General features: G+C 39.2%; 1 long non-coding RNA gene across 1 annotated transcript; it reads left to right on the top strand.

The window, feature by feature from the left end:
- Nucleotides 1-31,316: 31,316 nt before the first annotated feature.
- Nucleotides 31,317-33,568, top strand: LOC132762047 (uncharacterized). The gene is made up of 3 exons (XR_009630066.2): nt 31,317-32,416; nt 32,569-32,636; nt 33,447-33,568. It is a non-coding gene; the product is annotated as an uncharacterized lncRNA (long non-coding RNA).
- The last annotated feature ends 38,521 nt before the right edge of the window (nt 33,569-72,089 follow it).

Below are 72,089 nucleotides of genomic sequence, written 5' to 3'. Positions count from 1 at the left end.
TAACCTATCTGAATGCAGACTTTAACATATCTCATTTTATATACTACACTAAATGAGATTTTTTTTATTTATTTTAAGAAGTCCCTGGCCCAGGATGCATCTAGAATTAATACATTGACACTACTCTAACTACCATGGCACTATGATATGGAATCATGGGATTTGTAGTTTGGTGACTATTTGGCAGAGAAGGCTAAAGGCTTTATAAAGCTACAGATCCCATTATTTTAGAGCATTAATGCAAGGCAGTCAGTGGTGTATGGTTATAAGACCCCTTCCCAACCAGGTTACAATTTCCTGAAACTAAAGATATGACCAAATGCCATTAAATGTCTGAATTCTTGTCCCATCATACCGTAGAGAAGTGGTGGTGAAGCTATGGTACATGAGCCAGAAGGAGCACACAGTGGCCTCTCTCCTAACATGTGTGCCATTTCCTGCCCCCCCCCCCCCATTTGATCACTTAACTCCAACTCACCTGCCCATTTGCTCACTTAACCCCCACCCGCCTGCCCACTTGCTCACTCTCCCCTGCTCATTTTCTCGTCCCCTACTTGTCACCCCACCACTCCCCCCATGTGGCCAATTCCTCCCCACTCCCAGTTTGGGCACTCAGTTTCTAAAAGGTTCACCATCACTGCCCTAGAGTTTTGTTGGTTGGAGGTCTTAGCAAATTTCCAGAGAGCATATCTCTCTAGGAATATCTAGTTTTCTGATGTAACTTTATAGTTATTTGAGGGGGGGGGGAGACATACCATAGAATTGCCTCTAAGACCCAGAAAATTCCTAAAGAGACATTTTCCCCTGGGTAAGTGAAACCCATCAATATGGTTTCCACAATAGCTATGATCTTACTATAGTTTTCATATTATTTCAAAAAAGCCTGAGCTAAACAAACACTGTCTCAATTTTTAAAAAAATCTGTGTATTAACAAAGCACCATATTCTGAAGAGAGATTTAAAAAGGAAAGAAGAGCACAGAACAAGAAATATTTAATTACATCAAAGATGAATCCCCTATTTCTACAACATGTTTTTTAAACACTGAAGGTAATACCAGCAATTCAAGAGAGAGAATATCAGTGCCACAGTAAGGAAAAGAAAAAAAAGAGGCAATAGAAATGGCAATGATGAAAGAAGCAGCTGACATTTTGGACATACCAGGGAATGCAGTGCAAAGCTGGGATGTAATTTTTCACTAGGTTTCTTCTCAAAAGAAGTAATGAGCTATTGTGTTCCCATTGAGAGAAAGTCTTGAAAACCATATAGTTTTCAAAGTCTATTCACAATTTTGAACTTATTTTTCTGGAAAAGCCTCATATCACTGTTATTGATATGCAGAAACATTATTTTCTACATAGGAAATACTATTTTCTATGCAAATCAACCCAGAACAAGTGAAAAACTGCACTGATTCTCATCAATTCAAGATCATTTTTGTCAGTGTCTCTCAACACTTGAAAAACTTTTTGAACAATTTTTGAATGTTTTTAAAATATCATTTTCATCTCTAGTACAGAGATGATGCATGTAAATTGAATGCCCCAATGTTTACAAGTAGAAATTACTTCAGCTAATGCAAAGCCTCTATTCGATACAATCCTATGAGCATAATGTGGTCAAAAGGAAGCATTTTTGGTCGTATGGATTTCTTCAGAAGGGAATTTAGAAAATGGTCAATTCTCAAAGCTTTACATTTGTGAATGCACATTGTCTAATATGAAACAGGTTTGTAACATAAATGGCTAAAAATATCAAAGGCATACTGAGGGTATGATTGTTTTCCCCCCCATGAAGTGTACACATGCAGAAAGGTGCAGGGAGCACTAAACACAAGTTAGCTGATAGGTCTCTACCTAATAATAGATTCAACAACACATGTATAGTAAAGCCTGCTTCACACTCAATTGGAGTCAGTCACATTGCATCAAGGGGAGCATAACAAGATGAGATGTGTCACTTCCAACAGAATTTCAAAGAACAATTTCTAAAGAAATGGGTAAGGGAGCATAAGCAGATGACAAACATTCCAGATATGCGGCGTCGATCACCTTGCCAAACCAACTGGATGAATTTGTCAATATTAAGGATTTTGGAATGTTTCACAGGGCTCCACTACTTAGAAGGAAATTTAAAATACTTATACAACAGATGTCCCACAAAGGTACCTTTAAAAACCTTTCATTAGACTTTAATGAAATAGGGCTCCCATATTTTCAGATTTGTCTTTTGCAAATTGGATTAGACACGGATTTGATTAATAGATCATCTTTCGGAATCGGGGAACCCAATTCACACAGTGGCTCTCCGTGACTAAGCAGGGATTCAAATCCTGGTCTCCAGAGACATAGCGCAACATGTAAACTGCTATATCACAGTGACTTGTATTCTTTTTTCTTCATTTCTATATATCACCAACTATATTATCTCTTTGTTGGGTACATAAAATTTAAAAAATTACTGGATAAAATGAGACCATACCAAATCTGTGGTCACTTGCTTCTGAACAAGTTACATGGAATACATACAGACATTGTTATCACATCTGCTACTGTACATATGTCTACCTAGTGGGTGGTAACATTTCCCTAGAGTTTGGAAACGTGATGCAGAAAACCAGCTTGTTAGAGAATCTGGAGGCACTTGGTTTGTCATATTCCAGGCCATAGAGACCCACTGTGTGACCTTGGGCAAGTCACACACTCAGCCTCAGAGAAAGAAAGGGCAACCCCTTTGAACAGAACTTGCCAAGAAAACCCCACCACAGATTTGCTGTATGTTGGAAATAACTTGAAGATGCATAGTAACAAGAACATTGAGTTAAAAATAGTTTAAAATCATATAGGACCATAGCTGAGTATTTGATTCAGGGTAAATATTTTCCTCCCTCAGTGAAACTATGTAAGCACATTTCAAGAAAATTGATTTATGACAGAACTTCAAGTGCAACAAAATGGGACTTAATCATAATTACCATAGCACTTGTTGATTTAAATGAGATGTAATCATTCCTAAAACTGCTGGACAATGCCCATTTGTATTCTGTTGTTAAAAAATTCTTCTTGATTTGCAGTAAAATTTCATTCCTGTGTGTGTGTGCGTTCATGTATATAAAAATTCAAAGATATGAGTAAACAGTCCAATAATATGAGTACAAGAACCATTGTTGCTTATATTGGTTTGCATGATTGATCAATAACAATATTTATAATCTGGTTTTGGCTTTAAGGCTGATAAAGTGATATCCAATTGAAATATTAGAAAAATCTGCAACCCAATAAAAAAAATCCTATGTGCTACCAGAAAAATATAATTGGCTGCCAGCTCTTAAACATTAATAAAGTTTTGTGCAGAACAGGAGAGTCTTTGCCACTTATCAGAAACCAATCTAACTTCACGAATCAAAAAGAGATAATACCAAATCAAGATGTTGTCAGAGAAAAACAATGTTTTTCAGTTTAAAGACATTTCTACTCGGTAGAATAATGCAGTTTGATACTATGTTAATTGCCCTGGCCCAATGCTATAGAACCATGGGAATTGTAGTTTGGTAAGGAACTCACACTATTTGGCAAAAAAGGCTAAAGGCCTTGTAAAACTACATTACACATGATTCCATAGCTTTGTGCCAGGCAGTTAATGTGGTATCAAACCACATGAATTCTACAGTTAGATGCATCTTCAGAGGCTGGACTTGTAACAGGACCTCACACCAAGTGTTGGCAGATCCATATGGAAAGAGGTAACCTTCTAGACAGACTCTGTAGCTGAAAGCCATTTGAGGCTTTATAGGTAAGAACCAGGGCATAAAAATAAGTCTGGACTAGACTGAGAGCCAGTGCAAGTAAAGCAGAAATGGTGCGATATGGTGTAAAACAAAGGGCACCGGGGAAAAATCCAGTGTGGCTGTTTGCCTCAGCTGCTGGTTTTCAACATTATTGTTTATTTTACTTATTTCAAGAGATAAACCCTTCATTGAATTTTTCCTAAAGAAAAGCCCTACAAAGATGAAACTGTTGTATTTCACCACAAGATGTGATGGTGATAAAAGACACCAGCTGAACAACCTTCTCTTTGCTCGTCCATTAGCAGGAAGCATTGTCCTTCCCTGGCAGAAAAGAACTTCAAGACCATGATTTACCTTCTGTCACCTTCAAGCTATCCTGCTGCAATGTCCTTCTTTGGTGTTGACTGCAAATCCACATGGAGATAACAACTCATCCATCATGCAGCAGCTGATTTCTTAAATGGGTCACCTCAAACAGAGCAGTTTCCTTGGTTATCAGATAATGTCATTGTTATAACAAATCTTTTTCAATGACATATAGTCATATAATAACCAGATTAAAGTTTGAGTTGATATTCTTTACTTGATATCTTGAAGTATCTGTAACAATGCAAGAATTTTAGATTATTATGAAATCTATATATTGCAAATTTCAATGGGAACCTTTAAAACACCTTTTCCTTGCAGCCATCAAAATGTACACACTATTAGAGACCTAAGCTCAGTGTCACTTTCTGAGGTAAATTCTCTGAGGATGAAAGTATTTCTAATAACAGTAATGGGTTGCTAGTTGCATAAGTCAGACCTATTGTGACATCACAAAAAGTGTGATATACTATCTTTTCAAAAAAACAGGCATCTTACTCATTAAGGTCATCTCACATTAACTCAAGTAATGAGGTGTTTCATTTATATACATTTATACTGCAGGAGTGAAGAACAGATTACAGCTTCTTATCTATGCCTGAAAAGAAAATCATGATTATTCTATCCAATAGAGTAAATGACTGGGTGTTAGCTAATTGATGGCACTGATTGCTTTGAATGCAATTTTCCTGTTTTTGGCAGGGGGTTTGATTGGATGGCCCATGAGGTCTCTTCCAATGCTATGATTCTATGACTAAATTCTCTTATCAACACCAACTAGAGTAGACACATTGGATGAATAAGATTCGAAGACATTATGTCTTATTGATTGGTAACTGGTTCAATGGGTCAATCCTAAATATGTCTAAGCATTTGAAAAAGAAAAACAGAATTTGATGGCCAACCTTAGAATAATGAGACCAGATACAGAAGGCTGGGTTACATAAGGGCTACTTTGTTTGACCTGTTTCCTATGTAAGTTAATTGAACCTGAATGGAGCAAAATTGGGGAGCAATCTGATGTAGTTTCAGCTAATGTAAAGTGCCTACCATACACTACCTCCTCGGGTTTACCTTGGTGAAACACATGAGCTTCAAGGACAATCCAGTCATTGGATTACTCCCCAGCCTTCTAAGCACAGAAGCCCATATTCTTTGTAGTTCATTTGTTCAGTCACCTCCAACTCTTCGTGACCTCATGGACCAGCCCACACCAGATCTCCCTGTCAGCCATCACCACCCTCAGCTCCTTCAAGGTCAAGCCAATCACTTCAAAGATACCATCTATCCATCTTGCCCTTGGCCGGCCCCTCTTCCTTTTTCCTTCCATTTTCCCCAGCATCATTGTCTTCTCTAAGATTTCCTGTCTTCTCATTATGTGGCCAAAATAATTCATCTTTGCCTCTAATATCCTTCCCTCCAATGAGCAGTTGGGCTTTATTTTCTGAAGTATGGGCTGGTTGGATCTTCTCGTGGTCCAAGGCACTCTCAGCAGTTTCCTCCAACACCACAGTTCAAAAGCATCTATCTTCCTTCGCTCAGCCTTCCCTATGGACCAGCTCTCACATCCGTAGGTGACTACGGGGAATACCATTGTTTTAACTATGCGGATCTTGGTTGCCAGTGTGATGTCCCTATTATACACTATTTTATTGAGATTGGCCATTGCTCTCCTCCCAAGAAGTAAGCGTCTTCTGATTTCCTGGCTGCAGTCTGCAGTCCCATATTCTAGGAGCTTCTAAATGAGATCAAGACCATTAAGTCAGCCTCAAGGGTAGACTCCACCCTGCAAGTACTGGGACCTGTGGAGGCCATTACAAAACCTTACCTATTACAATATGATGCCTAAATGTATGTCTGGTGGCATTGAGAAACCCTGATGAGAAGAATCCTGGCCTGATGGGAATCTTCACAGTTAAGGACTTAGTTTAGACAAAATTCACACATGGTTGTTTTGTACAGAAGACAGTATTTTCTGTATATAAATCAACATTTTCTACACATGAAAGTCCATTTCTTGCATGGACATATTTATTTCTGTGCAGAAAATTCTAATGTGGCATTTATACTGTGTATAATTTATACACAGAATGGTATATATAGAAAAAATCATTTTCTCCATGGGAATTAATATTTATGCATTGAAATGTTATTTTTCATGGAAAAATGCTGTTTTCTGCACAGAAAATGCTGTTTTCTGCACAAAAGAGCTACATGTGAAATTTGTGCAGAATAGGCCTGAAATTGTGAATAGTCTGAACTATTTTTAAAAGATAGAGTTGAGGGGGGCCACATGGACCATGTAGCCCAAGTCTATCTGACAGAAGACTATTCAGCCTCAATTTAAAATCTTCCAAGGAATGTGCATCCATCACACTCCAAAGCAGAGAGTTCCACTACTGAACAGCTCTTATGGTCAGCAAGTTCTTCCTAAGGTTCAGGTGGAATTTCCTCTCTTGTAATTGCTCCGAGTCCTAATTTCCAGGGCAGCAGAAAACAAGCCTGATTCCTCTTTCTTATGACAACCTTATAAATAATCAAACATGGCGATCATGCTTCCTTTCAACCTTCTCTTCACCTCTAAAACTTCTCTTCTGAATGCTAAACATCCTCAGCTCTTTAAGCCATTCCTAATAGGGCATGATCTCCAGACCTTGATAATTTTAGTCACACTCCTCTGGATATGTTTCAGCTTGTCAATATCACTCTTGAATTGTGGTGCCCAGAACTGAGCACAGTATTCCAGGTAAGAACTGACCAGAAAATAATAGAGGGGTACTATTACTTCCCTTGATTTAGACACTATGCCTTCCGGGAGGGCAATGCTTCCCCCATGTGATGGGAAAAGAGAGAGCTCTATTTTCATACCAGGATGCTTCACTTGGCTTTTGTGATGAGGCCCCATGTACATCAAACAATGATATCACAAAGGATTTAGATTTTCACTTCAAAACATCAGGACTGGGAACAATCCTAAAAGGCACAGTTTTGGGTAACTATTCAAAGGTTATTCACATGAGTGAAACCTAAAAATGGTATGTAAAATAATGGAAAAAATAGGGAGCAAACTGGGATTTAAATAAAGTATGAGTAAGCGAGACAGTCTACACACGTTCCTGACACATGTTTTCTGCTACTTTTGTTGACTTCCTAAGGAATTTTACCTCATAAATTTCTTTGACATGCTAATTTGAGAATAAGTATCTGACTCTTGTAAGAACAAGCTGTGTTGATCATTTACAGTAAACACGTCAATATTTTTACCCATCTAACATACCTGCAACACATCATCTCAAATAATTGTTAATAGCCTGGAAAATTTCAAATGTACTACCTAAAGAGAAAGAGCATTTCCCTTTACCCAAGGAGAACTCAGCAATGTTTTCCTGTCCTCTGTTCTCCTTGTAATGGATGACCATATTAAAGTTTAAAGAAATTTCTGTGTTAGGTCCGTGTCTTGTCATCTATCTAAAATAAGCAATATTAGTTTCTGAAATTTCATAGCCAGTTGCTTTTTAATGCTAATTTCTAGAGAACAGGGATTCTTGTGTTCGTGCCTTTTCCTTTCCATCAAGAATGTCTTTTTGATTCATTATTAAATGCTGTGTGTCAAAAGTGCATGTTTAAAAATAGGTATTTGCTGGTTGCATAAACTGAAAGTATTCTGTAGACTTCTCTTGGAATGTCATACACAGTTTAGGGAAATAATGAACACAGCAGAGTACAAAGAAGACTTGTGAAAGCAAATAAAAGCAAAATGTTTCAAGGGCAATGAGAGCTAGAGAAGGAAAGAAAGGAAAACCACCAAGTGTTCTTGCAGAATATTTTTTCTGAACCAAACACTGCAAATCCCATAGTATGTCTGTATTATATAGACATAGCAGTTTGATACTGCTCCAGCTGTCACATCTTCACCCTATGTAATGGTACTAATGTGCTCTTGAACTGTTGATATAAATATGCAGTGTGGAATACTCAGTGATAATAAATGGCTCCTTGGATTGCATCACAGTTTCCTTTTAGTGTTGTTCTGAATATAGTTGCATTCTGGATAAACCATGCAGGAAAGATGCAATGGTGGGCTCATCCAATTCTATTAGCTTGATTTAATGTCTGAGCATGTCACTTTAGGTTGTTTCCTCCCATTTCCACAGCCACACACATTTTTTTTACATAGGACTAGACCCTTCCTTCCTCTGCCTCAAAATGGACTCTCTCTCTCTCTCTCTCTCTCTCTTTCTATATATATATATATATATATATATATATATATATATATATATAGGGTGAGGCAGCATAACTTCCTTTTTTCAAAACTTAATAAAACCCATTGTATGAATCAGAATTTTTTTATAATGTAGGCACATACATAAAGTTTTGTTTTATGTAGTTTTGAAGATCAAATTAGGTAGGTGACGTCCCCCATTCTCCATTCTCCATACACTGAGTAAACCGATTTCTGGTGTTTATCATTACTCTTGCCAGCATAACAGGTGTTATGTTGGCAATTTCTTCCTGGATGTTGGTCTTCAAATCTTGTAGGGCCCTTGGACGGTTCACATAAACACGGGATTTCAAAAAACCCCATAGAAAAAAATCACAAGGGGCCAAATCTGGAGAGCGGGCAGGACACTCCAAATCCACTCAAAAAGTAGGCCTCAATGGCAAAAGCATGCTCCTCACTGTTCCAACGCATGATGGCAACTGAACTGTGTCAGGACAAATCTTTATACTCCCGCCTCTCGAACGAGACCACTAGCGCTCCGCTACATCTTCAACTGACTGAATGGCGAGCATTTAAAAAAAAAGAAGTTATGCTGCTTCAACCTGTATATATATATTCTCTTTAGATCACTGTCACTGTGCTATGAATCTTCTGACACCTTCAATTGAGGCTGGAATCTGCAAACCTCAACTGAAGTTGTCAGTTGAGGTTGGACTTTATCAATCTCCTTCACTCATCCCCTTTTCTATGTCCTTTGTTTCTGCTCTTTTCTGACCACATAAGCATATATACACACAAACACTTATTTAATATTATTTATTTTATTTATTTAAAAATTTTCTATACCGATCTTCTCACCTCCAAGAGGGACTCAGATCCGGTTCACAACATGTGTTCATATACAAAAATACAAACCACACAATGTTTATCATTACACAATTAAAAACATATTACAATACAACATCGTCATCATCACACTTACACACAACTTGATCTTGTAGATCAAGTCATGATTAGGAATGGTGTCTTCCCCTAACGCTTTTGTTTTTCCATTCTCTTGTGTGCATGTGCATGCATACACAGAAGGATACACAGAGAGCGGGGAAAGGAATAAAATAAATGAAAAGAAAAATAAGGAGTTACCACAAAATCCATTGTTTCAAGTGTTTCAAAACTGGAGTTCCAAAAAAATGAATTCAGAGTACCTGGGTATGGTATAGTTTGAGTAAGACTGCAAGTGGTAGGCCCTTGAAGTGTAGAAGCAGAAGGATTTAATAGAAGATGAAGGAAAGAATGGGGGTGAAGGAGACGACATATACACTGAGACTGGTATTTTTAGGTACCCAGGCATCTGTATGTTTTCCTTAGACATGTGGGTGTCCTTTAGAAGACTATGTAGAAAGTTTGTATTCTTAAAATTCTTTTAATTACCAGTGTATCATCTCGATCTCAGAAATAGAAGTGACTGTTACAGGAATAAAAACTGTGACCTCCCAATATAGATGACCAGTATAGAAGAGTATAAAAGCAAAGTGTGTTAAGATGAAATCCTATAATGAAATACAAAGCTGTTGCCTTGTGAAGAAGACAGTCCTCAAACATATTTTAATGGCCCAGAGAAACTACATTTTAAAAGGAAAAGTGTTACTCTTGCCGACAAGAGCTCAATGCACTGCAGATGTAATAATTTCAACTCAAGTAATCCCTAGAAAGTGTTGTATTGAAGGGCTAGTGGCTATCAATGAAGTAAGATGTTTTTGTTTCAGCACAGCAATCAATATGACAATTCTGTGCTTTTTGGCAAGCGACTGTCTAGGGAAACATGTAGTGTGGGAGATAATATGGAATTAACTTTGTTAACATCAGACAGACAAGTGCAATTCAGCCTCAAGTACTTCGAATGATCCCTACCACAAAAATGCTATAAGCTTTAGACTTGAAATAGCATTCCATGCATATTCGGAGAAAGATTTTCTTTCTATTGCAAAAATACATACATTTGCAACCTCATCACATTTAAATTTGGAAGCATCCTATGATGCTTCCACTTCAACTGGAGGACAGGTAGAACCACCAGCCATTACATGACGTAACGGAACATCCTGTGGAGGGCCCTCCTCCAAACAAAGGGAAAGTGTCATACAACACTTCCTTCTCAACGCAGGAGGCTTCCCATGTTGTGCTGGCTCCAATGAAACCAAACTTCTGCACTGCCTGGACAACCCCTCTCCCGTGTGATGGGGGAAGGGTTACTTCAAGAGAGTGGCATGCAGGGCATTGGATTTACCTCAGCTGCCCTTCATTTAAGCAGCAAAGTGGGATGCTTTGCCTGGCTACTATGATAAAGTCCTTAAAGTCTTAACCATAGCAATTTGTAAGCCACCACTGAAAAGCTATTCACCAGATATTATACAGTTTTTGATTTCTTTTATTGAGTCTGATAATATAGGACACACTATTTAATATGGTGTCAGCCACATGCCTTTTAATATCATAGTGCAATTTCATGCCTTATGTGAATGTAACATTACAAGTGTAAAAAAAGAGTTGTAGCCAATCTATTAGTACAAAACTTCTACTGCTTGTGGAAACTATTTTGATCTCTGTCCTCACACCAAATTCAGTGCTTTGATTCTGTGTGCATGAATTCATTTTCAACAGTTTTTGTAAAACTATTTACAAAATTTTGTACAGATAGTCATTTCTTAAAGTGGCAATACTGGTTATTCTGTTTCTCTGCTAGTCTAGTGTTGGATGCTAATTCTCATGCTGAAGATAGTTTGGGAATTTAAGAATACAGATTACTGGTTACTTGTGGGAGCTACGCAAGTGGAACACATAACACAGACTCTGTGCTAACTATATTGTTGCTGCTGTATTTTCAATCTCAGTTCTAATGGTTGGTCCTAACATTTTGAAGTTTGTCACTTAAATGGTTTGGGGCCAGCTTACTGACTTTTTGCATTTTGTATTGATCTACTTGGACCCTATGAAACATGCAATCTCTATACATGTCTCTGCAGCTATTCTCACTGCAAAATGTCCTCCCGTGGGCTTCAATGATTGCGTTTAAGCCATAGCGGGAGATCTGATTGTTTAATTCTGTGTTTGTTTGTTTTCCTGAAATGGCTGTTAATTGAGTGCCAGTCTGCTGATCAGCAGTAAAGGATAATGGTTGTGGCCATGGTTTAATGGCATTTCCCTTATGCGATTGCTTGCTTTTTAACTTCATAAACCACTCTGAGGAGTCATTCTGCCCAAAGGTAGAGGCTAATTAGATAACCAAAGCTCCATTCATGCTCCTTTCTCTGCATATGTGACTGCATAAAGCTTGAGGCAGGGCTCCTAAATGTTGAGCATCTGTTGGGATAGAGGGAACAGAAATGAAAATTTCAGAAATACAGAACTTTTGTTATTTTAACCGAACACTGCTGTTGTTTGGTTACACATATTTTGGTTTTCATTTGTGAAGTGTATGCAGTACCCCCCTCGATGGACTGTCACCTTGTCGTGGTGAGGGGGCTTGCGTGTTCCGATGAACCTGTAGGCACAACTGGAGTCGTGCACTCCCAGGAGTGGCTGCGGGGGAGGTCCCAGACCAAGCACAGTCCGAAGACCCAAAGTCCTCAACGGCGGAGCAGGCGGAGGATAACATGGCACATGTTACAACGGCTGCGAAGGCGGAAGAAGGCTGCAACAGACTGAGAAGCCACGGTCATTGTGTTAAACTACATCACCAGTGGAACCTCACTCTGTGAAGACTGTGTGTTGATCAGTTGTGCACTAACCTCCACACATTAAAAAACCCATGCACAGGCGTCTTCCAAAGAAAATAAAAACAAACCAACCAAAGTCCCATGGCGATCAGCGAGTGGCGACGGGGGCAGGACTGTGAAATCTGGAAGCCCCTAGTCACAGACTGGCACATGGGCGGTGGGTACGGACTCAGTCGTTCTACCTCAAGGTCCAAGGCAATTGAGTAGTTCGGCAGCTGTATCCACGACTGAGCAGCCCTATTGAGGACCCACTCTGCTCACCCCACATGGGAAGGGGGCTAGAAAAGGTGCCCTAAACATGGTCTGCCTCTCTCATCCCTGACTGGACTGCCGCGTCCAGTGGGGTCACCACCCTGCGGCCAAAAAAGAAATATGAACTTCGGTACATGGAATGTACGAACACTGATGGACAACAGTGACAGCAAACGTCCTGAACGCAGAACTGCCATCATTGCAAGGGAGCTGGGATGCTTTAACATCGACATAGCAGTCCTTCAAGAGACCCAGAGAACAGGAGAGGGACAGCTGAAGGAAGAAAAAGGAGGCTACACCTTCTTCTGGAAGGGACTGCCTGAAGAAGACCAAAGACTGCACAGAGTTGGCTTTGCTATCAGGAATGATCTGGTGAAACATCTGACCGAAGCACCCACTGGAATCAACGAACGACTCTCAACCCTCCAAATTGATCTTGCCAAAAACCAACAGGCAACCATCATAAGTGCCTATGCACCAACACTAGATGCTGATGAAGACATCAAGGAGAAATTCTACTGTCAGCTGGACACCGTCCTATCGGGGATACCTAAGGAGGACAAAATCATCCTCCTGGGGGACTTCAATGCAAGAGTCGGGCGAGACTTCGACCTGTGGCCAGGGACCATCAGAAAAGACGGGGTTGGAAATAGCAACTCAAACGGCATCCTGCTTCTCACCAAATGTGCGGAACACAATCTTGTCATCACCAACGCGCTTTTCCGCCAGAAAAACAAGTTCAAGACATCATGGAAGCACCCCCGGTCAAAGCATTGGCACCTCTTAGACTATGTAATCACACGTGCCAGAGACCTCCGTGAGGTGCTCCTCACAAGAGCCATGACAGGTGCTGACAACTGCTGGACTGACCACAGGCTAATCCGATCAACGATGGCTCTCAAGATTGCCCCCAAGCGCAGGCTCCAAGGAAGAAAGACAAGGCGCAAAATGAACACCCAAGCCTTTCAGGAGCCCTCCAGACGAGCCCATCTCCAAACAGCACTCAAGAACCATCTACCCACAGAACACCCCGAAAATGTTGAGGAACATTGGAACAAACTGAAGACCTCCATCATCACAGCCTGCGAAGAAACTATTGGATATCAAATCAAGAAACATCAAGATTGGTTTGACAAAAATGACATCGAGATCCAACAGCTAATTGACAAGAAAAGGAAAGCCTTCCAAACATGGCAGAGAGACATCAACTGTGCTGCTAAGAAAAAGATCTACGCCAGTGCAAAAGCTGAAGTCCAAAGAAGGACAAGAGAACTCAAGAACATCTGGTGGACAAAGAAGTCTGAAGAAATCCAACACCTGGCAGATACTCATGATGCTCAGGGATTCTTCAAAGCCACAAAGGTCATCTATGGACCAAGAAACCATGGCATACAGCCTCTACACTCATCAGATGGAACCAAACTCCTGAAGGACCAAAACTCAATTGCACTACGTTGGAAAGAACACTACCAAAGCCTCCTGAACCGCAGCTCCAATGTGGCCGAAGAGGTCCTCTCACAAATCCCGCAACAACAAACCAGGGATGAGCTTGCAGCACTGCCTAGTCTGGAAGAAGTCAGCAGTGCCATCAGCCAACAAAAGAATAACAAAGCCAGCAGACCGGATGGGATCCCTGCTGAAATCTTTAAAGAGGGAGGACCCGAGCTGACACACCAACTCCACCAGCTCATAGAAAAAGTGTGGGTGACCGAGAAAATCCCAGCAGACTTCAAGGATGCCACCATCATCACCCTCTTCAAAAAAGGGGAAAGAACAGACTGCGGAAACTATCGAGGTATCTCCCTTCTAACCTCTGCTGGGAAAATCCTCGCAAGAATCCTTACAAACCGCCTTCTGCCCCTCTCAGAAGACACCCTCCCAGAATCCCAGAACGGCTTCCGCCCCTCCAGAGGAACCGTGGACATGATCTTCACTGCACGACAGCTCCAAGAAAAATGCAGAGAACAAAATCAACCTCTGTACATGGCATTCATCGACCTTGCAAAGGCTTTCGACACAGTGAACCGCAGCGCTCCCTGGACCATCCTCCAAAAAATCGGGTGCCCAAGCAAATTTGTGAACATCCTGCGGCTCCTCCATGATGACGTGATGGCAACAGTCTTGGACAGCAATGGCTCCCAAAGTGACCCATTTAAGGTGGAATCAGGTGTCAAACAGGGATGTGTTATTGCCCCAACTTTATTCTCCATCTTCATTGCTTTGATACTTCACCTTGTTGATAGGAAGCTTCCCACCGGAGTGGAAATCATCTATCGGACAGATGGCAAGCTATTCAACCTCAGCAGACTGAAAGCCAAAACCAAGGTCACAACAACATCTGTTATAGAACTCCAGTATGCTGATGACAACGTCGTCTGTGCGCATTCAGAAGAAGATCTACAAGCCACTCTAAACACCTTTGCAGAAGCATACGAGAAGTTCGGCTTGTCATTGAACATTGAAAAAACCAAGGTGCTTTTCCAGCAGTCACCAGCCATCCCCTCTCCAATGCCAGTGATACAGCTTAATGCTGTCACATTAGAAAATGTTGATCATTTCCGCTACCTTGGCAGCCACCTCTCCACCAAAGTCAACATCGACGCCGAAATACAACACCGCCTGAGCTCTGCAAGCGCAGCATTTTTCCGAATGAAGCAGAGAGTGTTTGAGGACCAGGACATCCGTAGGGATACCAAGGTGCTTGTTTATAAAGCTATTGTCCTCCCAACCCTACTCTATGCCTGTGAGACGTGGACTGTCTACAGACGTCACATGCAACTCCTGGAACGATTCCATCAGCGCTGCCTCCAGAAAATCCTGCAAATCTCTTGGGAAGACAAGCGGACAAACGTCAGCGTGCTGGAAGAAGCAAAGACCACCAGCATTGAAGCGATGGTCCTCCGCCACCAACTCTGCTGGACCGGCCATGTTGTCCAGATGCCCGACCACCGTCTCCCAAAGCAGCTGCTCTACTCCGAACTCAAGAACGGAAAACGAAATGTTGGAGGACAGGAAAAGAGATTTAAAGATGGGCTCAAAGCCAACCTTAAAAACTCTGGCATAGACAGTGAGAACTGGGAAGCCCTGGCCCTTGACCGCTCCAGCTGGAGGTCAGCTGTGACCAGCAGTGCTGCAGAATTTGAGGAGGCACGAGTGGAGGGTGAAAAAGAGAAACGTGCCAAGAGGAAGGTGCGTCAAGCCAACCCCGACCGAGACCGCCTTCCACCTGGAAACCAATGCCCTCACTGCGGAAGAAGATGCAGAGCAAGAATAGGGCTCCACAGCCACATACGGACCCACAAGAATATTGGAAGACAATCATCCTCGGAAAGCGAGGGATCGCCTAAGTAAGTAAGTAAGTAAGTAAGTATGCAGTACAGTTATCACCAGATTTTCCTATTATTTTCTAGTTGGGCCAGACTCCGCAGTAGATGGTCCTTTTTTCTGACAGTGGTATTTCATTGTATCAGATAAAAATACGACAATGGACTTTGAAGTAATATGTGCTAAAAACTATTAACATGAAAACAAATAATCCGAGAGGCCCAAACAATAAAATACAAGTTATTTGAAAGGCCTAAATAAATATATGCCTCACACGACACCAAAAAAAAACCCTCTAAAGGTGATGTTGAGTTGTACTTGATTGGTCTCCCTGAGTTGGTAGTTCATAGTTATGGAGACATTACCAGAAAGGCACTTTCCCAGCTGATATTGGTCTCACTTCATTTGCGGATGACTGAGACGTTTGCATCAGATGTACAGGGGATAGAGAAAAAGACACAGTACATTTTTATTTTGTTACTGGTTGCAATTATTTTGCATTTTAAAACTATGTTTTAGTATTGAATTAAGTTTGTAAGCTTGTTCATAGAACATGTTTGTGGAACAGGTATAGAGCAGTCAATAAAAGTATAAAATAAGTAATAAAGAAAAAGTGAGAAGTTGAGATGATTTGAGTATAACTATGTCCTTTCGGCAAATGTCCTCCCATTTCAATCACTGAGAGAGGAATTGTGTCAGATGTTTCATTGGATGTTCAGTGATTATTTGAAGGAAGGTTAAGGATGAAGCAAAGCTTGGAAGTTACTTTTTGGTCTAAAATGACCAGAATTTACCAGCCAATGTGGAAAGGGGTGTAGATAATTCTAGAAATGTAAAATTCCCAAACTCTTTTAGTTCTTTGAGGGAAGCTGAGACACCCTAGCTTAGGTCAATTATAGTGACATGATATTGAAGCAGCTGTAAGAAAACCTCTTGGCCATGTATTGATATTAATCACATGCTAATACAGATTGGATCCCCATCTACACACCATAAATTACAATTTGAAACTGCATTATATAGACCCCAGAACACCCAAAAAATCAAATTTTGATTTTGCCATTTAATTTAAGGGATTTTTTTTAGTATGATATTGCATATAATGGTGCTTGAGCATCCATACATTCTGGGATCCATGGGAAAGGAGGAGCAGCTTTGAAATCAAAGCCCAGGATATAGCAAGGGCCCACTGTACATAAAGCTGCAGTTCTTAATGTAGCCAAGCTACATAGCCTGTTCCACTCCTGCCATTCCCTCCACCATGGATCTTTAGAATCTGGGTCTTTGTATAACTGGTTCTATGTACTTTCTGGGCTTTTAGTCTCAGCTGTCATCCTTTTTTCAGCTGCTTGTCTATTCTACCAGGACCATTCCTCTCCTGCCATCCCTTCTGTGCCACTATTTTTTGGCTTTTGTTGTTGTTATGCCCAACTTGCTCCCTGGTGTCTTTTGGTTGTGAATCTAGTCACACATTCCTCCTTTTTCTTGCCTAGGCGGCCCCTCTTCTCCAGCAGTGGAGGGGACAGCAGGAGAAAAACAGCCTTGGTTCATCAATAGAAAATGTGATTTGTTTCCAGAATGATACTCATGACTGTAGTTCTTGACATCATACCAGTACTGAGTTAATTGACTTTACTTGCCACTGAAATAAATGGAACTTAAGTCAAGACAAATTTGTCCCATTGATTTCAATAGAGTCAATTGGGAAAGCAAACACAGAGCAATTGCCTGCTATATTAGTTAATATAGGTCTTGGTTTTTTTAAAAAAAAATAAGCATAGTATTTATGTTTTCATAGACTATCTAGTAGTTATTCCCAGTACCAACAGCACTTTTTGATTCCCACCCAAAGGGAATAATCACACCATAAAAAAGAGAAAGAGAAATATCACATAGTGATATGGTTCTAAATTGGTGGGTCATATTATGTTCTATGTCATTCCTCCTCACTACCTGAGGAACTGGGAAAAAGGAACAGAACTCCTTATGGGTTTGTTAAGATTTTCAGAACACTGTTCTCTTTTTTAAAAGAAAGACTGAATCTCAGTGGAAAGGCAACTGAAGAGATCTGAATACCAATTGGCTGAATTGCCTAATTTCATGAGAGATGAATGATTTGCTAAGATGCTGACAGACTTTTACAGAAATTTAAATTAGTTTGGATCTGGAAGTAACCCAGAGTGAAACTGTCAGTAGTAAAATGAGGCTCTCAGTTGAAATAGTTGTTGTTTCTTTGCCGTAACTTGTAAAAACCAACTAACTGTATTCTGATGTTCCTAAAATTAAGTTAATGGCTTAAATGAGTACTAGTGTGGTGACTATGAAGGGAAGAAATACAGAAACCCTGACCTAAACAACAATACATGTTGCTACTGCTGCTCTACCTCTTCCTCTTTTTATTTATATCCTGACTTTACCCTAATACGAGGACTCGAGGCAATTTATAAATAATTAAAATCATTTTAGATTAAACACACAGAGAAACAACTGTGTATATGTGTGTATTGAACTGATTAACAAATGGGACTAAAAATAATAATAACAACATGAGTAAGACCATTTATAAGCCAGGAAACAAAGATGCTGAGGGTGTTCATTTCCATTGGACGTTATATAAAGCCCCTCCCACTTTATTGAGGCTACTGGAACCAAACATCAGAGACTGTAGTGCAGATGGAGCCTTCAGTGAGACTCTCATATTTTTGGTCTTTCACGTGAATTGACTGACTGTGGAGAAAACCTTCTGGGATTGTGGGGAGAGAAAGAAAAAGACATTCTCTTCCACTTTTGCAATCAATTCAGGGTTTTCAACTTGCCAGATAGGAGGAAAGTTTGGATCAGAAGGTGATGTCACTCATGAAGTCAGGGCTGTCCTAAACAGCTTCACAGATCCAATTTACACCATCTTGCAATGAATTGAGTAGTTTAGCATTTAATAACAGTGTTCCGCCCCAGCCTTGGGACACCCTTTTACCCAGACACCACACAAGGATGAGAAAATCCACTAAATAAAGTTTATTCCTCAAAAATATAAAAGATAAGAAAAGCACAATTAAAAAGAACAATTAAAAATCCAAAAGACAAATCCAAACTCTCCAAAGTTCTTGAGTATAGATAACAATCAGTTTCAGGAATCAAACAACAGGAATTCAAATACTTTGAACTTCACTTTGTGTCAATAAAGTGAAACAAGGCAAACTTCATACATTTAATCAAAGTTATATCCAGAACTTGAGAACCAGAGAATAACCCTGACAAAAACCATAAAGACATGAACAGGAATTAAAATACAGAAACTTGAAGCTTAAACAAGCAAACATGAACAAGGCCCAAAATCCAGAAAATTGAACACTTGAAGCAAGGCCATATAACTTAAGAGTTGGTCCCATTTGAAATACAACGCTGTTCTCACAAAGGGCAGTCTGCTTGGAGCCCACTTAAAAGCCTCAATTCCCTCCCATGACATCACTCCTCGTATACCTGGTTTTTTGCTGCTTATCTCAAAGCTGCTGGGAAAAGTGAGTCTGTCTCTCTTTCACACTCGCTTGGCCTAGCTGCAGCCACTCTGACCTATGGAAAAACTCACACTCCCCCACTTTACTTTCAGGAGCAAACTCTGGCAGATTCTCATGGAAACAGATTTCACTTTCTCTAACATCCTGAGAACTACCATTAAATTCACTAACCCATCTCTCTATGCCAGCTCCATTCCCCAAAGCCTCCTCCTGAGACCCCATAAAATCTCCTTCCTCATCCTCTGAAGCATCAGATTCTTCATAGACCACAACAAACAGTACCCTAAAAGCACCAAATCCCAACTTATTTTGAAAGCTAAGCAGCATCAGCCCAAGTAAGTGCTTGAGTGGGAGACCACCAACTAATATCAGGTGCTATAGGATATTTCAGAGGAAATGACTGGCAAAACCACTACTGAATATTCTTTGCCTAATAAATTCCTGAGATCACCATAAGCCAACAGGTGACTTTAAAGCATAAATACACACATCAGTTATTTAGCTTCCACCTTCTTCAATCACTAAAGATAAAAATGAGATGCATACATAGTGGCAGTTTTAGAAAATCCTGTTTCAAGCATTCTTCAATGGATGATAGTATTAGCCTCTAGAAGTTGGTGTTAAGATTTTAAGTCTATGAATGTAGAAATTCTCTTTTTTTTTGTCCAAAATGTGTAGAGAAGATAGCATCCCAAATACCAAAGAAGGACAAATAGGAAAGTGGCCCCAAAACTGTTGTCCTAAGAACAGGAAGGTCTGGTCCTGAAATGTCAAAGTGCCAATGTTTTAAATTGAAGGCATGAAGACATAAGTACCAGATCAGATATTTTTATTCTTCCTTGAACAGAGAAGGATGCTGGAAAAGTTTCTAAATATTCAAATAGCCCTAAAGACTGAAATGACTTCAAGTCACACAACAACAATCCTAATTAACTTGACTATCTCATGTGCCAAAACCTGGTCCATACTTTCCATTGAAATACCGGTAAGTTTATGTTGGTTAAAATGTTCTTCATTTTAAATATTGTATTGTTATTTTATTTTATTTTTTCACTGCATATATAAGGAATTTGTTCATTTAGTTTTAGACTATATTCTGGCACTCCAACAGTCCGAGGGACCATGAACTGGCCCTCTGTTTAAAAAGTCTGAGGGTCTCTGGTATACGTCTTTATAATTCATAACATGTAGTGCCTAAAAACAAACTGCAGATATGTGGCAACAAGAAAGTTGTCTTTTCCCTGTAGCTAACCCCAGCTAACTATCTGGTTTAAGTCCCATAACTTTGTCATATGATGGAAGCCTTCTAAAATCATGTTGGGGTTTGTGTGATATAAGAGTAAAGAGGTAGGATTCTCTCTTTTTCTGCTTGTAATTTGAAGCCTGGGGAGTAACCAAAGCAGCAGCATATTTCAATCCAAATAATATAGAAGGAAGATGCACTGTGGATATATTTGGTAAAACCACAAGAAATATATATTGTCAGCTATTGTGCTTGTGTTTTTCAAAACCTTATAAATGGAGAGCTTTATCCACAAATTATTCTTGGGAGAGTATACTATGCCTATCAAAATTCACTGCTTTATCCCAGAGGAGTTGGACATGTCAAAAATAACCAATGCTGGTCAGTGCATTGGTTGTGTTTGACGAGACATATATTTACTTTAAGACCAAAGCCAGGGAAGTTTGTGATTAATGACAACAAGACCCATTTATTTAGTGTGTTAATGGAAATATCTGACATTCAGAAAGATAGATCTTCATAAAAATCAGTAAGAAGGCGAGGGACATCTTTACTGTGATTTCACAGAACAGCCAGAAGCAGAACACTTTACAGAAAATAGATTTTAAAGAAAGAAATCGACTTGTAGATTAAAACAAAATTTACTTCAATGAACATTTGATCTGTTCCCATTTCTTCAGAAGAAAGAACCATTTCCCAGTCTAATGCTTTTAAGCTTCCTATTTGTATGGTTCTCTGAATTCAGACCAGCATGAATCACAAAAAGCCAATTACTGTAAAATGTTGCCATGCCGGAAATGGCATCCACATTTCTTTAATATTTCCACAAGCCTTATTTCTCCTGTGAGCAAGATAGCTTCTGCTGTTTGTTCAAACTTGGCGGCTGTGATAGGAGTAGCTGTCAGACAGCCATAGTTCCACTTGCTAATTTCAAGGTCTGTTGAACAGTGCTGCTATGGCAAGCCTATCAGTCAGCATTTAGTAATGGCCCCAGCAAAGGGGGTTTGGGTGGTAGTCGGGGAGGGAGTGCTTAAGGAAATCTATAGATATTGTTGATCCAATGGACTGGGGAGGGGAGAGGGGGGCTTTGTGCTTTTTATGGAAGAATTCGCTGTTACCCACTTCATTACTGGAAGCAAAACAAATATCAGGAGTGAAGTCTAAGACTTTTAGACTGGACTAGCTGCCAACACTTGTTAACAGAGAGAAGTCATTTTGGAGAGACCAACTTAATTAGACATTTGTAAAGACTTCACCAAATGGAAATGGTTCCATTTATCACCACTATGCATGTGTTAATTTCATGAGCTGCCTAAAGAAGGCAATTTGGTCTGCTCTTATTCTTTAAAGGATGCCAGTAGATTCAAAGCAATTTTGTTTCAGGCATTTCTTAGAAGTGATGCTGAAGTATTTATTCCCCTACTGACAATAAAGGATACATAAATACATCAGTTCTATAAAGAGAGAGAAAGAGGGCTCAATTGCACTGACTAGATAATGCATGCTGCCACAGTGCTCTGCATATCAGTTCAAGCAAAGTTGCAGGGAAGAACGATATAAGCCCCTGAAAGCACATCAGCAAGCCCCAAATGTAAACCGCATTGCACGGTGAAATTGGCTTTGAGGATGTCAACCATATTTTAGGCACCCTCCCATGCTATTTGGATGGGTGGGGGGAGGATGCCAAAAATGCCCCACCTGTATGGCTGTAATTGCATAGGGTAATTGATTGATAGGATAACTGATTACCTCTACTGCTAATATTTCCTTTCCTTCTTCATTCCTTCTCATATGCCTCCAGGGAGTTGGAACCCATTGTCTCGAGAAGTTGGGGGGGGGGGGGGACATTATCCAGCAACTTTCAAGGCAAGGATACCATGGATTCTGGAAACAGTTTGAAACCCTGTTCCATGCTTTCTAGCTTCAAATGTGTTCTAAAAATATCAATCTAATTATCCGGTGAAACTGGTTTCTGCCAAACTGGTTCTGAATTGACCTAAGTGGTCAGTGCAGATGTGCCATAAGAAAAATAAAGAAAATAAAGAAAATCAGCATCTGCTGCACATATTCCAAATCAATATGTGAATATTAGGCTGAATATGGCTGCAACATAGTACTATGAGTGTGTATTTATGAATTAACTGAGTGAAATCTGCCTTTTTGGCTGCATCTATGTAATTTCCAAAATATTGGCAATACTATAACACCAAATTGTATAACTTCTTAGGACTTCACCACATGGGATAAGTAAAGCAATGAGGATTGTTGGTTTTCCCTTCAGCTTCGCAACACCCTGTTTGGAAATTAAACTTATTATTTTTCTACCCCCATCACACCTCCTCCTTTTGATTATTTATCTTTTTTATATAAAAACAATCACCCCCAATCATAGGAAGTGTTTTTAAATTAACCCTGATCTTTCCCCAAGCCTCTGCATTGTTAATTGTAGAAAGTGGTTTTAAATTAAGCCTGGTTTAAAATTTGGAAAATTAAGATTTTGGCTCCTCCCACATATTATGTCATCATTTTATTTACAAGTAGGCAACAGATATTAACATCACATGGTGAATTTGGCCATTTTGTCCCTCTCTATGTGGGGAATTTTTAAAAAGTCAATTGCCAAACTGCTTAGGAAACATTGGGAAAACCAACACTTTAGAAACAGCGAACTTCCTCAACCCCACGGTTGAAGCTTGCGTTGTGTGAAGGGCTGCCATTTCTTAAATGTGCAGGAACATTGAAGTTACTGTGTGGAATGAAGTTCAAAGGGTAAATGTGCCCATTTTTCAATCTAATTTTTATAGGTTGAGTTTCCCTTACCCAAAATGCTTGGAACCAAAATAATTTGGAATTTGGAATTTTTTTGGATTTTGAAATATCTGTATGTGTGTGTGTGTGTGTGTGTGTTAGGGGTGTGCATTTTTGTTAGTCTTCATAATTCGGATCAAATTTGTTAAATTCATACTTACAAGGCAATATCATGAGCATGGCCTGTGCCAAAAAATTAAGAATTGAAACTAACCCCATACTCTTTTGTTTTAGTTTTATAAATCTTGGAAGACTCACAAAGTCAATTTCATATTCAGTGCAGTAAGCAAAACTGGAAAAGCAAAGCTAAAACAGTTTCCTTAGTGCCTTGCCTTTCCTCTGTAAATTAATGGCCTCTCTCCATTAGGAGCAGGGGAAAGAGGGAGCAGTGTTTTCTAGGAATAGCATAGGACTCTGGGAAATGTAGTTTGGGAAGGGAGGCCCAGAGAATTCAAAAAGCCCTGCCCTAAACTACATTTTCCAGAATGCAGTGCACTGCTCAGCATCAGAAAAATTTACCCCTCCATAGCCAGCCAGACTTGGAATAAATTATGGTTTTTGTTCCTGGGTTATAAATGTCATTTCCTAATTTGTTCTATCATAAAAACAAAACTAAAGTATATTAAACTGCACAAACTTTGCAAGCAGGGCATGATGTGCTAGCACATTTTGCTATCAAGTCCACTAATTTGACAACGTCATCCACCCATTTAATAAAGTTTTTTGGTGCAAAAGTTCCTGGTGTAAAGCCACTACTTTCAAAGTAAGGATTACACTATTAAACAGAAAATAATACTGTCATATTTTCTTATTAAAAATGTTTATAAAATCTTTGAAAATTCCTCAAAAATCTGTGGGTAAGTGAAACATTCTAAACTTTGGTGGGCTAAGAGTGGTCAATGTGTTCTACCACTGTACCAAGTTTCATTCCAATAGCTATATAATGAGTGAGAAAGGAGCCCCTGAAGTTTCTCCAATTATAGTAATTATGCGCAATTATTATAACAAAATAGTAACAAAATTTTATTACTCTCCTTATAGTAACAAGGGGTGGTCAACCTGTAGCCACATCAGAAAATTTCCTATATCTCTTTTGATATCTCTGAATATTCCCCTGGCCCAGCCCAATCTCCTTTCTAACAACAAACACAAATCCACTACAAGTCGTAATACATGAATCACAAAGATAATTATTTTTCAGCTTATATAATACGATATTAAATGTAGAACCAACTTATATGATGCAGCATTGAGCAATATACAATGAACAAAAAACTTTTGTTTATACAGTGATTTTACATCAATAACAAAGGTAGAGTCTTTCTTGCTGTAAAGCAGACTTCTCTTAAGGGCATAAGATCCCTTACCTTCTCTAAAGATACTCTTGAGTGGAGTTTCCAGTCCCTTGTAAGAGGATATCCACGTAGAGGATTTCGAGACTGGTTTCAACTAATGTCTTCCTCAGGTGGAGAAATGTGAAGAGTACAATGAAGTGGACATCAAGTTCTCCAAAATAATAATTCTTCCTCGGGTGGATAAGAATACAATGAAACAGTGGATCTAAAGAGAATATACACAGGTGGCTAGAACATGTCCCAAAAGGGATAAATATTTCCATATGTTGTTAACATATAAGGCGTACAAAACAAAAGAGGCATAGGTACTTACATCAGGTTCTCCTAAAATGTGCTCTGCAATGGTTTGATTCTGTAGCAAGCACATGGCCAACAGGTAGAAACTAGCATATAAGGTAAAGCAATTAAAGGGTCCCAAACCAGGTAGAGCAGGTAATGAGAGTGTTAAAGAGCTATACACTATAGTTTACAGGAAACACTGGTATGAAATGGTGTCATTTAGACCATTGGGATGTACAGTTTTAAGGGTAAAAATCCAAAAGGATTCACGCTGTAATAATTTATTATCCAAATCCAAATTAGGGGGGGTGTAACAACCTCTAAAATCAGCACCTTGAGTGATTCTGCATTATGATTAAAATCAACAAAATGTTTATAAAAAATGGAATCAGCGGAGTGATTTCTAATTTTGCTCTTGTGCTTGATGATACGTTGTTTGACTTGTCTGCTTGTTTTGCTGATATACATTAGAGAACATGGGCAAAAAATAATATAGACCACGCCTTTGATAGTACAAGTGGCAAAATGTTGTAAACCAGTAAAAAGCTTTGGAGCCAGGCAGGCATGTAGCCGGGGGGGGGGGGGTTGAGGGGCTTCAGCCCCCCCCCCTGAAATTCTCATGGTGGTTCACAAAAAGGCCTTACTGGTGCATTATTTAAACTGTTATGTTTATTCATATCATGATCTGATCACCTTACTCAATATATCCCATATGCATGGGGTATAGGGGTAATGATACAAAAGGTTTGCTAGGGTAGACCCTCTTTCACTCAGACTCAGCCCCCCCGAAAGTCAGCCCCCCAAAACCCCCCCTGAAAAAACTCACCCACCCTCACCCCCCAAATCAAAATCCTGGTTACGGGCCTGGAGCCAGGATTCTGAAATACCTTTGTCTGAATGAATTGTGGACATATTGAGCAATGACAGCATGCAAAATTTCCTACTAAGTTGGGTTTGTCTTTAGTGGTTTCAGAATGGTAGTCTATGTCAGAATGTACCAGCATGTCTCTGATGTTCTGTGTTCTTTTATCTGCAATCATGGGGGGGGGGGGGTCTCTCGCACCCAGGTATGTCACTTATAAGTTGCCAATATTTTTTTCACAGTTTTAATAACATGCTTGGACAAATTAGTTAGTGTTAGGGGCCATACCAATCTGTTGTCACTAGAGATTTGTTTATCTTCCAATAAAGTGGTTCGAGAGACTCTGAATGCCTTGGTACTAGCCTTGTTGAGAAGATGTTCTGGATAACCCATGGATCTGAACTGGTTTTCAACTTTTGCGATGTTATATTCGAAATCTTGATGTAATGTGCAATTATGTTTAATCCTCAACATTTGGGAATATGGTTAGTTATTTTTTAAAGGTAAGCTGTGGAAGCTGGTATAGTGGAGAACTGAATTTCTGTCTGTAGATTTATGATAGTTATCCAGAACATCTTCTCAACAATGTACATATATAGAGAGAGGATTTGCAAATGTTTCAGGGGGAAATGCATATGTGAAATTAGTATATATAATCTATATCTAGCGCTGCATTGTTTATATAGGCATTGATTACTTGCCTGTTACTATGTTGGAAGCCGGCTTGAGTCCCCATGGAGAGATAGTGTGGGATACAAATGAAGTTTTTTTAAATTATTATTATTATTATTGTTATTATTATTATTATTATTATTATTATTATTATGTTATTGTTGATACCATATTGTTTTTGCTGACTCTACTTTTCCTCTTACAGAGTTTTTCTCTGAAATATGGTAAATATTTAAAAACATTTAACTTACTGATGTCTCAATTAATGTAATTTTATTGATATCTATTTTTATTTTGAAATTTACCAGTAGCTGCTGCATTTCTCACCCTCGGCTTATACTCGAGTCAATAGGTTTTCCAGTTTTTTGTGGCAAAATTAGGTGCCTCGGCTTATATTTGGGTCAGTTTATACTCGAGTATATATGGCACAGAGAGAGAGGGGGAGAAATCAACAGTTTTGGGGCTTTTTTTGAAGCTATTACAGGCATTATCAAGCATAATAAAAGCCTGTGCTTTCAAATCTGCCATTGTACATTTACCACTGTTACAGTATATATTTATTAATTGATTGGGTTAGTTCTGTGAATGTTCCTATCCCAACTGTAATGAAGCAAATCTAATATCCCAATGATTCAGTTGAATGGTTTAGAGAATATGCTTCATTCCCTCTTTGAAATCTGTTTATTAGTGCCCTTTCAGGGCTTCAATGTTAAGAATAGGTACCAGAAACCTACTTTCATTTAGCTAAGTACAGTTTTTGAGTAAACATGTTTTACAATGGGCTATTAGGCTCAGTATTCTATGTGATTTTTTTCAAAAAACCAAACATAGGTGTTAATATTAGAAGAATCCACTTTTAATCTAATTTTATTCTCTCTCGATAGCATTTCTTATATTAATGCATATAAACTTCATACCTGCTGAAGCCCCACATGTTCCCATATATGTAAGTGCTTCTGAAGCATTTACTTAGCATAATTTTATTGTACAACTATAATAATCAGACAGAAAAATGCATTTTGTTTCCAGGACAACAAAAATAAAAGGAACTTTAAAAGAAAGGAAACAATTTCCAGCTCTGTGGAAACTTTCCTAACAGAAAAGGAATACGAGGGGGTGCAGTAACCAAAGCTGAATAGAAAATTATATAGCTTATCAAAGCTTATTCTTTATTTCAAAATAATTGATGTCAAATAGTTATAATTCCCATATTTCTCTCCCTCCCTCCCACCCTCACACACACAACGGAAATCCTCTGGAAAACCCTAGGATTTCCCCCACCATGCAAGAAGATCGTCTCACTTTTCAAAAGTTTCTGGTCTTGATTTTAGAGTTGCTTTGTTGTTTTTTTTACTCTGTGTTCTCACACTTTAATCTTGTTTCCAGTTTTGCAAACTATTATAGCTTTACAAAAAAATGGATGGGATTCAGTATTGGTACTCTAAGGCCCTATCTACACTGGCCATATAATGCAGTTTCAAACTGTAGTATATGGCACTGCAATGGGCTCTAACTGCTGGGGCCCTTCCACAAAGTGGTATATCCCAGAATATCAAGGCAGGAAATCCCACATTATCTGATAACCCAGTTCAAAGCAGATATTGTTGGATCTTCTGCCTTGAAATTCTAGGGACACTGGGAGATCACTTTCTGAAAGCTGGGCTTTGTTGAATTTGTGTGCTACTGATATATTCTGAAGGATGTTCTTCATTAAATATGTTTTCAATATTGGTTTGTGGATCCCATCTGAAAGCACATATAAGCAAGAATATTGGAGAAATGTTCAAAAAAGATAACCTGATGACACCATGTTTCTTGAAACTGAGGATGTGTATGTTGAAACGTTTAAGAATATATTGATTTAGGATAGAAGCCCCTTCCACACAGCTGAATAAAATCTGACATTTTCTGCTTTGAACTAGAATTTATGGCACTGTGAACTCAGATAACCCAGTTCAAAGCAGATATTCTGGGGTTTTCTGCCTTGATATTCTGTGTTATATGGCTGTGTGAAAGGGCCCATAGTCTCAGAACAACTGATTGCAGTGGCAGTTCCATCTTATGTCATAAAGTCTAAGTGATAAAGAGCTTCAAAGATTGCTAGTACAGAACTACAACTCAAAATACAGGAAAGGTGGTACCATGTTTATAGCCATGTTCATAAGTGTGTTTGTGCTGGTTAAACTCTGAAATAGACCAAAAACAATATCTTTCAAGTTGGCTTGCACCAAGAAGTGGATTGTGATCCATGAAAGTTCATGGGCCCTCCTCCTCCTCCTTCTATGTGAAATTTGTGAAATTGCAAATCATGTTGTGTTCAATTCCCCGCTCAGCCATGGAGTCCACTGGATGACCTTGAGTGGGTTCACACTCTCAGTTCCAGAAAAACTCATGACAGGTTGACCTCAGGGTGGCCATGATAAGGAAGTGACTTGAAGGTACACAACAACTCAGTTTTTCAACTTTGTTGCTTCTTGTAGATAATATGAGCTACAGATGCAATATACAAATACAAAGTGTATGATACAGGATTTTCAGTTCCTATTTTTATTGCAGAAGTGTCTTTAAGTTGGCTGAAAGAAAAGATAGGACACTTATTAATAGCTTTAACAAGATGTGGTAAATTAGCTCTTAAAGGCCGACAGTCTCTGATTTCCAAGTTGTAATTGGGAGGTGACGAGTGGAATTTAACTACAAAAGACACACAACTACTCCATTTTAATGCTTTTTAAAAAAAGAAAAAAGAATTATTTATTAAACATAGCAAACAAACAGATATTGCTCTTGAATGATGAATGATGCATTTCCTAACTGCTTTGTTGCTAAATAGTGACACATCAAATTATATATCATGTTATTTACTTAGCTTTCAAATAATTATCATTGCTATATTATATATAGTGGTGAAAAGATCTCTACATGTTTTTGGGATGCCCTGCATGTGTGTATCAAAGTACATACACAAACACACACATACATTTTGATGCTTTCCTTAGATGGAGAGTCAGTTGACTATGCTTTCTGAAGATGGGATATTGGAATGCATCAATAGGAGAATATTTTCTAGATCCAGGGAAGTCATGCTAGCCCCTATTTTGCCTTGGTCAGACTACACCTGGAATACTCTGTCCAATTCTGGGCACCACAATTGAAGGGAGATGTTGACAAGCTGGAATGTGTCCAGAGAAGGCTTGCTAAAATGATCAAGGGTCTGGAGAACAAGCCCTATGAGGAACACCTTAAAGACCTGGTCATGTTTAGTCTGCAGAAGAGAAGGCTGAGAGGAGACATGATAGCTATGTATAAATATGTGAGGGGAAGTCATAGAAAGGAGAGAGCAAGCTTGTTTTCTGCTGCCCTGGAGACTAGGATGCGGAACAATGGCTTCAAGCTACAGGAGAGGAGATTCCACCTGAACATGAGAAAGAACTTCCTAACTGTGAGAGCTGTTCAGCAGTGGAACTCTCTGCCCCGGAGTGTTGGGGGAGGCTCCTTCTTTGGAGGCTTTTAAACAGAGGCTGGATGGCCATCTGTCGGAGGTGCTTTCAATGCAATTTTCTTGCTTCTTGGCAGGGGGTTGGCCTGGATGGCCCACAAGATTTCTTCCAAGTTTATGATTCTATGATTAGACAACAGTTATCTCCATCAAACCAGCTTTCTAATCTTTCTGCATATTAGACAACCAGTTGTCTGAAATCATCTGGTGGAGCTATGCATCTCAGTTCATCATCATGACTTGAAAAACAAAACCAAATTCTAATAGGACATCTATAGTGTGCTTAAGAAAATCTCTTAACATGAGGTCACCTGAACCAAATCATTTTAAACTTCTAAAGTAATGAGATTGCAAACATGATATTATAGAAAATTCATAAGCTATTTCCATCCCTTGGAGTTCAGAATTACATTATGCAGGGAATATAATTAACTCTGCTGTATTATATTGTAAGTAGCAGGTTAAGAGATTAAGAACCATTCATTAGCATAAGCAGATATAGAGTAACAACATGTAGTAAGTTAACTAAAACTTTAGTAGGAACTCAGGTATAAAGTAGACATCGAGGGGGAAAGCATTCTGTCATATCACAATAATTGAAACCACATATTAGATACAAATGAGAGATTATGAAAGGTGAAAGCAGTAGGAAAAGCTGCACATAAAAGGAATTACTTTTTAAAATAAATGATAATATCTCCGCGGGGTAGCTCAGTGTTCTTCCCTACAAAGAGGGAAGAACAAATGTAGAAGAATATTTTGCCATCATAATAAAATGACTGAACCATGTCCGATGTCCCACACACACACACACACACACATACACACACACACATATATATATACAGATATATATATATATACACACACACATATATTTAAGCAGAATACAAATTTGTTTTTAAAGATATTCCTTCATTGTATAACTAAATAAACTTCTCTTGCTTTTCCTAACACTACTACTTGGGATTATCAACTGAGGCTGACTGGCAAGTACTTCAGGGCAGATAAAAGGGAGTACTTCTTTATACAGCAAAGGGTTTAGCTATGAAACTCATTTCCACAGCTCTTTAAAACATAAAGTTGTATTTTAAACTGTAGGGAAAAGGGTGATTGTGAAGTTCACATTGCTGGGAATGGGGAAGACAGAACTGGAGAACAAATGAATGTTTACAGCTGCAGTCATGTTACATGTTTGAGGATGGAAACACCTGACTATGTCAACAAAGCAGACTGGTTGGTGCAAATGTATGAACAGGCTGAAATGCATAACTGACTTTGCTTATCAAAGAGAAAACCTTGGTTGATATTAAGAAGGACTCATGTTTATTTTTGTGAAGACAAGATGGGGGTATATCATAAATCTGGCTTTTGATAGATACATAATAGAAATATGTGGTTAGTAGAAGTTTAACAAAGGTAATATATAACAGAAATTCACATATATATCAGTCATAATCTCTGACAAAAGGGAGAAGAAGTAATATTATCAGTCCCTGCAATCTGTTTGTACTATACAATGTGTAGATTTATGAATATAGGTTTCCTTTCCTTTGGTTTATATACATCAATTTTGGAGTGTTAATAAAATATTGATAAATAGACAGATTCATGAAAATTAGGGCCATCAATGGCTCCTTCTGCTCTGCCCTATATCCCAGGATCTGATCCCAGATTAGCTGTTTATTCCAGATTGTCTGGCAGTGGACACTCGTATAATCCACTTCAAAGTAGATAATCTAGGATCAGATCCTGGGATATAGGATATAGGATAGACTGTAGATCCAGGCAATGGCCAATACTGAGGTTGGCTATACATCATTGCCAGGATCAGAGACAAAATACCCCTGCATATCAATGGCTGATGAACAGGAGATCATCAGACTTGCTAATGAAAAGGCTTCTCCTAGGCAACTGATTGGTAATAATGTGAATAGATATCAGATTAAATAGGTCATCTGTCTGATCTGGCATGGCTTTTCTTATGGTGTCCATAGCATATGAACAACAGATTTCAGAGATTTTTTTTCCAAGTAGGAGTTTGTTTTTTTAATGGCCAATAAGTTCATCCCTTTGTTAGTCATGGTTATAAGTGTTCCAGCACCAAGGATGATACAAAATGTCTACTGACTTGAGATGGGAGGACATGTGCCCCACTTCTAACATTACTTTCTTGCCCTTCCTTAGTCCCAAATGTTTCACTCTGAGAGATTCTTCCTTTCCTGGAGGACTGTCTATAGTATCAACAGCCACCCCTACCTAGTCTGTGGATCCCTCAGAGCAAGGCATTTCTAGAATTGCAATCTCTGGAGAAGCACATACCAGCTGCTTCTCTGCTGCTGGTGATATAGTTTTAAGACTTGAAAGACAAGATGCCATGCTTTCCCACACTGAGCCCACTTCTCTAGGTGGTCAACTTGAGGCCTGCATATCACATCAAGAGAGGGAACTTAAGGGTAAGTATGATGTTTCCTGGAATATAATGAAGAAATATTATTCTTACTACACTGGCTAGTAATAATGTGTACGTAATTTCTAATCACTTCATTCAAATTTTGAAGCAGATCTTATAACAGCTACTAACAGTATTGTTGCTTCCCTATTTCAGATTCCAAGCTCATCTTCCGTGGGACTCACAGTGGCAGGAAGGAAAGCCACCCATCCACAGGAAACAAGGTACAATAAGGATATAGTTATAAAACACTGAAACATTAAAATGATCAAGAACAGGTTTTTAAAAGCTGCAAAAGTACGCTGAATTACTTATGTTAATAATACAGGCGGAGATGAATTGTTACAATCAGCCATCATTTGTGTAACTTCACTTTCAAATCAGCAGCATTCGCATTTCTAGATTAAATATACATCTGAAATGATCAACTTCCTAAAACGGATGTGTGGGCAGATGTAAATTACTCTGCTAAACCTCAGACAAGTTTGAATGTGAAGTATTGTGAAGCACAGAGCACAAAGTCCTCTTGACAACCACGTTAACTCAAGTACTTGGATTATATTACCATCGAAGTCAAAGGGGCTGAATTGGCTTGAATTCTAGTAATTCATTTTAATCATGTTATGAAGGCAGGAGATAGCTGAATTACATCCTGTGAGGCATTTCTACAATCCCTTTGTTTGAATCTAGAAGTACTTCAAAAGAGAAAGAGAAAATTATAAAGGCTGATCTTAACATTCTGCAGTTAGTTACAGCTGGGGGAATGTTTGTACTGAATTGTGAATGAATTCCATACAGTCTCAATCCAAAGACCTTCATGCAGAGAAGGAAAAGAGATTGCTGGCACAGTGTATTTGGCATGGCACTTTTCACTGCAGATGGGGAAGAATGCCAGGGTTCCAGCCCCCTTTTCTATTGATGATTGATAGCTTCAGAGCTCTTGGCTGGTGTCCATGCAGTCCAGTCCAGCTAAAAAACTTTCATGAATGATGATATGTACTGGCATTAATCTGTACTTTTTCTCATACTTCTAGCATCATTGGTGAAAAGCTAATTCATCTTACACAATGCTAGCAGGAAGGTGCCACTTTAATTGCCATGGCTATATCCTGTTAAATCCGAAGGCCTGTACCTTGGGAAGCCATTGGAAGAGCTCTCTGGCAGGTAATTCTAAATACCACACTTTAAACTGCAAATCCCAGGTTTCTGTATGCTGTTACCATGGCAGTTAGCATGAGTCATAGGGTATAATTGTGAAGGCCCTTCACATGTGATGGGGAAAACGTTGCAGAGAGGGAGCTGCATGCAGGGTGACAGATTCACTCCCCTGCTCCCTCTTTCTTTGCAGAAGCCAGCAAAATGGGACATTTCAGCTGGGCTTTCTGATAAGGCCATAAGTCTACTTTCTCAGATGCACGGTGTAGTGAATTCCTTACCTGTTAGGCTTGGAAAAGCTATAAAAGTAGGCCCAGGAAGTTCGGCAGCCATTTTGGAAAGGGTGTCAGGGGCATCCATTTTAAATCTCATTTCCTGAAGAGGGTGTGCTTAGGAGCTTGGAGGGAAATGAAAGAAGTTAGTGATTGGCCAGGAGAGAGTGGGCGGAGCTTAACTTAGAAAAAGAAAAAAAATGACTTGAAGGGGGTGTTTTAAAAACCCTGTCAGGGTTTTGACACCCTTGATTCTGGGTGTCAAAGGAGCTAGGAGTTTGGAGTGGAGAAGAGTAGTGAGAGAGGCCTAAAGTGGTTAGTTAGCTAGCAGAGATAGCTAGGGGGAAGATTACAGCTATTAGGGAAGATAGCTGGGGAGTGGAGAGACAGATGTTAATGTTAGATTAGTGTAATGTGAATGTTTAAATGTAATTTTGTGTAATGCCTGTGAATGTAACCTGACTGCATTAGCAGAGAGTGTATTGACTCTGAAAGGGCCATTGTTCTGTGGGGTCCCGCAGGGTTCTGTATTGTCCCCTATGTTGTTTAACATATACATGAAACCGTTGGGAGAGATCATCTGGAGTTTTGGAGTGCGATGTCATCTGTACGCAGATGATGTCCAACTCTGTTACTCTTTTCCACCTGCTACTAAGGAGGCTGTTCAGGTCCTGAACCGGTGCTTGGCCGCTGTAATGGACTGGATGAGGGACAACAGATTGAAACTAAATCCAGACAAGACAGAGGTACTCCTGGTCAGTTGAAAGGCCGAACAGGGCATAGGGTTACAGCCTGTGCTTGACAGGGTTACACTCCCCCTGAAGGTGCAGGTTCGCAGCTTGGGAGTGATCCTGGACTCATCGTTGAGCCTGGAACCCCAGGTCTCGGCGGTGGTCAGGGAAGCTTTCGCACAATTAAAGCTTGTGCGCCAGCTGCGCCCGTACCTTGGGAAGTCTAACTTGGCCACGGCAGCCCATGCTCTGGTTACATCCCGTTTAGACTACTGCAACGCTCTCTACATGGGGTTGCCTCTGAAGACTGCCCGGAAGCTTCAATTAGTCCAATGAGTGGCAGCCAGATTGCTAACAGGAGCAGGGTACAGAGACCATATGACCCCTCTGTTACACCAGCTCCACTGGCTGCCGATTCGCTTCCGAGCACAATTCAAAGTGCTGGTTTTGACCTATAAAGCCCTAAACGACTCCGGCCCAGTCTACCTGTCCGAACGGATTCTCCCCTGTGAACCATCAAGGTTATTAAGATCTTCCGGAGGGGCCCTGCTCTCGGTCCCACCACCCTCGCAATCAACAACTTTCTCATAAAAGGGAGATGGTGTGGTGTCTAATGTGGACAGTGGATCTGTCTTAATTTAACCCAATCCAGCAGTCCAGACTGCCCCAAAGCAGCAGTGTTTTAAGCAAACATTGATGTGTCCTTCAGCTTTGCCAAATGTGAGGCAAAGCTGGTTCAACCCTCCAAATTCTGGGACACCCTCTCAGAAAAAGAAATCAGAACTGTATTATATGAGCAAGTGCATCTGCACATGTACACACAGACAACTGTGAAGAAATATGTTATAGCTGACCCATCCCAAGAATAAGAAAAGCAGCTTACAGTCTATCCTATGAACATCTGTCTGGGAGAAAGCTACATAGGATACATGGAAAGGACTTCTAGGTATACACGTGCTTATAAGAATCTGTGCATCTGAGGTTGAATGAACAACAGTGTATGGAAAAAACAATTTGTCCTGACTGTGCTCTACACCTATGCTCTGTACACTTCAAGACTGGCAGGTTTTGCATTTTCTTTTTAGAATATTACTCATGCAATCCTGTATCTTTCAACATATCTCTCTAGGTGAGGTATGGCCACAGCAGAAAAGACTGGTACAATCTCTTCGATCTACTCACTATACCCCTGGTGACATAGCCTACGATTGCATTGGCTTTTCTGGTTGCCACAATTCACTGTTGACTAAATAGAATTGTGCAGAAATAGGATGAAAAAGGGATTGATGTACAGCAGGGGACAGAATAGAATAATGGCTGGAGTTATTGTGGTAGTTGAGAAAGTTAGTTAGAGGTGGGAGCTAGAAACTCTGTTATACTTGCAGCTATGTACTTTTAAAACTGATTGGACAAGACATGTTTTAAAAACACTCAAAATCAATTTTCTCACAATTTCTTGCAATTTATTTGTTTTTGTTTTCTTTAAAAATTGCATTCAGTGACTGAGCCAGATCAATTTTTAGGGTTATAAAGTTGATTTACTATTTTATCTCTGAAAGGTAGTGAGGAAGAATCTATGATGGATGGAGCTCCAGTACAATCAATTAATTATAAACGAAGATAAAGAGGCAATGTTATTAACTTGGGAATGGTAACAGATTACACATCAGAAAATGTGCCTCCCAAAAGAACAGCAAAACTAATTCAGAAATTTGAAAGTGGAGTTTGTGATCTATTTCCCACCATGTAATTATATTCAGAGAAGGTGAAAAACTGAAGATTAGGGTCTTCTTCTGATATAACATTAGTCTACACCTGCATCTGTTTGGCACAATATGAAGAAGCATATTATGACTTAGAAAGTTACACAGGACATAAGGGAAAGTCCTCCTGAATGAGACCAAGGGGCTATCCAGTCCTGCATTCTGGTTTTTGAGGAGGTTAATAAGAAACCCACAAGATCATGAATACAGAAACCTGATCCTCCTCTAGCATCCAAGCAGGCCTGTAGCAAGAAAAAATGAGGGAAGGGGGAGGTTGAAACATATATTTTTTTAGTAAATCATGAAGTGTAGGTCCATAACATAAAATAATTTAAATTATATTACTTGTTCTATATTTTTGTATAGACTTAATTAAATAAAATTTCCATTTTAGCTACAAACTTTCAAGTCTAAAAAATGTAAAAATGACTCTTAATTGGTAATTTAGTCATTACAAAGGAATTCCACAACACTAGTTGAAAGCACTTGAAAACTGTGTCAATACAAAAGTCAGGCTCCATCAATAAACTTTGGTGGACACTCAAGAGTGCAAGTCCAGTCAACCTTTTTTGCCCATTGTGTTTCTTATGTGTGTTTTCAAGCGGTTAAGTGTTGAAATTGATCATTCATTTGTAGCTGTTAATACTGGCAATGTTGTAGAAATCTGAAGAAGTTTCTTCACATTGGGAAAAAAAAAAACTATATGCTTCCAGTGCATTTGATGGTTTTTCTTCAGGTGTAATCTTTTTCCATTTTCTACACTACAGGTCAAACTCTTCCATCAGTGTGTCAGTATCTTGACGGCATTCATTGTAAAGTTCTGTGCACTTGTTCAAATTGGATGTTAAATGCCACAGTTAATAGATAGGAACACTTGCAGTTCCAGAACTACTTCCCTGTGCCTTACAAAACTTTCTTGAAGCTGACTGCAGAAAAGGTTCAGAAATGGGATGTAAACACTTAGCCTGCAACATTCCATTGGTGTTGGTGAAGTTGCCTGTTGTTGTTTATTCGTTCAGTCGCTTCTGACTCTTTGTGACCTCATGAACCAGCCCACGCCAGAGCTCCCTGTCAGTCGTGGCCACCCCCAGTTCCTTCAAAGTCAAGCCAGTCACTTCAAGGATACCATCCATCCATCTTGTCCTTGGTCTGCCCCTTTTCCTTTTTTCCTTTCATTTTCCCCAGCATCATTGTCTTCTCCAAGCTTTCCTGTATTTTCATTGTGTAGAAGTTGCCTGGCTATTGCTTTTACAAGTCTGCCTTGAACAGATGCAAGGAATCCTAACTTCTCCACCCATAGACTCTACCACTGATCTCGCAGTGTCAAAGATCTCCTGAAATTATTTCACAGATTCTGTGTGCATCTCCCTGGCTTTTTCTAAGAAACTGTTGATATGTTGCAGACCACTGTGAATTAGCAAGAAGTTTTCAGCCAAGCACAAGATGTTCTGAATGGTTCTTTGTTTTTGGTCTCCATTAAAGACTATATTGCATGTTTCCATCACACAAATGATTTAGCAATCAATTCACCAAGCTTCTGATGACCACCTTTACCTCAACTTCTCCTCCAAACACCACACAATACTTACAGAGTACACCTTTAGATGAAATGAGTAGGCTAACCAGGGAAATGAGTAAGCTAACCAGAGAACCATCTGGGTCGAAAACTTAGATGCCTTTTCTTATCCTCAGTAATACACATCCTGGCAATGGAGTCTGTGGATTTTGCACTCATTAAGCTTTCATTTGATCACCGAAACAGTCTTGTTCATAAAGTCCAAAGTCTAACAATGGCATGGCTTCTTGTCTTTCCTCCTTGTTCTGTGGTTTCTTTGGCAGGGCTTGGATTAGCTGAACCAGTGGTGGACAAGGCAGGGAGCTCTCACAGGGAATTTTCATGGGTGAAGTTGGTATCACTGCTGTGTAGCAGGAAACCAGTGGAAGCGAACAAGCAGTGCCAGTCATCAGTAGCTCATCAACTGGCATTGTGGTGAAGGTTAGAGATGAGTGTCCTCATTTTGTTTCCCTACAAGTGCAAAGTTCACGCTGTAATAAGCTACCTAAATTCTAAGGGCATGAATGCCTCAGCAATTCATCACAAAATCATTTCAGTTTATGGAGAAGACATAATGTCAAGACAGCATGTGAAAAAATGGGTATGGAATATATTGTGAGACCATGAAAAAACTTTGCAGAGCAATTCAAAACAAACATAATGGGATGCTGATGGTGGGAGTCTGTCTCTTTCATGACAATGCATGTCCATACAGCGCTCATGCAACACAAGAATTGTTGACTTCATTTGGCTCTGATGTTTTAAGCCACCACCCCTCTCACAGCCCCAAATTCACACTGAGTGACTATCATCTGTTCACTAAATTGAAGGAAAGCACTTTTCTGACAATGACGAGGTGAAAATCAAAGTGATGAACTGGCTGAAAAGGGTAGAGGAAAACTTCTATGACACAGGCATAAAAACTCATCCCACAGATGAGAAAATGTATTGAAGTTAATAGTAGTTATGTGGAAAAATAATGTAATACCTATGCTACAGTCCATGTAATATATATATATATATATATATATATATATATATACACACACATACATACATATATATAATTTTTTAGTTGTTATATACCTGGAAACATCATAAATTCTATTAAAACTTTTTTTTCTTATGGAGTTTAACCAGAGGAATCCCATTCTGATATCGGTTTCAGTGGATTATATTGTCTTCATATCAAAAATGTTGATTAAACATCTGCAATATGAAAGCTTGATCACTCCCACTATGTCAGCTATTGCTGCTATTGCAATGTAGATTGGTGGAAAGATAGGTAATTATATTATTATTTGCAGTATTTATATACCACTTTTCTCACCCCTAGGGGGACTCATAGTACGGATAACTTACCAATTAATGATAATGATAGTATGGATAACTTATCTAAATTGAGATAGTCAGAACTCAAGCTAAGGTCAAATAATAGATCAGCTTCTTCCAAAGCTTTCAGTCAGAGCAGGGAGTACTTGGAAGATATCAGAGGAAAGAGGCCAGATCAAGTTTCCAAGGTATCATTCTAGAATCCAAGGAATGCTGAAAGTGAGGAATGAGGTGGGTGAAAACTGAGTTTTGTTGTCAGCATTGGCCTCTACAGCAAACATTTTTTTACAGCTGCAACTGGGAGACCTCACACACCTGCAGATCTTTTGGAAAATCTCTTCCTACACCTTGCACTTCTCTTAAACTGTCCCTAATGTTCCTTACCTTCTGATGCCATCACTATCTAGAGCTCTCTGCCATTGATTCATTCTCTGGGTCACCCGGAAGAGTGATTGGGAAGTCCAGATTCTGCTTTGCTTCAAGTATCTAGTGAAAATCTGCCCACTGATGCAAAAGTTCATTCGCAGATCTTGCAGTTGGGTTATCTCTTAGGGGTGTGTGAAATAGCAGAAATCCATTCTGATTTCATTCAGTTTTCATTTCGAATTTTGGGTACCCCCACCCACCCCTGTTCTGTTTTTGGGAAGATTCTTCCTGAAAGGAAAAAAAGAACTCTGGATCCCAAAATGCAAATACAAATGCCCCCCTCTCAATCTCCTGTAATATTCCTGAAAACAGAACTGGGGAGGGGGGGGATCCAAAAACATAACAAAAACAGAATAGATTTCTGCTATTTTGCACACCTCTGTATCTGTTAACCTCTTACTTTTTTGGAGGGCATGAAAAAACCAACTGTTTCTAGTACTGACTTAGATGACTGCTTTTAAACAGAGATTTGAGCACCAGATTGAACATCTAATCCCAACCAATTATTTCTTTCTATTATTTGCTGAATGAAGAAAAATGTTTCCACTGAAATGATAGAAAGGAAAGACAGAAAGGAATTGGGATGCTGGGATGACTCTTTCAGGGAGTAGAAGCATTATCATCCTTGGGAGAAAAGAGAGAATGGGAAGACAGAATTATTGAGAGAATATGTGGGTCTCACTGCATGGCTCATACCTTGCAAGAGCTATTCTTGTCCTAAGAAACAAAATTCACAAGACACTATTTAATGTTAAGTTTCCCTAACATAGAAAAAGAAGTCCTCACAGGATGTACATCTCTTGAAATTGATGGCTCTTAGATGCAAATCTCTTTAATCCCTTCACACACATTTAGGCAATCAATTTTATTGTGTGTTGGGGGGTGGGGTGGGAATGGGGCAGATTGCTAAAGACATACACCTAATGTATTTACATTATAGAAATGTGTGTCTTCCAGCTGCTTTCTGGCAAACTCGGGAACATGTGTGGTGGAAACAAGCATGAAAAGTGGTCCTTAGCACTGAGCTGTAAAGTGTTATGTAATTCATAATAACTTAGGTCATTTTATGGGCAGATATGCAAATATCTTTAAAAAATAAGATGCTCCTAGAAATAGTCAGATTTTAGTGTTCCTAATGTTTGATTATTTTTCATGCTTTGACTGATGTTCTGGAGCCATGTTTATCATAAGAGTTGCTTGAGAGTTTCTACTTGACTATGGGGAAAGAATAACAAATTATCAAGAATATATTGGCTAGCATTTATAATGCTTGGTTTCTGATATATAGAACTGGCTGTGCTCTTCTACACTTGCTGAAAAAGAGAAAAATTACATGGCTTAGCAAAACTAGTTTTGATCACAATGTGAAAAGAATTTCAGCTGTTCCATCTCCTTAATTGGATTTGTAATGCATTTGTAAATGGAGCAGTACCTTTCGCTCCACTACAAGAATATGCCAAGGTTTAAAAACAATACAGCTGAGTGCATTTATAGAATGCACTGGATGTTGTCTGGGGACATTTAAACATTTCCTTTGGGGAATGTTAAACAATGTTGATTTTTGTGGAGAAGCTAAAAGGATAGAACTTGGAGCGTGCAATTTGTTCTCATTCTGCTCAATCACAGCATTCAAGCACTTGCTTAATATTAAATATTATTATCAGTGTGCATATTGAGATGAATAACCTGTGGAAGACAACTTCTAGCCAGGAGAAGAGGATACATTTTTCTCCTCACCAGAACAATGCAAATATCCTTATGAAGAAAAGAATCAAAATCCAGCATAATGTGACAAAGAAAGATCAAGAACACATGACATTATAGAGAAATAGCCTAAGAGTTGGAAATGTTTGCAAGCTTGATATGACTGTCTTGAGTATTGAAATGTATGATTAACTTCTCCTTGGTAACCTAATTTAAATACTTAAAAAAATAAGGTTACCAAGCAGGAAATCAGCCTAGATTACAACATCATGGAATGTTTCATAATCATTACTAGCAATATAGTATGGCCAATGATGTGGATGGATGGATGGAATGTGAGATGGTTTTAACATGGCTTTATAGCCAAACTACAGGATGGTTGAACAATGTTATGATTCAGTGGGAATCACATATGAAAGCTCCAAAATGGAGTTGTCATGATTGGCATAAACTGTTACATATATCTAAAAGTGTGTAAACAGCTTGAAAATAAGACTATTTTGTCAAAAAAACAGTAGCATCATGTCAAAATGGAGGGCTAGAGGGGACTACAACTTTGGAGGCCAGTGTTTGACTCCCCACTTGGACATGAAACTCATTTTCACTTCAGGGAAGGCAATGGCAAACCTCTCCTGAACAAAACTTGCCGAGAAAAGCCTGTTACAGGTTTGTGTTAGGGTTGCCGCAGGTCAAACATAACTTGAAAGGACATACCAACAACAAAGCAGGTAGAAAGTTGGTGATTAAAAACATTTTCAGGACCAACCAAAATATGTCTCCTTTTTGTGGTGTTTTTAAAAGGGTAATCGAAAAAACATAAATGTTTCTTTCCTGTGCTATTGCCATGGTGACCAGATCAGCATTTTATTCTGCTAGAAATGCCTCACCACAGCAAAACCAACCGCTGAATATCAGCTGCTTTTTTGGTGGGATGATCCTGTCCACCATCATTTTGAGAAAGGGCAGAGCTATTAGTTTTGTTTGGCCTCACCAGCACCATCAATATAAGATCTCCCCAATTGCCAATAGGAGAATTAGGTAGCACACAAAAGGCAGCCAATCAGGGAGAGATGTTTGTGGACAACTACCAGGTCTGTGAGAGGGAAATATTCAAATAATTGAAAATTAGCAGGGGAGTTTCTTTGAAAATCTTCCATTCATTTCCCACAAGAAATTTATCAACATATTTTGTTCAATAATTGGCACAAGGTTTTTGAATGATATACCTTGAAGCCATGCCCTTGAAGAAAAGAAAAGCAAGCTTTCCAGGCATCACTTTTTATGGGAAGCAAGAGATGTATGAAGAAGTTTCAACCATATTCCATAATATCATTGTAAACAATGGATATAAACAATAGGATATGCTTCTGTAGATTTCAGTGATAGCCATCAAATTAAATGGCTTTAAAATGAGACAAATCCATGAGGCATAAATGTTATCAATGGTTATGAGCCATGACTATTTGATCCCTCCAGGATCGGAAACACTAAGGTTCCAAATATCTGTTGTTAGGGAATGACACTGGGAAAGAGCTATTGCCCTCAGTTGTGTAAAACAAGGTACTGAGATAAATTTGTGGACTGATTCTGGAGAGGTTGTCCTCTCACTTTATATTCACACATCTTGACTCATGTTTTTGTGTTTCTTTCTTCATATTTTATGATGGTCACACATCTTGATTTATGCTGCTGTGCTGCCTTCTGCAGGCTGCTGTTTAGTGATCTTCAAACACTGCTGTACATACAGCTAATTTTATTGTGTTATAAGTCATTAGACCCACTAATAGTACTACCTTTCTGCAGCGATGAAATTGCATACGTGATTGTTTTGCCTTTCCTTTGCCCAAGGGAAACAGAAGAGCTCTGCGCACTGCTTTATTTATCCCACAGATTTAGCTCATGTTCCTTTTCTTGTGTTCTGCAAATGTCTGTTCCTCACAAAGAAAAAAAAGGAAAGAATCAGAGTGAACAGGAACATGCAACACACAGGAAGAGAAGAACATGATGTCATGGATGTCTGTGGGGCTGATTCCTTCTCTTCCTCCTGTTTGCTGCGTATTTGTTTTCTATCTTGCATTTTCTTCTTTTGCCTGGGCAAAATAGACAATCACAGCATTTAGAAAGATGAAAAGAAGGCAGAATCCATAGAGTAAGTGAAATGATACATAGGGCCAGCCCCCACATCACTGGAGATATTCACATTTTCCACTTTTGCAAAGAAACTGCACCTGTAACCTCCACAAAAGTGAAGGGATGATTGTAGTTTGGATCTATAATGTTAAAGAGAAAGGCAAACAAAATGCTAATAAATTCTTAGAGCAGTAAATCAAGTCAGAATGATTGGATGGTGAAAATGCCAATGAATAAAGACAATGAATTTTAAAAACAACAATACGAGGGAAAAAAACCCAAGAATGGAATTCCATGAAAATGACTGATAATATATTAGAATTCACACTCCTTATCTTATTCCTGAAATGGTAAGCAATTTTTAACTGGTAGAATAAAAATAAATAGTAAGTTAAATATCTTAAAGGACAACAACACTGACTACCAAAAAGACAAATAAATTAGTCCTATAGAGGGAGAACTAAGAGGGTTCTGCTTGATGTACCCATACTGTCACAAAAATTGTCCCATATATCTCCAAATACCCTCTAGAGAATATAGAAGCAATTTCACCATGTTTTGAGGCCTACCTGGGCCATTTTAACCTTTAAGAACCAGTGAATGGAAGTCACTTGCAAAAGCATTGTAAACCCCCTCCCCCCCGAGGGGGGGGGCTCGGGAGGGTTCCAAACATGTTGGAGGTCTCTTCCGAACTCTCTAGAGAAAACTTGGGAACATTTTGGGGCAAAACAATAGCTCCCTGCACTCTGTACACCACAGAAGCAGAACTGGGGCCACATATGACCTACAGGATATATCTAGTCCATCACTGTCCAACCATACATCAATCCAGAACCTTCTGTACATGCCAAAATGATTTAACTGAGGGCCCATTCAGATAGGCCCAAAATGTGGGACCTCTCTTGGTTTTACTGGAGATGTCCAAACAACACCTCTGGTAAAGGCGGGGAGGAGGGATGTTTTTGACAGGGGGAAGGGGATGGGTGGGGTTAGAAGAGGGAGGGACTTAGCGGCGGCGTGGGTGGGGTTAGAAGGGGGCGGGGAGGAGGGATGGTTTTGACAGGGGGAAGGGGGTGGGTGGGGTTAGAAGGGGGCGAGGCTTGGCGGCGGCGTGGGCGGGGTTAGAAGGGGCATAGAGGAGGGATGGTTTTGACAGGGGGAAGGGGGGGTGGGGTTAGAAGGGGGCGAGGCTTGGCAGCAGCGTGGGCGGGGTTAGAAGGGGGCGGGGAGGAGGGATGTTTTTGACGGGGAAGGGGGTGGGCGGAGTTAGAAGGGGCGGGGCTTGGCGGTGGCAGCATTTGATGGAGGAGGGGAGGAGGGATGGTTTTGACAGCGGGAAGAGGTGGGGTTGGGGGCGACGTGGGCGGGGTTGGAGTGGGTGGGGCGGGGCTTGGAGGTGGCATGAGCAGGGTAAGATGAAGGAGGAGATGGTTTTGACAGGGCGGGAAGCGGCGCGGCGGGAGGATGGGGGCGTGGCTTGCGCGGAGGGGGCATTGGCTGGCAAGCCATGTGCGCACGCCAGGGAACTTACGGCTGGGTGCCATTGCGCATGCTCAGCTGTTTTGTTGTTTTGTGAGTGTGTTGTTGTGTTGTTTTTTACTTTGATTCAATTTGTTTGTACCTTGTGGGTTGTGGTAGGTGCATGGGAATTTTGGTTAATTTCCGTTGGGGGTTTTTTGAGTTTTTCTGCTCCGTTTAACGCCCCTTTCATATATATATATATATATATATATATATATATATATATAATATTTTGGCATTGAATATTCTTAATTATATTGATATTTCATTGCTGTAATTTTGTTAATTAACTGTGTGAAAACCCTGTTAACAAATAATAATAAAGTAAGATTTGGGAGCTAAAGGTAGCACAGGAATGATTTACACACACATAAGTATGTAATGCTATCACTCATACTAGTGCTGCAGAAGTTAATCACATACTGTGGCAAGGTGTCTAGGTTTAAAATCAATTACATCTAGTCAGAAATCATTGTGTCAATCAATAAACTTCATAAAAGAAGACTATAAAATTCTTGTTTAAAAACAAATGGATAGACATAGTGGGGAAGCATCTTGGGGTTTACATTATGCTTAACAGCATGGACGTCTTCCAAAATAATTATTATGAGCTGATGGATTTCATCCAAAAGCAGTTTAAAAAATGGGGAAAATTGAATGTATCAAGTCTGATGAGAATATAGGCACTCAAAATGATTGTTTTATCCAGGTTGCTAGCTACTATCCAGACAATATCAGCTGCAATTCCACATAAGATTCTCAGGAAAAGCCAACCACATATTGACTCATTTATTAAGATAAGCAAAAGAGCAAAGGTGGCATGTGATATGTTTCATGTGTCAAGTGTTTCATGTGTCAAAGGGAAAATTCCATTCTCCAATATTATAGGGAAGAATAGCAGCTGAGTGAAACATCACGTTACACTGAATGGTTTGCTGTAGACTCCAGTGCCAAGATAATAAGTGTATCAGGTCTAAATCCTAGAGCAGGGTGGCCAACTACATGTGGGTTGAGAGAGATTTTCTAAGGGCTAAAAAGCAAAAATTACTTACCCAGCTGCCATTAAAGTGGTGCCAGAGCTCTCCTAGCACATAAAAATGACATGCCAGGAGAAGGGAGGTGAAAGAGGAAAATGAATGTTGCACTGTAGCCTTGGAACACCTTTTCATCCAACACCACACAATGTTCATATAACCCAATAAGAAGTTTATTAATGAATATGTATAAAAGGAAAAAGGCAAGCCAAAAAAAGAAAAAGAAGCAAAAAAAAGTATAGAAAGTAATTGTCAACAAGATCAAGAGTTCATCAGCTTTTGACCCAAGGCATCAAAAAGCAATCCACAGAGTCTTGAGTTAACACAAAGCAAAAGAATCCTCAAGCAGGATATTGTTCAAAAGTTATATCCTTCAACACAAAAACAGGAACACAAGAAAGGCAAAACCTCCAAGAACATGAAGTCATAAAAAGGAATCAAACCAAGAATCTTGCAATACACGAACCGGGAACATAGGACTAGAAACCAGGAACTGTTTCCCGTTTTTACAAAATTGTTCCCACTATTTGTTTATTTATTTATTTAGAACTTTTATATCCCAATCTTCTCTCCCTCTGTAGAGGAACTCAGACCGGCTAACAGCAAGGATTCATTGCTAACAATACAGTCTAAAACAGTGGTTCTCAACCTGTGGGTCCCCAGTTGTTTTGACTTACAACTCCCAGAAATCCCAGCCAGTTTACCAGCTGTTAGGATTTCTGGGAGTTGAAGGCCAAAACATCTGGGGACCCACAGGTTGAGAAACACTGTTCTAGGTAGTGTCATTTAGCCAGGTTGTCTGGTCTAAAACATCATACATCAACAATGAGATTAAAAACATAAAATAAATACATATAAGCCAATTCGCCAAGATAAAATCATGTCCAACTCAGTCCACACCGCATATGTGGCCGATAACTTTCATCAGTTGCTGGTCTCAGCCATTATTCTGGGAATGCTAAAGGCCTGAGAGCCCAGAAACCACTTAAAAGGTCTAAATCCCTCCCATGATATCACTTTGCACGCACCTGCTTTTTCTCTCCTTATCACTAAGGCTCCGAGAAAAATGAGTTTGTCTCTGTTTTACATTCTGCCTCCTAGTTGCTTCTGGAGCTACAGTTTTCTAAGATCTACAGAGACACTCGCTGGAACACCTCAGCAAGCGAGAGTCCAAAAGTGGCAGGCTCAAACCCAGAACCTCAATCAATGGCTGATACCAAATGGGAGACTCCCTCCTGGGCACACAGAAAACTGGGCAACATGGAAGGCATTGAACAGACTGCGCTCTGGTACCACGAGATGCAAAGCCAACCTTAAGAAATGGGGCTACAAAGTGGAATCCACGACATGCGAGTGTGGAGAAGAGCAAACCACTGACCACCTGCTGCAATGCAACCTGAGCCCTGCCACATGCACAATGGAGGACCTCTTGTAGCAACACCAGAGGCACTCCAAGTGGCCAGCTACTGGTCAAAACACATTTAATCAAATACCAAGCTTGCAAACTTTGTTTTTTGTTTGTTTGTTTGTTTGTTAAAAAATGCAATACAACTGTTTGGTCTGCTCCTGATGCGATAAATAAATAAATTCTGCCTCCTAATTTCAAGGCAACTTGATCTGGAAAAACTTTCATCTCTCACATTCTCCTCTGAAGGGCACTCTGGCCTATTCTGTGAGAACTGATATCACTTTCTCCTATTGCCTGGGAACAGCCTGGAGATTCCAGAACTTCTCTCTCCAGACCCCTGCTACCTTCCACAGACTCCTCAGACATTACAGATTTCAACCTATCATCCCCTTCCTCATCCTCTGAGCACTCAAAAAGCTCATCTGATATTTGCTAGGCTTCAACACTCATCTGGAGGAGGGGGTGAGTACTGTTTTGGGTTTACTGGGCTCCAGGAGCCCAGACATTTTGAGACAGCTGTGTGCATTGGGCCCAGAAGTTGAGCAACATGCTCCACGGGCCCGATTCACACAAGGCTTACACCTGGAAATTAATTACCCTGCTTTGTCCCAAATTAATTCACTTTTACCTGGACCATTGTTTGGACACCTCAGGTGCATGAGCTCGTGCATTTTGGGTGCTGTGTGGGTGTGCCCTCAGCCCTGCTTATGCCATGGTATATATTTGCATGTCTTGGGGAGGTGCTTTCTGTATGGCTGTGGAAAGAAAATGAGCAAATTAAAGAGATGTTAGCTTCAATTGAGGAGCTTTTCTATATGATTAATAAAGAAGTTGACCTTATTTCAAAAACTTCTTAAAAAGTAATAGACTATTGACAATACTGATTGAAAATTTAAAAACTCAAAAAGAGGCTTTAAAACAAAGTGAACAAAATTGAACTTTCAGAAGACAACAACAGCATCTATAGGTGTCATAATAATACTTGTATAATGTTAGGGTGCTGTTGTCTAGGACATACAGAAGTAGGAAAGTATGTATTCTTTGGGAAATTGATATAGGCAATTTTATCTTGGTTGTTATATTAGTGATGTTTAAACTTTTAAAAATCATCTTAGCTTTTAGATATAGGGAATCTATAATCAAATGTAGTTGCAGCACCAGCCCGCTTAGTACAGCCTTCCAAAAAAGAACAATATTTTCAGCATTATATCCAAGGGTCAACTTTCGTTTCCTTCATAGCCCTCCATTTTCAACAATGACATCAGCTCACCTGGAGGAAGGATAAACTAGGATTCCATGCACAGCAACTATGTATCTGTGGCTTTGGAAGGCAGAAAACCTAGCTCATTATTTATGACACTGTCCATATTATAATGATTCCAGGATGTGTTTCTTGGGAGACCTCTTGAGAGCAAAGGTGGGTTGGATGTTGATTCATATGATTTGTAACATACTGGCAGAATCACTCTAAATCCATTACACTTGAGGATGATACCTTTCCAGTATCAGCCCAAAAGCTCCATTGCAAATTCCTAAAAACATCAGCAGTGGATTGCAAGTGGGATCAATTGTTGTAGCTGCTGTTACTGTTGCTGACCTGAAGGCAGATTTTATCCAATAACTTCTGGGGTTTTTTTTCTATTTCTTACTTTCTTTGTGTTTCTGTTGTCACACATGGGTATGAGTAGCATTTGATTTGTTTTACATGGTGCTACAGAGAAATGAAAACATCTGGACATTGTTATCTTCTTTGTTGTTGTTGTTTTTTCTTACATCTCTGTAGTTTCAATCCCTTCCTCTTTTTTTTACCAGAGCCAAACCATTGGGAAGGGTCCATGCAAACTTATAGTGTGGTTCATATACACACCACAGTTTTATCCCATGAGTGCTGTCATAGGACTCATGAGACTTGGGGTCTCATCAAAAAAAACCAAGAAAAACATCCTACTTCACCTGGCTTCACTGAGAAAGGGGAGAGGCAGCAGAGTGAATCTGTCATCCTGTACACAGCCCCCTCTTGGTAATACCTTTCCCACATCACATGGGGAAAGCATCATCCTCCACTGGAGCCAGCACAAAACAGGAAGCCTCCCATGTTGTAAGGACAGTGCCCAGCAATGCTTTTGCCCCATTTGGGGGCAGGGTAGGGCCTCCACCATAATTCACACAATGATGTGTGATGGCCAGCTAGGGGCTCCATCCATTAGAAAGGGTGACAGTGTACTAGGACACTAAATTCCCCCATCTAGTGAGGGCATAAGAAAGCTTTCTGCTCAATGTTGAAATAAACTTTCTACATTGCTGAATTACACCATTAACTATACTGGGAATCTTCTAGAATCACCCTTCCCAACATTCACATATCTCCGCACATTTACCATTTTGATTTAACATAATATCAAGAAGAAAAATTTTTTCATCTTGCTGACTCTTCTGTTCCTTTTCAAATTGAGGGAGAAGACAACAAATTGGTCTTAGTTAGTATTTTATCTGAACCAAATGGCAAAAGGACTTGGACTGTTTTGAAAAACTGGAGCATCTGCTAGTTATTGTTTTTGGTCCTTTGTCTTCTCTTGTTTCTAACTGTTGATATGGCATGCTGTATGTGTGTGCTTAATTTGCTTTAAGATCCATTTATGAAGGCCTGTGATGCTCGTAGAACTCTCCTTCTATAGCACATTTCAAATGAGTTGATTCTCATTCTGTGACCTTTCTTCAACATCCAGATTTCACAACTATATATAGAAATTGGGGTGTGAATATTTCTTGGTATTTAATGACATACCTTTACTGGTTCTGAGAGGCTCAGCAAGTCTTATACAATCTATAGCAGGCACGGGCAAACTTTGGCCTTTCAGCATTTTCATCAGGAAGACATCCATGGACAACAGGCTCCTTAGAATGGAAAATGGAACAACAGCACCTTCTCATGGCCGAGTCAAGCACAGCCTCCAGATGATGGAAATGAAAAAGAGGAAATCCTTGCCTCTGTCTATGTCCTGTCTGTCTTTGTTAATTGTATAACAGCATTGAATGTTTGCCATGTATGTGTTCTGTAATCTGCTCTGAGTCCCCTTGGGGAGATAGAGCAGACTATAAATAAAGTATAGAGATAGGCAAAGATGAAGACCACATTTCAGATGGATAGACTAAATCAAAGAAGCCACAGCCCTGAAGTTGCAAGGCCTCGGCTGTCCATAATAAGTTTTCCATTCATAGGGTCATCATACATCAAAGTGGACTAGACTATAGTTAACAACAAATTCCCTGTTGTCTGGGAGTGACGTTGGGCTTGCCCTTGGCTGCCTACACTAAAGGAACTCCCAACAGGAATGAATTTTCTTGAATACCAAATTTTGTTCTATGCCATACACTTCTAAAGTTGTGACAACTGCTGATTTCCATGATAAAAGACAGCAATGAACTTAAATCTGACTGTGACACTAGAGCACTGAAGAGAATCTTAGGTATATTACATATCCTCTTGATACAGTGTAAAACCATTAGAGTGCAATCTTAGATTGTCAACACTGTCAAGTGGCATCTGAGCCAACCCAAGGCCAGGTGAAGGTATGTTGAATGTGAACGCCTTCTAGCCTAGCCATGATGGAAATCACTTAGGATTACACTTGATCCAACCTAGCTGCATTATGACATTGTGTCTATTCCCATGGGCTTGAGGAGATTTGGATCTAGCAAATCCTTGTTCATCCCATTGCTTCTCTGTCCCTTTTACACACTTTTTCTCCCAGCAAATGTAATTGCTACAGCAGTCTGCCAGCAGATATTTTAACAGCATATTTATCTTTCAGCAGATTCAAAGTAGGCAACAAAAGAGAGGTCTGTTTGCAGAAGACCTGCTGTCAGAAAAAGCTTATGGCCAATCCTAAACTGTTATATTTAGCTTTTCTTTAAGTTAGGATTGCACTTTCCATCATGCACTACAAAGTAACCTCATAACTTATATTAACTATTATAAGGTGGAAGAAAAAATAGCGAGAAATCCACTTTTAAAATCAATGTGTGTGTGTGTGTGTGTGTGTGTGTGTGTATTTGTAGGGTAGAAATGAATGTTGTGCAGTTTGACATGTAATTTTTATTTAAGTATATCTACATTTATGTATGCATAGGTATTTCTGTTTTTCTTTGTGTTTTTCTTTTAACATTTTAATTAAAATATTGAAAAAATAATTGACATTAACTATTTTTGAAAGTGTCATTAAAAACCAAATTTAAAATAGCAAACATTTTTCTTTTAAAAAAATATTTTGTATCAAGTGCTGTAAACTCATCAAAGCATGGCATTTAAACTTAATGTATGTATATAAATAAATTTTATTCAAAACAGAAGCCTGCTATATCAGAAACATTCAATGAACTTTTCATCAGGCTTTGTTACTAAATGTTCTACTGAACAAAGGGGAGATGTTCTTGAAGGTACAAGGTGAAATCTGTATTGTGCATAATGTAACAATGCAAATGGGGAAAATATCACAGCCTAAACAAAAATCCTGAACTGAATGCTCAATCAGATCTTCAGTGATATGGTACCTGCTGACCTTCTGCTGGGTGATATGTGTAACAGAGCAATGTTATGGATTATACATTCTAAAATATGCCGTTAGGCAATTTCCCCAAGTGTCCATCAAATGTGAACTCACACTGAAAAATACCTGTATAAAGCTCGCGGTCAAACTCTTGGGTGCTTATTTGACTTGATAAATGTTTACTTAAAAGTATCTAAAGATATATTAAAAAGCAATTGCTGTCATGTTAATACACAGAACTGAAGCCCTTCACATCTATGATACATAATATTGCAATTTCCCACTAATTTTAAAAATCAAATCTTCCAAGAGAGACAGAGAAAGAGAAGGAAATAAGGTTCGTCCACCCTCATCTTTCCAAAAGAGTGTGATGGGTGAAGGTGTCTGGATGTACAAGAAATACATAGAGTCTATCGACCTGAAACATGGCCTTCTTCCTTTCTTCCTGCTTTCAAACTTACCAAGCATTTGTTTCTTCTTTAGGGAGTCATGTGTTTTATAATATGGCCAAAGTACGATACTTTCAGTTTAGTCATCTTGGCTTCTTGATAGAGTTCAGGATTAATTTGTCATTCACAGTTCACACTATCCACAAAACTCTCCAGCATAACATCTTAAATGAGTTGATTTTTTTCCTATCAGCTTTCTTCACTGTCTAGCTTTTGTAAATATACATAGAAATTGGGAATATGGTGGCATGAAGTATCCCCATTTCAATGTTCAATTATATATTTTTACAATTTGTGATGTTGAAAATTGAGTGGAAATTAATTGAAAAGTTAGGATCTTAAAATTCAAGCATTGCCAATAATACCACCTTATTCTGAATATTCTGAATATTCGGCCAGTTCTCTCACACCAGAAGTGACTTGCAGTTTCTCAAGTCGCTCCTGATATGACAAAAAAAATTGAAGGTGCATGCAGATAGCACCAAATTGTTTGCTTTAGTCAGGGGCAAAAAACAAAACAAAACCAAGAACCTGCAAACAGGTCCACACACAGACCTGTTGGTCCTGGGATTTCTGCCTCTGTCATCCACATTTGCTGCTTTGTCCTGGGATTTTGCAACCCACAAATTGGCCGCCACAGAACATCCGGTGGAAATTTCAGTGTTTTTTTTTTAAAAAAAAGAACAAACCTTAAGATACAAACATGCAAAGATGCAAAACATTGTATGTTCCATTTCTGGGTTATATAAGCTGCAGGGTCATCTGTGCAGACAGGTTTCATGGTGTACTTGTGGCATGGAACAACAATGTGTTATTCCTGGGTTATACATTCTGTTCCTGATTGCTCTTATTATGAAAAAATGCACAATGATTAGAAGCTGACTTTTCCTGGCCAGAGAAAATGTGCCCTCCACATGTTTCATCAACAAAGGTTTGGCCTTCTACACAACTGTCACCTTCTTTTTAGGAACTGACCAATCAGGAACAAACATCTAAAACCCGGGAGCAAACCCAGATTTAAAAAACCATGTGCTTTTCGAGTGCAGGGACTTGCAGACATTCGAAGATGCAGATTTTTGGCTCAGATCTGGGTTATTCCTGCACCTGAAAATCTCAAATTTTTTGCTATTTGTAGTGATTGCTTCCATGTTTACAGGGAACGGCATTTGACCACCCTCCAGTTTGCTGTGGGAGCTCCTGGGATAAAGGAATTGTCTGGACAGAACCTAAATCTGTAGAAAATGAGTGATCATGTTCACTTCCTGTTTTACTCAAAAACTTCCATTAAACATCTGGGGAATACACCAACACAGTTATTTAGTACTGAGCATGTTGGATTGCCTTTGGTTCAAACATTAGCTGCTGAGGATTTTTCAAAGCCATTATTCACACTTTCTCTCTTCACTTTGGAATGTGTACAGTACTCACAGGAGAATTTGATTGTGTTTGTGGCCTGATAAAGATAAAATGCCTTCCATTACTTCCAACCCTTCCCTCAGGGCTAAGCTGCTGTCAGATTTATGTTTTTATCTTGTCTTCGTTGTCATCTGCAGACAAGGCAGCCATGTCAGCAACATTGTTCTTTTTCAGATCTGCCATTCTACTCACTCCTTGTGTCTTTGTCTCTTATAATTTATAATATGCTTTGCTTTTCTCACAGCTATCTATCTACCTATGTGTTTTATGTCTTAAACCTCTGAGCTTTCATACTCATCCCACACAGTGATACTCTGATACCCTAACAAGGAAAGTAGTGATTCCTTAAAGGGCAGTATATTCATTTAAATATGTTGCCCTTTTGAATTAACCATTATGGATGAGACCTAAGGTGGCTTACAGAAATGTTAAAATAAGACACAAGTAAAACTTAATGAAAAAGTTAAAGCTCAATTAAGCAAGATATCATATTAAAGCATTCTTAATTTTAATAGTATGAAATCATTTAGAAATAAAAAATGCAGCACATACACCCTGCATTCCCTCCAACATTTTACAGATGAAAACATGGATGTGGGAAAACAAGGAACATCAGAATGTGACAAAAGTTATTATTGGGGAAAAACACTCAAGCTCGAAGAGGCTACAGCAGTTTGCTTTTGCCCGAGTCTACTGGAAAGAGCAATATTCCACTGCCACTCTCTTCTCTGCCATCCACTGTGTTAACCAAGTGTAAATTGATAAAGTAAGCTGAAGACAAAGAGGAGAAATGAGCAAAACTGGGACTTGAAAGGGAGCTGAAAAGTGGGACAACAGAAGATTAATCAGGATACTTCCCACCAAATCAGATCAGTTGGAGGGTATGACCTTATAAAACAAGTATCTCCCATATTAATAATTGATAATCAAATTCCTCTTTAAAGAAAAATGTCTCTACCTACCAGCAAGAGGACATTTGGGGGTAGCCTTTGATTGAAGGAACTTCACAGCCTAGAGAAGCCGTTGACAGTCCTGTGGCAGTGATGTGACCAAGAGAAGGCTCTGCCCTGTCCTAGAATGCAGAACTCTGATAATTCAAGACCATCATATGGCATGCAGATGCAATGATGTGAAAGGATACGATTTCTTTGCTGCTATTAGCCCCAATTTCCAGGTTTTTCACCATCAATGCTCTTGTCACCCTACCACTCCTTTAAGCCCAGCTAGATCCATAGCAAACCAGGAGCTCAACTGACTCTGATCAATGACAGTGAGAACTCAGGAGCAATAGTGTCATCCACTCTGGCTATTTTTCTGTTCTACAAGTCATCTAGAGCCTGCTAAGACAACAAGTATCCATAAACCTTCTGAAGGAGACTAAATCAATCAGGGAATAGGGATTCTGTCTGTGCTGGATGGCATTCCAAACCCACTGAAATCTAAGGCTTTTAACTTGGGTGTACTCCCAGATTCAGTGAAGAACTTCACCCCTAGGGCTAAGTTTTTAACAGTTTTAACAATTTTCTTCCCTCTGTAAGAAAGACTTTGAAAATGCTGTCATTTTAAAAGGCTATTCTCAATTGGGGTATTATTCTAAGCCAAATTCCCATGTGACTGTGTTGAACAAAAACAACACCATCTGCATAGAATATATTATTTCCTGCACAAGCAAAAAATTTTCTGAATACAAAATGTTTTCTATGGAAATTAACTATGTGTGAATTTTATGCAAAATATATTCCCAATTACAGCAAATTTTGTTCCAGAAACAGCATCTTTTGTGCTGGAAATAATATATTTCTATTATATTCTTGGCAAAAATGTTGTCTGTGCAAGAAATTCTGTTTTCGTACTATGGGTGAATTTTGTACAGAAAAGGTTCTGAATTGTGAAAATTTTCCTAAGTCTGGGAGAGTTTCTAAATGGTAATAAAATAAAATAAAATATGGTTTTCAACTATTTTCCAAGTGTTTTTTATATTCTTTCCACTCTGTCCTGAGTGTGGATGTCCAGGGGGCCTTTCACACCATACAATCATAACAATGATTCATGGCATTCCGTATCACATTCTACATGAGTCTGCTGTTGTATACTGCTCAGAAAAACCAATAATCTCAAGTTCCAGCTCTGAACGGGATAAATGCTGATCAACTGTGGTGGATGTTATGGCTTGAACCATAATTTTGGGTGAGTTTTTTTAAACACATTGTTTCTGACTGTATTTGCATTGCAGTGTCCATTGGGGGTGTATGTTTTGTGGATACCTCAGTCTCAATATGTCTTCAAACTGGATTTTCTTGCTTGTGTAGAAGGACCCACAGAACTCCTTTTATCCTTCAGTTTAACTGACTTCCTATCTATTTCCAGACACAACTGCAATTCTACTTATGACCTCTATAGTTCTTATGTTCAGGCTATTTGGCAAACTATATCTTCCTATATATGTCTGCCTGGGCCCTGAGATCCACAGGCGAGAGGTTTCTCTAAGTTGTACCACCTGTGCAGGCATAGCTGATGTGGACATGAAAAAGGTCTTTCCGAGTGGTTGCTCTTGGACTCAGGACTTTCCTTCCCAGGGATGCCAGATTGGCCTCATCCTTGCTATCCTTCCACCAACAGTCAAATACTTCTTTAAAATAAATCTGATAGGCTTTCAGAAAGAATGTATTTAAAGAGTTTTTAAATGGTACTGTATTGTGTATTCACTACAGTCTGCCTTGAGTTTCATTTTTGCAGGAAAGACAGGGCACAAAGATGTTGAGGTGATGGTGATGATGGTGGTGGTGATGGTAATAATGTGTAAAACCTGGAAATAATTTGTCTGTAACATGTGAACAGTTACATTTGAACAATATGTAATGCACACAAAGGAAACTTGTGTGAAATACATCACCTAGTTGCCCCAGTCTTTTAAATAGTTAAACCTGTAAGAAATGCTATTCATAATTTTAAAAAATGCTACACTGAGGATGCAATACTATACATGTTGGTTCAGAAATATTATTGCATTCACTAGAGCTTATACCTTGGTAAATATATTTAGGATTGCAGCCTGAAGCAATAATAGGTTGCTTCTAATATAGCCGTAATCCTTGTACATTGACGACATGCTGCCTCTCAGCTCATTCCTTTCTCTGAAGCATTAGGTTAGTTCTATCAAAGTAAATGCTCTCTGATGGCATTTAAAGTCATTAAGACAACAGTGTCAAGTGCTTGTTTTGTTTTGCTTCCTCCTCATTGATTACAATACTGTGACAGATAATAAATGTCTTTTCACTAACAACTTTTACTTCATATTTCAAAACATTGATTTCTTACTTGTCCTTTTCAAGAGGTATTGTTGCATTACAAATCAGGATGTGGTCCGGGTCTCACATTAAAGTTCAGGGCAAAAAAAATGGTCATCACATCACATCGTTTTTAGTGATTGCTCACCATGAAAACACATGCTATTTTTTTAAAAAAAAAAACTGGTTCGACTTAAAGGTTCTACCATAGTCCTTTTCTTGTCTTGCTTCCTTCCATCTTTTTACACCACTGCACTGTTCCAATTCTGTAAGTATTTACAATACAACACTTTTATCCATAAGACAAAATACATACTGTTTTCTAGCTTTTCTAGCTTTTTCACTGTAATTTTCTAGCTTCTTTGCTGCAACTATATGATATTCATGTACCAAAAGTCATTCATTTGAATACGGTTCACTATTATCTTTGGTTTTGCACATCCATGTGAAGTCAGGGAATGTATTCCCTGCAAATATGAGGACTGTTTATAAATGTGTGTGTCTATATATACATATTCAGACCTCTCTCTCTCTCTTTCTTGATATATATTAGACAGGGATAGGAGAGAGAAACACACCCGGATTTTATGAAAATCCTAAAAAATAATCTATTCCAGGGTACTGGATGTCCCATTGATAACTCTGGTTTTTCTTCTAATTTTGCTAAATCTAGTGTTCTATTACTCTTAAAGTTAAAAACTGAAAAATACCAAATAGGGAATTTTAATCCAAGGGAGCTAGATGCAAATTAGCTTGGTGATGCTACTAGACAGTATTGAAAATTTTTGCTGCTGTGTGCCTTCAAGTCATTTCTGATTTATGACAACATTAAGATGAATCTGTCACAGGGGTTTCTGGGGCTCATATAGTGTGACTCACTGAAAGTAACTCAGTGGGTTTACATGATTGAGCAGGAAATCAGACCCTGGTCTTAATAGCAGTCCAGCACTCAAATGACTGTACCATGATGGTTACTTATCAAGTACGATGCATGACTGGAGAAGTGCAGGAGCTCAGTATAAATACAACAATGACAACCAAGATTTCAACAGAGGAATAATTTGAAAAAGACAAGTGGGGTGGCTTTAGCAATGGAAGCGTTACATGGGTAGGTGTAAGAAAGGAAATTAACCACTGGCCCAGAAAGATGAAATAGGTTTGTAAACTCTTGTTACCTTAAGCAGTGCTCTCTCTCTCTCTCAATTTCATTTTTTAAAAACAAATTTTCTTCTCTTGCAGAGGTGTCTCGTTGTTATGTGTGATATTCATGACATGAAAGAGTACCACTTTCTGTGACCAGAAGTTATATACAAACTGCAAATAAAAGGAAGGAGCAGAAAGCTCACAGAATTGTTTATGTGTATTGACAGCTTCTCTCTTTCAAACAAGCCTTGGCGAGAAGCCACAGACCTGAATGGATTTGTTACCTTTTATGTATTAAAATACTCAGGCAGCAGATTGCTTCTCTTGAGCGTTATTTATTGTTTGGTCTTGAAATAAAAATACAGAGCCAGACTGCTGAACACACTCAAAGGTTGTCAAGTATCCTAGTAGATAATTTGATTATTTCTGTTGTGATTTCTGCTACTTCGTGATTCTAAATACACTGGCTTCATTTCCAACAAGCCATAGTGTTCTTCTTTACAATAAAAAATCATACCATCTGAAAAGACCACAAGGTCCACCACGTCCAAATCCCTGCCATGCAGGAATACACAATCAAAGCACTCATGACAAATGGCCATTCAGCCTCTGCTTAAAAATCTCCAGAAAAGGTGACTCCATCACTTTGAATCAATATATTCCACAATTTAACAGCAATTATCATCAGGAAGTTCTTCACAGTGTTAGGTTAGTCTGTTTTCTTGTAATTTGAATCCATTGATCTGTTTCCTGGTCTGTTGAGCAGTAGAGAGCAATCCAATTCAATTCTCAATATGACATCCTTTGAAATATTTAAATATGGCTATCATGTCACTTGTGAAACTCTCTTTTCAAGAGTAAGCATATACAGCTCTCTAAGCTATCCCTCATAGAACATGATCTCCACAGCTTTTATTATTCCGGTTGCTCTCACATAGACATGTTTCAGTCTTTCAATATTCCTCTTGAATCGTGATGCTGAGTACTGGACACAGTTCCTAGGTGAGGTCTGACCAAATAGAGTGGTATTTTTACTTCCCTCAATCTATTGATGCACTCCAGAATCACACTGGCTTCCTTTTTAGCTGCAGCATCACAATATTGGCACATGTCCAGAAAATATTTTACTAAGGCCCCTTCTACACTGCTTTATATGTCAGGATCTGATTCCAGATTATCTGCTTACTGTTTTGAACTGGATTATGTGAGTCTACACTGCCAGATAATCTGGGATAAGCAGATGATCTGGGATCAGATCCTGGGATATAGTTCAGTGTAGATCCAGCCTAAGACTGTTAGATCCATTTCACAATTACTGTTGTCAAGCTAGGTGAATTTCATTTTTTTCACCTGTGTAGTACCTTACATTTCTTCCCACAGAAATCCATTTTGTTAGCTTTCATCAGCTCTCCAATCTATTATGTTTATTTTGAATTCTGATAATGTCCTTTTGAATGTTTGCTATTGCTCCTAATTTGATGTCATCTTCAAATTTGATAATAATTCTCTCTATTCCATAATCCAAATAGTAAATTGAATCTAGGATCTGCCTTCTGCTGATGGAAGGCTCTTCTTACTTGAGATGATTTTCAAGAATCCTCACCTTTCTCCCTGTATCACCAGTTCACACCATTCAGGTGAGGTCCCCTGAAATTATTTGTAGCATTTTCAGGGGACTAAAGGGCTTCTTTGGAGAACAGAGGTTAATGATACACATTGTATTCCTCTCAAGCCTGGCACAAGTACTCTTCTGGGGAATCTACCTGTCTACCACCCTGTAAAAGAGGCCTTCTGGTTCCTCCCATCTTTTTCTTTTCACAAAAAAGACATGCCTTCCTATCATGTATAGGTTTTTTATTATGTGTACTTTTGGATACGGGTAAGTGCTCAAGCTGATTTAAGAACAGGTATTCTGTAGTGCACTGTTGCAGAATAATTACATTGGTCTAGGCCAGGAGTCCACAAACTTTTTAAAGAGAGGGTCAGGTCACAGTCCCTCAAACTGTAGGGGGGCCGGATTATAATTTGAAAAAAACATGAATGAATTCCTATGCACACTGCACATATTTTATTTGTAGTGCAAAAAGAAAACACTTAAAAACAATACAATAATTAAAATGAAGAACAATTTTAACAAATATAAACTTATTAGTATTTCAATGGGAAGTGTGGACCTGCTTTTGGCTGATGAGATAGGATTGTTGTTGTAGTGTGCTTTCAAGTCATTTCAGACTTAGGTTGACCCTGAGCAAGGGCCGGGTAAATGACCTTGGAGGGCCTTATCCGGCCCCCGGGCCTTAGTTTGAGGACCCCTGATCTAGGCAGTAGTGGTAGGAAGGCACTATGTCCAGGAAAGGATTAAGGCATTAGAGCAGTGGTTCTCAAACTGGGCTTTGTGGAGCTCTTTGGGCTACATGAAGCACAGTCAGGGACTCCATGCTTCCCTCTTCCTCCCCCCCCCCCTCCCCCTCCAAGCATGTGGCAAGGGAGGAGGCACTCATCAGCTGGTTGCTACCCCACTGCTGAATTATTATTATTATTATTATTATTATTATTATTATTATTATTTTACTATTACAAAGGCAGAATGGCCATCTGCTGGGGGTGCTTTGATTGTGTTTTTACTGCATGGCAGAGGGGTTGCACTGAATGGCCCCTGGGATCTTCCACTGAAATACTATTAAATTTATTTGGTTAAAATTGTTCTTCATTTTGAACATTGTATTGTTCTTTCTTTTTTGCATGAATGAGATATGCATAGTGTGCATATTTTTTTTCTTTTTTTTCAATTAATTCACATAAGCACTCTCCATTCATCTGCCACTGGCCCAACCCATCTGACAAATTTTAAAACACAATGCATCAAAATGTTTGCCCATGCCTGATTTTATATATATATATATATATATATATATATATATATATAGACACACACACATTATATGTAATAAAATATATGATATAATATTTAAACATTCCTTGGAGCTCCATGAGAAAGTGGCTGAAAAGGTTTGAGAACCCTAGCATTAGAGAAATAGGCTGCCCAGAACCAATAGATTTTGTCTGCCTGCCCTTGCCACAACTAGACAATCCAAGAAAAAGTGCCTCTGCTGATCATGTACTATCAGGATTATAGCTGAAGACTTTAACTGTGAAAATTTAGTCTGGACTGACTGTTTAAAAAATTCATAATACTGAATGTTTCAGAAGGGGCACAATGGAGCTCCAAAGGGTCAATATAACACATAAGTTACATTTTCCTAAGTTACATCTTAAATTTTTGGTGTTATAGAACCAATAGAAGAAAGGCCTTGTTCATTATCTAAACTTTTAAGTACAGTTTATTAATCACTCTAATATATGACCCCCATTCCTGTTCTTCATAAATCCTGTATAGGATTTATGTGTTTGTAAGCACTGTAATTATGATGTTCTGCAGTGAATCTTGGACTGCTTTTCCAAATCCCTATGTATCAGAAAGCAGCTGTTGCAATTGATGGGGCTCCGTTCCTCTGTTGCTTAGAAAGCAACTAGAAAGCAACTTATTCCAGGAAGGAATAAGGATCTGGCTTCCTTTACACCACAGATTGCTCACAGGATGGGGTAGAAATGGTAGTCACTTGTTTCCTGGTCAACAAGCGAAAAGAGACTTTTGTTATTCAGAGTGGCTTCTTTCTGGTATGTGGAAATTGGAAGATTTTCATTTTCTGTACATTTTTTAAGCAACATAGAAGACAGGGATCATGAATACATAAGAGTCATGAGTGCATACATAAGAGCCATAAAGCACTGCTTCTTAAACTATGGGTCCTGGGCCCAAATGAAGTCCCATAAGAGAAAATGCGGGTTGTGAAAAATTGGGAACAGTTTTTTGAACATCACCTATGACTTCTTCACACACACCACTGGAATTATTGTGATTGCAGATCCTGGTTATCCCGGTGGCACCCAGGCAGGGCTGTCATTCCACACCCCACACAGTCATGACTTCCCCTCTGTTTCATCTCACAAGGGGGAAGCCTTCTTGAGCTGGCTTGAGCAATCTTTTCTAATGAAAAGACGGGGAGCCTCCAGTTGACTGCAACTGGCAATTTTGCTGTGGTGACAGGGTGTTTGCAGCAGTTCAGCCATGGAGCCACCCCAGAAGTACTTTTCCAGGGTGTAATGGGAGACACCAAGCTCTGTGACAAAAACCCAGTTACCGCTGCCAAATTTTGAGCTGTGTGAAGAATCATAGAATCATAGAATCAAAGAGTTGGAAGAGACCTCAAGGGCCATCCAGTCCAACCCCCTGCCAAGAAGCAGGAATATTGCATTCAAATCACCCCTGACAAATGGCCATCCAGCCTCTGCTTAAAAGCTTCCAAAGAAGGAGCCTCCACCACACTCCGGGGCAGAGAGTTCCACTGCTGAACGGCTCTCACAGTCAGGAAGTTCTTCCTAATGTTCAGATGGAATCTCCTCTCTTGTAGTTTGAAGCCATTGTTCTGCGTCCTAGTCTCCAAGGAAGCAGAAAACAAGCTTGCTCCCTCCTCCCTGTGGCTTCCTCTCACATATTTATACATGGCTATCATATCTCCTCTCAGCCTTCTCTTCTTCAGGCTAAACATGCCCAGTTCCCTAAGCCGCTCCTCATAGGGCTTGTTCTCCAGACCCTTGATCATTTTAGTCGCCCTCCTCTGGACACATTCCAGCTTGTCAATATCTCTCTTGAATTGTGGTGCCCAGAATTGGACACAATATTCCAGATGTGGTCTAACCAAAGCAGAATAGAGGGGTAGCATTACTTCCTTAGATCTAGACACTATGCTCCTATTGATGCAGGCCAAAATCCCATTGGCTTTTTTTGCCGCCACATCACATTGTTGGCTCATGTTTAACTTGTTGTCCATGAGGACTCCAAGATATTTTTCACACGTACTGCTCTCGAGCCAGGCGTCCCCCATTCTGTATCTTTGCATTTCATTTTTTCTGCCAAAGTGGAGTATCTTGCATTTGTCACTGTTGAACTTCATTTTGTTAGTTTTGGCCCATCTCTCTAATCTGTCAAGATCGTTTTGAATTCTGCTCCTGTCCTCTGGACTATTGGCTATCTCTCCCAATTTGGTGTCGTCTGCAAACTTGATGATCATGCCTTCTAGCCCTTCATCTAAGTCATTAATAAAGATGTTGAACAGGACCGGGCCCAGGACGGAACCCTGCGGCACTCCGCTCGTCACTTCTTTCCAAGATGAAGAGGAAGCATTAGTGAGCACTCTCTGTGTTCGTCCACTTAACCAATTACAGATCCTAGTGGCTGCTTTAAACAATTCTACACATCTGTTGTGCAATGTTTACAATGGACTCTGCTTCAGCTGTACTTCATGAAAGGAAAAACCAGCCTGTTTAGCAAGCCCTGAAAATGCTGATTTATTATCAGTAAAATTTTATTTGTATACCTATTTTTGTACCCAGGGTCATGTAAAATTTCTTGGGTAGAGGTGAAAAAAGTTTAAGAACCCTTGCCATAAAGGATCCTGGCCACTATTTTTAGTAATTAACTGTTATCTTTCCAAAGTTCAGAACTTGTTCTATTTGTCTTCATTTAAAATCACATGCACACACACGCACACACACTTGTACCCCAAACACACCTGTACCTTTTGCTTGAATTTCCAATATATATTTCCCATGACAAGAGTTTCACTGCTGGATGTTGTGTAACCTGTGAAGACCATAACACATCTACACACCGCTAGAGCTCTGTCTCCCAAATAATTAGTCTTGAACTCAGTTTTATTCAACAACAACACAATTACATCTGTTAAAGCTACTAAAGAGTGAGCTTTATTTTCAGCAATCAAATACAGCTGTAGTGATAGTATGTTCCTTCTCACCAAATATAAAATGCTCATGACGTAAAGATGCCTTTACATCAAGCCAAGGGTTTTAAAAGTGTGTGAAGACAACAGGAAATTGAAAAAGCCAACTTTCAACTCTTGTTCAAACCACCTCTTGACCAATACATATCTAAACAATACATATCTAAACAAACTGCATTACAGACAAGTGTGATTTCCTTACAGCTCTCCTTCATGGTTGATAGCTATTCCCTCCAGGTTTACAAGTCCTTTTAGCCTACAGATTTTTTTTAAAAAAAGCACTTTCTATAAAACTTTGCCTTTATCTATTTTAAGAAAAGTAAGTGTACTTTGCTGGCATCACTCATGATAGTAGGCCAAAGCTCGCTACTTCTAAGAGAACATCTTACAGATAAAATTAATGCACCTTTGGGAAGTTCTGCTATAAGCCTATTTATGTTATAGGGATAAAAAGCACATTGCACAGCTCTCCTTGTGTGGTACTATTTCCTGTTAAGGTTTAGCAATGTTTATTTTCATTTGCTTTCTTCAGTTCTTTTTCTGGCTGCTTGTCATTATTGTTTAAATAAAGATCACACAAGGTCTTGTTTATCCTGGCAGTCGCTTTAGTACATGGGCAGGTGGGAGAGAGGGAAGAAGAATGCTCTGAGCCAGAAGTAATAGAATATCCAACATTATGAGTATGTAGCATCTCTGTCCATCTCATGGGACAAAAGCTTCCTTGCACCAAAGGAAATTTTAGAAATAGTTGTGGCTAAAGTTCACACTGCTTTAGCTCACTCTATTCAGGGTTCAACATTGATCTAAAAATAGACTGAACTCTGGCTTCTGTTTTCACGTTAGATTGTTTGGGTTGTTTTGAATTGTTAAATTATGTTTTATGTGTGTTGCCAGTGTACTTCAACTCTGCAGAGGAAAGGTGGAATATAAATTATTAAAATTATGTTCAATATTTAATAAAAGCCTTAATCAGTAGGGCTGTGACCTATTTGTAAGGTGAATAGCTGTTTCTGAAGGCTTCAGGGCCAGGTTGGGGGGAGATTCATATTCTCCACCCCGGGGAATATCAGGTTGGAGGTTACATAAATAGCCTTGGCAGATGCAAAAGACTACTTTTGGATCACCTCTGGCTTACAGTATTGGACTGGGACTTGGTAAATCTAGTCCCCACTAAACATAAAAATCAGTGACTGCACTTGGACCAGTCAGTCACTCTCTGTCAGCCTAACCTACTTCTCAGATCTGTTGTGAAGATACAAAGAAGTGGAAGAGAACTATAATACCAGCTTTACTCACTGGAGAAAAGGGAAATTGTAAAATTAACCTAACAATGAAAAAAGTAACCACTCATTGTTGATTTTGTGGGGAAATTTCTGGTTATGGCCCTCAATATGGCTGCTATCAATCTGTCTCACACATACTTCCATCTCTCAGTTTGCTTGTGTGTCTGATTAGTGAATTTAGGGGCAACTTGTTGAAGGCATGACATTAGAGAGAGGATGATTATTGACTTGGCTTGTGGTGCATTCCATGCATTTCTCATTCAACAACTGAGAAAAATATCCTACCAAGTTTGTATGTCATGGATAGCTAGATAGATACTGTAGATAGACAGACAGACAGACAGACAGACAGATGTAGTATAGTATATTGGTTTGAATGTAGGAGTAGGGCTATGTCTACACCAGGCAGGTTACTCCGGAATATTTCTGCCTCAAATCCAGCACATACCTGCTGAATCAAAAGCCAGTGTCTAAATGGTTTAGCCATTCACCAGTCTAACCCCTCTCTTTGTCCTCATCTCACTAACACTGCTCTTTCCAGCCATGGAACTGCCTGCAAATGTCTATCCATTGCCTGTCACTTCTATACCTCAGAATATAGTCTGCATCACAAATATATAGTTTAAGCACATTTCCAATGTCTATGCACTTTATACCTGCAAGAAACTAGATATGCGTGAACTAGACTTTGAGTCCAATGAACTCAAGAGCTGTTAAAGTACACCAGCTTATAATAATTTTAGTGTCAATAGTTATCACATTTCCTATCTCCTTTGTCTCCTGATACACCCATCTCAAAATGGTATGTTGATCAAGCTCTACAGTAATTAATAGGGAATTTCAATGTTAGTAGCACTAGCTAGATAAAAAAAATCAATTACCTACACTTCATTGGCGATATGATTTATGATAATGCAATATTGGCACATTGCACTTACATACTCATAATGAATAAACACAACTCAAGAATGTTTGGTGTTAAACAGGAAGAAGCTTCACTGAAATCCCCTATGGAAGTGTAATGAATTATTATTCATATTACAAACCACCACCACCACCCGTGTATTTGCCCTATAAGTTGAGCTGATGAGCTTTCTTCCTAGAGAAATAAGACAGGCCCCATCCCTCCCCTCCTTTCATAAGAGCCTGAAGACCTGGTGGTTTAAACAAACCTTTGAGAATGACTAGTTCTAGCTCTGCCCCAGATACTGTTGAAATTGGCCATATCTTCTTCTACCAATTACCCAGGTCACTCTCTTCTGTTAGGCCCTGGAAATGTACACCCATAGGCTCTACCTAATTTCCCGGGCCCTCTAAAATCGCAGTAGCCTGGCCCGGTCTTTTTAACTGCTTTGATCAGACATGATTATTTTAAATATATGTGCTATTGTGGTTTTAATGCTGATATTGTCTTGTAAATTTTATGTTTATGCCGTTTTTTCTGGTATGTTACTTGGAAACCACTCTGAGTCCCCTTGGGGAGATAGAGCGGTATATAAAAAAAGTGTTGTTGTTGTTTGGCCTTTTATTCATGAACTTTCATGTACCAAGTGTATAGATCTCCAGTTACCTATTGTGCCTGACACATCCCTAACTTCCTCTAATTCTGCAAAAATGGCAGCTGGAACTGATGTTTTCTCACTTGGTATGTGCCAAAACGTACTGGTATGATGTGCTGGTGAGCGGAGGAAAGAAAATGCTCTTGCCTCCCAGCAGTTGCATGCCTCCACCTTAAAATATGAGATATTCACAAGGTCAATGTAGTATAGAAGAGCCCCCCCCCCCCGACACACACATCTCATTTTGAGTAAAATGCCCTATACTGGATAAAAATACTTCAGTCCACAATGTACCCTAAGTAGTTAAGAGGATGGATTACAAGCTTCCAGCTTTGAAGGAAGGATGAAGTTGAAATTTGAACTGTGTAAAGAACAAAGCAGAAGTGGAGAAAGCAGCACAAATTCTGAGGGTAGATGAGACATCCAGGACAGTATTCAGTATTCTAAGAAAATATACAGTTGCTTCTATTTCTTTCCTCCAGCTCTCCAGAAAATGTGATAGAATGATAATTTGTGGAGTGTGACAAATGATGTTATGTATGTTTTCCGTCCTTGCTACTGACCAACAGTGAAATGAGTCAAGGGCAAAGCAGAATGCCATCTGATGCAACTAGATAGCACAGCAAACAAGGAGGAAAGGAACACACAACAGAAATAGCCCAGTCTCTCATGAACTGTCTCAGTTCCACACAATGATTATGGTTTAAATTAGAAGAGAGCAAGAGAGAGTTCTCTGAAACAGAATGGTGTACATACATTCTCGTGTTGCCAATATATATGCAACAAAAAAAATCTTTTAAAATTATTTATTCATATAGAGCCAAAATGCCTCCAAGGGTGGCTTTCCAATCATCAGTTTGGCAGTTCCCTACCATGTGGCATAAGACACAGTGCATAAGGAAAAAGAAATGGCAGTGGGACATGTATTGACTGGCTGCTCTTCACTTCCTCTGAGGACAGAGTAGTAGGAGTTGGAACGTGGAAGAAAGGGTCTCACCAGATGTTGGGCCAAAGCATAAAGGGGCTGTGCCTAGCTCCTCTTCTCTGCCTCTGAGGACCATTTGAGTATAAAAGGAGGGCTTTTCACCAGCTGCTGGGCAATGGCATGAAGGAACTTTGCCTGGCTTCTCTTCTAACCCTCTAAAGCTAGAGCAATTTATGCCTCTAAGAAAACTGAAATTCCAAAAAGCAGTTCAAACAACAATGTCCGATAAGTGACAAATAATCAAGGTAATTTGATATTATTTAACTATGACGTTGTATTTAGTTAAAGTCTTCTACCAAAATCTGCACCTCTTCACTCCTGCAATCCTATGCAAATACCCTAAAATACAGCTTCAGAGAACTGGGAAACCAAGTGGAGCATATCTCAGGAAAGAAGGGAGGTGTTGATAGATTGTAGTGGAGGCCATGGGATCTCACCTAGGTACCCCATTAGATCCAACCTATAAAAGCTTGAAATATATAAAATCAAGTGCAGACAAGTAGATTGCTGAAACCAACATTTATCAAAAATGTAAAGTTTTTTGGGATAACCAGATTAGTCTGTTGTGGCAATGACAACCAGAGGCCGAGAACCTTCTGATAACACCTTGTAACATATAATTGAAATTTTATTTCATTATAACATTTCAGATACTGCAGCCCACTTCATCAGAAGCATGAACTTTGGTGTGCAAAAATGTGTATACACGAATAGCTACTCCATGCTTCTGATGAGGTAGACTGTATTCCACAAAAACATATGCCAAATTAAACATGTGGGTCTTAAAAATATTGTTATATATACCAGAGAAGCAATTTTGGTATCATTTGCCTAGCCATATCACCCATCTTATGGCAACAAATGCCATGATAGTTTCTTATTAGATGTTTTGTGAAGAAGATATTCATTTTTATCAGAGGAACCCAATAATCTGTGAAAAGGATGGGAGCAAAAAGCTCTTTCCATCCAACTTCTCTTTTTATCCATCAGATATTTGCCCACCATTGCAAGTTTTTTTAATTATATTTTTTATAATAGAGAGTTGAACAATCCACCCTGGCCCAAGATATCAGTTGGGTGATATATAAGTAAGGTCATTCTCAGTTTTACTCTGTCACGTTACAGCTGTGTATATTACTATTCAAAGAGATAGCTGTGATAGCTGTTGCACTCCAGAACAGGAATAACCCTCTGACTTCAAAACACCACACGATGAGTAGGAAAACAACCCTTTTTATTGAAGATAAGTAAAAGCAGCAAGGTAAAAAAACACTTTAAGAGAATAGGTAAATCCAATTAGGTAGGAAGATAAGCAAGAACAAAGTATTCCAAGGTAGGGTTCAGCAAAGTTCAAAGTCGAAGTCCAAACTTCGCCAATAAAATCCAAAGAACCAGGAAAACATTGATCCAAAACATGAGTATATAATCACAAGAGACAAAGAGTCAAACCATAAACATGAAATCCTTAAACATGAATCTTCCAAGCAAAGCTTCTATAAGATAAGAGGAAGAACTTAGCAGGATTCTGAAACGATGCTTCATCTGAATATATTTCCCATGATAGGAACTTTATATGCCCTCGTTAAGCCATTCCAAGCACTCAGAAATTGGTTTTGTTTTCCCTAAATGCCTCTCACCCTTATCTCTCAAAGCCTGGCAGAACGGCGAAGGCCTTGGTCGAGCTGTCTGTTTGGCTAATTTCCACCCGTCTGTCTATATGCTCATTAGTTCCTCCAGGTGCCAAGTTGTTTTCAAGCCCCAAATCCTGGGAACTCTCTGGGAGCAATTCAGAGAGTAAACTATCATCCCTATACCCTGTAGGAACATTATCATGGAAAACTACACTTTGAACCGGTGTCTCTATGCCCGTGATGGTGAACCTATGACATGCGTGTCAGCACTGACATGCATGGCTATTTTTGATGACACGCTGACACATGTGGCCACATACAGAGAAATACACCTTATAGAGCCAATCTAATTCCATCCTTAAATTTGTAAAAGGCTCTAGAAATTTAACGTATGCACGTTTGAGCATTGCTCACTCCATAACTCAGCATGGATTATACATTTTTCTTATTTAAACTATAAATATTGCAAAATTATGGGGGTTTTTCTTGAAGTGACACTCCACCCAAGTTATGCTCAGGTTTTTGACAAATTTTGACACACCAAGCTCAAAAGGTTGCCCATCACTGCTCTATGCCATTCTCTGCATTAATATCATTGACCAGACCCTTGCCATCTTGACCCTCATTGACATCATTCCCCACATCTAAAGCATCTTGATCTTGAAACACAATCTCAGGCTGAACTCCAACAATAGCTAATATAGAAAGAAGGAAAGATAAAGAAATCCTGGACCATCTTTAAGGCTAATTTACTCCATATTAAGATTTAATGGATTGCAACATAGATTTTATGCACTGCTGGAATCACTAGATTATTGTGTGGTTTCTGGACTGTATAGCCATGTTCTAGCAGCATTTTCTCCTGATGTTTTGCTTGCATCTGTGGCTGGCATCTTCAGAGGATCTGAAGGAGGTTTTCATGACTGTATTTCACAAAAGCTTGTGCTGAAATCAACCGTTCAGTCTTAAAGGTGCCTCAAGATGAACTCCTTCTTCCTTTTTAGTATAATAGCATGTTCTTATTGTGTAGAACTATGGGTAGTGCTACTACTCCCTAAATCTGAAACTACCTTGAAGTATTTTTTTTTAAAAAAAAAACAATTCAGGTATAACACATGACCAGCTACTGCATATTCTAGATGCAGGCACACTAAATGGTTCACCAATACCCATAAATGACTAATTATTATTATTTATTTTCCCTCTGAGAGTTATTACATTTCAGTGAAATCATGCATCAGAAACCATTGGCTCTCCATCTTGGGCATTAACTGCACAGTTGTTTATTCCTTTATTGGACACCATCTTTCATTTTTATGCCTTGCACAGTCCTGTAAAACAAACAAAATGGGTTGGAATGACATCTTGAAATATGCACCCATCTTTTCTAAGGTAGAGTGGTCAGGAAAGTGGGGGGAAAGGTCACTGAATAATGTAATTTATGGCATTCACCATTTTTCACCTTCACTTTGCTCTTCAGCTTGGCTATAAAAATGGTTCACCTCTGCCAACTCAAATCAAAATGCAAAAAAGAAATGGTAACACCCTATATTGTGCTCACTGATGGCATCAATAGACATAAAATGTAGATTAAAAGTGGTGTGTGATAAATGGTGGACTTCTAGGAGATGAAGAACAATAACAAAATAACAGAGGTCCCCTTCTGAAGATCTCCTCAAGTTGCTTTGCCAAACTCATCAAAATGTGCAATGCATATTTCAGCTGATTGAATCAATTCCAACATGAGATGGCCTTTTATTTTATTCATCTTGACATTACTGAATGATTACTTTACCTTCTGCTGCTCAGCAGCTTTCAAGGTAGTGTACAACTCAGTGCACTGACTTAATGCCTATGTGCTGAATCTTGATTTAATTTAATTTATTTACTCCAACTTACCAGCAGAGAGAGCTACTATCTCAAAATGCCCCAGGGTCAGAAATTAACAGGGAAAAACTCTTTCAGTTACATGGGTGACATACAAGTTCATATCTGCTTAAGATGTAATATTCTGAAAGCATGGTTTAGAAATCCCAGAATCATATACTTTATTCACACAGCAGAATTATAGAAGATTGGCACGCCATTAACTATCATGGCTCAAGGCTATGGAATTCTGGGATTTGTATTTTTGTGAGCTCATTACCCTTTTCTGTCAGGAAACTGTAGTGCCACAACAACTACAAACCCTAGGATTCCATAGGATGGAGCCATGGCAGTTTAAGTGGTGTGAAAGAGCTATAACTTTGTAGAGTAGTGGATTATCAAAGAGTGCCAGGTATGGTTGCACAGTTGGATAAAATTCTAAGGTTTGGGGTTTTTTTTGGTCGTGTCAGGAGCAACTTGAGAAACTGCAAGTCGCTTCTGGTGTGAGAGAATTGGCCGTCTGCAAGGACGTTGCTCACGGGACACCCAGATGATTTTGACGTTTTTATCATCCTTGTGGGAGGCTTCTCTCATGTCCCTGCATGGGGAGTTGGAGTTG

The sequence above is a fragment of the Anolis sagrei genome, chromosome 1, assembly GCF_037176765.1.
Source record: "Anolis sagrei isolate rAnoSag1 chromosome 1, rAnoSag1.mat, whole genome shotgun sequence".
NCBI lineage: Eukaryota > Metazoa > Chordata > Lepidosauria > Squamata > Dactyloidae > Anolis > Anolis sagrei.
Note: the sequence above shows the minus strand (reverse complement) of the source record. Positions and strands in the feature narration are given on the sequence as shown.